The sequence below is a fragment of the Lactuca virosa genome, chromosome 4 (assembly GCF_052849685.1).
Source record: "Lactuca virosa cultivar CGN04683 chromosome 4, Lactuca_virosa_CGN04683_v6, whole genome shotgun sequence".
NCBI classification, from domain to species: domain Eukaryota; kingdom Viridiplantae; phylum Streptophyta; class Magnoliopsida; order Asterales; family Asteraceae; genus Lactuca; species Lactuca virosa.
In genome coordinates this window covers 246,826,920-246,899,008 of record NC_136429.1, presented here as the reverse complement: position 1 = coordinate 246,899,008, position 72,089 = coordinate 246,826,920, and the positions used below count along the sequence as shown (strand labels likewise).

The 72,089-nt window shown below is 34.3% G+C and overlaps 7 protein-coding genes across 7 annotated transcripts; 4 read left to right on the top strand and 3 right to left on the bottom strand.

Moving 5' to 3' along the window:
• Window positions 1–5,041: 5,041 nt before the first annotated feature.
• Window positions 5,042–11,097, top strand: LOC145108170 (protein NRT1/ PTR FAMILY 2.10-like). The gene is made up of 4 exons (XM_079045174.1): window positions 5,042–5,203; window positions 5,313–5,530; window positions 5,623–6,182; window positions 9,901–11,097. The coding sequence occupies exons 1-4, from the start codon at window positions 5,110–5,112 to the stop codon at window positions 10,805–10,807; spliced, it is 1,779 nt and encodes a 592-aa protein (XP_078901300.1). The 5' UTR covers window positions 5,042–5,109; the 3' UTR covers window positions 10,808–11,097.
• Window positions 11,098–22,706: 11,609 nt separating this feature from the next.
• Window positions 22,707–23,829, top strand: LOC145105788 (uncharacterized). Its single transcript, XM_079042866.1, has 2 exons — window positions 22,707–23,384; window positions 23,485–23,829. The coding sequence occupies exons 1-2, from the start codon at window positions 22,707–22,709 to the stop codon at window positions 23,827–23,829; spliced, it is 1,023 nt and encodes a 340-aa protein (XP_078898992.1).
• A 500-nt stretch (window positions 23,830–24,329) lies between these two features.
• Window positions 24,330–24,800, top strand: LOC145105787 (uncharacterized). Its single transcript, XM_079042865.1, has one exon. The coding sequence runs from the start codon at window positions 24,330–24,332 to the stop codon at window positions 24,798–24,800; it is 471 nt and encodes a 156-aa protein (XP_078898991.1).
• Window positions 24,801–25,493: 693 nt separating this feature from the next.
• LOC145105786 (uncharacterized) lies at window positions 25,494–32,901 on the bottom strand. Its single transcript, XM_079042864.1, has 9 exons — window positions 32,718–32,901; window positions 32,359–32,614; window positions 32,038–32,254; window positions 31,491–31,849; window positions 30,923–31,402; window positions 29,469–30,645; window positions 29,006–29,353; window positions 28,688–28,922; window positions 25,494–28,306 (listed from the first exon to the last, which is right to left on the bottom strand). The coding sequence occupies exons 1-9, from the start codon at window positions 32,899–32,901 to the stop codon at window positions 25,494–25,496; spliced, it is 6,069 nt and encodes a 2,022-aa protein (XP_078898990.1).
• Window positions 32,902–33,951: 1,050 nt separating this feature from the next.
• LOC145105785 (uncharacterized) lies at window positions 33,952–36,852 on the bottom strand. Its single transcript, XM_079042863.1, has 5 exons — window positions 36,841–36,852; window positions 36,667–36,732; window positions 35,549–36,592; window positions 35,022–35,256; window positions 33,952–34,946 (listed from the first exon to the last, which is right to left on the bottom strand). The coding sequence occupies exons 1-5, from the start codon at window positions 36,850–36,852 to the stop codon at window positions 33,952–33,954; spliced, it is 2,352 nt and encodes a 783-aa protein (XP_078898989.1).
• A 1,892-nt stretch (window positions 36,853–38,744) lies between these two features.
• On the bottom strand, window positions 38,745–39,200 carry LOC145105782 (uncharacterized). The gene has a single exon (XM_079042860.1). The coding sequence runs from the start codon at window positions 39,198–39,200 to the stop codon at window positions 38,745–38,747; it is 456 nt and encodes a 151-aa protein (XP_078898986.1).
• A 22,248-nt stretch (window positions 39,201–61,448) lies between these two features.
• LOC145108169 (protein NRT1/ PTR FAMILY 2.10-like) lies at window positions 61,449–67,965 on the top strand. Its single transcript, XM_079045173.1, has 4 exons — window positions 61,449–61,599; window positions 61,751–61,968; window positions 62,065–62,624; window positions 66,870–67,965. Exons 1-4 carry the CDS (start codon window positions 61,509–61,511, stop codon window positions 67,759–67,761), a joined length of 1,761 nt encoding a protein of 586 aa, XP_078901299.1. The 5' UTR covers window positions 61,449–61,508; the 3' UTR covers window positions 67,762–67,965.
• The last annotated feature ends 4,124 nt before the right edge of the window (window positions 67,966–72,089 follow it).

Sequence of the window (72,089 nt, the reverse complement as noted above, 5' to 3'; positions counted from 1 at the left end):
ATTTCAGAGAATTTCTTCATTTTGCATATTTTTAGAAATGGCTTTAAGAAGAATGATTATATTTGTCTTTTTTCTTCTAATAATAAAAATAAATTCTAATTTAAAAATAAGTTTTAAAAGAAGATTCATTTCAATGTCATATTAGGGTGGTCGGAGTGGCCTGGAAGGAACTGATTTGGGCTGACTGTACCGACGATGGCATTATACCGACCATCAACGGCTTCAGTTTGTGGCTTATATATATATATATATATATATATATATATATATATATATATATATATATATATATATATATATATATATATATAGATCCGATAAGAAATTTTTTTTGCTAAGAAGGTAAGAAATTTTTTTTCTACATATTTTTTGACGAACAAAATAAATGAATCACTAGATGATTCATTTCTAAGATGATTCACAAGAAAAAATTCCCAAAAAAACATCTTTATGATTCATTTTTAAGTAAAATAAGAAAAAATTCACTTTTATGACAATTTTAATGAATAACAACAAAATCATTGTATAAATGAATCATCGAGATGTTTTTTTGAGAATTTTTTCTTGTGAATCATCTAATGATTAATTTTGTTTGTTCGCGAAAAAAATATGTAGAAAAAAAACTTCTTACCTTGCTACCAAAAAATTTCCTTCTTATTTGACCTTGACTATATATATATATATATATATATATATATATATATATATATATATATATATATATATATATATATATATATATATATATATATATATAAATAAATGTTTCTCACATCTATTATGTGCTAGAGTGCACCAATAAGAATTTAGTAAAAATTAAATTATATTTAATCAAATAAAGATAGATGTTAAATGATTTCCATATATATATATATATATATATATATATATATATATATATATATATTAAATGATATCTATAATTATAATTTTTTTTATGAAAACAAATTAAATTCTTCATTAATGTCAGCAATAATATTCTTTCAGAATAATTCGTATCAAGAAGAATGAGATTTTATTCTAGCAGAATTGGAGTGTATTCTAATAGAATACTTTCGTTCTTCATATTCCATGCAACTTTATTATATTTTAAGTGAGTATGTCCTGAAACAAAACACGAATCTATACATAAAAAACCGAAATTCGAATTCAATCTGAAAGAATGTTAATGCTTACGTTAATGATGAATTTAATTAGTTTCCATAAAAAGAAAAATTATAATTATGGATATCATTTAATATACATATAATTATGGAAATCATTTAATATTTATCTTTATTTAATTAAATAATTATTTAATTTTACTAAATTCATTTTGGTGCATTCTAGCACACAATAAATATAATCAACACATTAACTTAAGCCTATATATATATATATATATATATATATATATATATATATATATATATATATATATATATATAACAATTTTTTTGCCAAAATTGTTTAAATTTAAAATTAGTATTAAACATAATTATTTTTGTTTTATTTTTTATTAATTTTTTAATTTGTATCTTTTTAATTATCAAAAATAATGTGCCAAGTGGGTTGAATGGGTTGAGAAAAATGTTATTTCTGTGTGTTATGGATTAGGAAAGATAGAAGCAAGAGGAAGAGAAAACGCTAATGTGGAGCTAATATGATAGTGACTTAGGTGAGTTCTACTCCTACCACCAATAGAACCACATGAATAATGTTGGAACATAAATCACCTACATAGTATGACATATGAATGGATTACATGTTTTACATATTATAGTAGACAACAATGACCAAATCATTATAGTTTTATGAATTTTGGGTGTAATTTTAATTATTTTAAACTTTCAGGCTTATTATATACATTATAACTATGCTTGGGATCAATTATGGGTGAACATACGACCTAACGACCTGAAATTGGTTTGGAATCAAAATCAGAATTGATAATTCCAAAGGACAGATAACTTGACTGCTTAGCCTACATAATGTTGGTGCCAATATTCCAATAAATACATGGTTGGAACTAATACATGTGCTTACACAGTTGGTACATATAGATAATTTTGAAATAGAAAACAATTCGACTTTCATACCACGTGTCCCATAACCAGTAACTTAATCATACGTGACAAAATAATTTGTTTCTATAGTCTAGAATGGATTAAAAATAGTAAACTACATTTTTAGACAAATATCCATGCCATTTTTACATCAAAATAAGGAGTTGTGACAGTTTAAAAACAGACAATTCAATATAATACTAAAATTTGATACCTTGTGTCAGACAAGTAACTCAATAAGTATGTAACCAAGTAATGTGTTTCTATAGACTAAAACGAATTAAAAACAGTAAACTACACATTGAAAAGAAATTCAGGTCATTGCGATTAGAGATGAATGCGTTATGGTTGTGTAAAGAAGATGACATCTCCTACATAATATTGAAACAAAATACAAAATTAACTTTGATACCCCATGTTTTAAGGTCTCTAACTTAATATATATATATATATATATATATATATATATATATATATATATATATTTTAAAGCATATTAGTCATATATTGAACTTTAAGATATATAAGTTATAAAGTTTTTTGTACAAATCAATTATACTTAAATAGTTTATTAGTACTTGCCAAAAGTTTGAAGACTTGAACTGAGAAAAGTAATTAAAAAAATTCAATTTTGAGCAAAATGAAACCTTTAAAATATTAAATTAATGTATATAAATTAATTTGTATTTCTTAAACTAAATAGCAATATTAATTAATTTACATCAATAGTACAAACAAACAATATAAACATAAATATTTTATTTAAAGGGTGGTAATTTTTTATTATATAATAAATTATAATAGAATAAAATAATTATCTCCCTATAAACAAAATTCCACTAAAAAATTTTATTTATCACAGCGGTTTTGCATGGGCACACATTTAATATATATATATATATATATATATATATATATATATATATATATATATATATAAAAGAAAATATCATGTTTCTATAATTTAAAAAAAAAATACGAAATTAAACGAAAAAAATTCATGACATTTTGATTTCAAATAAAGGAGTTATGAGGGTTTAAAGAAGATGATTGATTTGATCTCCTCACCTTTCGTATCGGTCCTAGTTTATACTCAGAACCGTTTAATGAAAATCGGTCCCCATCCTATTCGGTCATTTGTTGCACCCTTTTTGCCAATTATATCAATAGTCCTAATAGTAAAAGTGCAACGTGCGTGTTGGATTTCGCTTATTTATGAAATAATCAACTTACACACATTCCATTTCCATAAAAAATCAAGACCTACTCACTTTACTTTAATCGATTTGTGGTAGAAATATCAATATTAGAGCATCTCCGATGTGATTTTTTTTTAAAACTTATTACTATTCACTTATTTATATTGAGCACTTATTACCATTAGAGCACCTAGCTTTTTTGCTTATTTTTATTGACTAGTCAAATATATATTGAACGGTCAATATAGTTTAATCCTTTATACATTCAACCCTTCATTTTCTACTCATATTTTATTTTACCCTCTAAGTATATTTTAGTTTTTAATTTATTTATTTATTACAAGTTAGTTAATTCTATCAAATATTTAATGATATTTTATTTGTGAAATATAAATATATAGTGATAATCTTTATTAAAATAGTTTGTATTAAAATATAAATGTGTTTAAAAATGACTACCTAAATGGAGGGTATTATGTAGAACATTTTAAATAGATAAGGATAGATTAGTTAAATTTAAAGAAAAAATTATTGGGAGAGCTTAACCATTGGAGATGTCATTTAATTAAAGGTTAAAAGTAATATGATGATGAGGTGTCAATGATATTAAGTCATAATATAGGTTAACCATTGGAGATGCTCTTAACCTCAAAACTAAATTCGAAAGTAAATATCACAAAACATTTATTATGCATTCTGTTATAAAATATCAACAATAATTTTTCATAATAAAATTTCAGTCCTACATCACCATTTTCATTAACAATTCTTATATGATATTTACGGCATCAATTTTTCTCATGGTTGCTTTTGGCATTAATGGTGAGCATCTAAAATATTGAGTGTGGATTTTTGAATTTTATTAGATAAATTTAAGCAGAATTTTACTTCAAAGAATTTACTTAAAGATCTATAACATATGGTAAGTTATATATGAATTTATACCCAACTAAAAGACATCCAAAATGTCTGTAACATATGGTAAGTTATATATGAATTTATACCCTACTAAAGACATCCTAAACCCTAAACTCTATTCAGTGAATTGTTACATCATTCTTTAACATTCCATAAAATTCTATTTTTTTTATAATGCATTGAATTTTATAAAGTTTATTAAATATTATAAAAGCTAATTTATGGTATATATTTAATAATTAGAAAACTATCTTTTTTCTTATGGTAGAGTTCAATAGTTCTTGAATTTCAAAATTCATTGAAAACCAATGTAACATCTCACAATAATAAAGTTTTATATATTGAACGAATGTTAGACTTGTCATCTTATTCAATTCTTCTATTGAATTCACTGTGTTATGGAAGCTCATATCAAAAGGATATAAGATGAAACTTGTGTTATGGAAGCTCATATCAATATCAAAAGGATATAAGATGAAACTTTACAATTTTGCTTTTATTTATATAGTTTCATTATTCATGATAATGTTATGACCCAAGATTCATGGAAGTTGTTTATAAAAGAATTAGTTTTTTTATATCTAAAAAGAGGGTTGCGGCATAACTTGTTGCTCGTTTACCCTACATCTATGTAAAACTTTTTTAATCTAATGTTAATATTATCGTGTTTAATAAATAAAATCAAGATTCTTATTATGCAAATACATTGTAAGATTTATAAAAACCAATTTTAGTTATATTTGTTTAGAAATATAATCTCAATCTTCAAATTCATAATCAAAATAATAAAAATAGAAAAAGCAATATAAATTATATGTGAACTTTTTTAAAATCTATATATAAGCTAGTTACACAAGTAACCAATCAACCATCATTAAACCTCAAACTTCCCTCAGTGGTTCACAGGATATTTAGCTTTATCTTCACCTTCATCTTCCATACCAAAAATGGCGGCGAAGGAGGAAGATGAGCAAAGAGTACGCGAAGACGATGAGCCTCAAATCAGTTACAAGGGAATCAAAGTTATGCCTTTCATCATAGGTATGCGTAATTGATTGATTTTTTTTTTTTTTTTTACTATTTTCGTATAAATGAATATCAAACACGTTTCGTAGTTCATTCCAGTAAAGTTCAACTGATTTTTTTATAGGAAATGAGGCATTTGAGAAGCTTGGAACATTTGGAATGATGTCAAATTTGTTGGTGTACCTGACAACTGTGTTTAATATGCCGAGTATCACGGCCACCACTCTCCTCAACGTATTCGATGGCAGCATCAATTTCGCCACCTTGTTGGGCGCCTTCCTTTGTGATACCTACTTCGGTCGCCACCTTACCTTGGGTTTTGCTTGCATTGCATCCTTCACTGTGTGTATTCGTTTTATTTCATTTTAATCCTCCCCACTTCTCTAAAGTTTTATTTAAACATGTTTTGATGCTCGAATTATGATTTAATTCAGGGTTTGTTTTTAGTTGATCTAACTGCGGTGTTCAAACAACTTCATCCTCCTGAATGTGGATCAAAACAGGGTAGTCACTGTGTGGATCCCATCCCATTTCAATGGCTATTTCTACTCACTGGATTTCTATTTATGGTGATCGGATCCGGTGGAATCCGACCATGTAATCTTGCTTTTGGAGCTGATCAGTTCAATCCAAATACAGAATCCGGGAAGAGAGGGATAACGAGCTTCTTCAATTGGTATTTATTCGCTGTGGTATTTGCACAGATGGTGTCGCTTACTGTTGTGGTTTACATTCAATCAGACCTGAGTTGGCCCATTGGCCTAGCGATTCCGGTGATCTTCATGTTCATCTCTTGTGTTTTGTTCTTCAGTGGTAATAAAATGTATGTGAAAGTAAAGCCTGATGGTAGTCCCTTCACAAGCATGGCGAGGGTTCTGGTGGTAGCCGTGAAAAAGCGACGGTTGAAACTACCGGAACAACCGCAGTTGTCTCTTTACAGTTATACACCACCGAAGTCGATTAATTTAGCTCTACCTTATTCGAACAAATATAGGTACAACGTTATATATGATTCCCCTTCTTTTTGCATGTTCTTGTGATAATTCTAGCCGACTAATAACGTAATCTAAATTAAGGATGACATTAGATAGGTGTGCGTTAGATTATATTCCTATTGCCCGATAGGTAAAAATAACATAAACAGGTACAACTTAAATTCCATGATTTGTCGTTTAGTTTATTTTGGCGATTTTCGCTTAAAAACAATTCTTGAATAATATCTTTTTCGTTCTTTTACCTTTCCTTTAAATGTTATTTTCAGTTTATATAAAACTATTATTATTATTATTATTAAATATTTCTTATATGACTTCAACTAAAATATCACTTTAAAAAAGCATCCAGATCATTGAAGGGCGCACATCAATAATCAGCAACTTACAATGATCACGAAGAGAGCATTAAATCACTAATTAGGCAAAACTTAATCCAATCCATAATTTAATCCAATAGATCAATGGGTGATATGCATTTTTTTTAAACCGCAAACTATCCTAATCTAATCCTAAACACCACATATGTCTCTTAGTGAGAGCTGAACACATCACATCTCATTTAAAAGAGTCACTGCTTACCGCTAGTTCAAAGATCATCTTACTTTAATTAAATGAAATAAATTCATGTTTAATGAAATACTTTCATTGAATATGGAATTCATTAAACTGGTTAATAGAAAAAAATATATATATATATATAATTAAGAAATAAATGATTTTTGTTTATAAAGATAGTTTTCATGGAACTTTTATAAAATTCAATATTATATTTCAACTGACAAATTACATATGTTCTAGATGTGCATGCAATTCAACTTTTTTTTATAATTATTCTATAAAGGCATTTTTTTATACACACCAACCTATTTTTATCCTCACACGAGCCTAGCTAGTGTTTTTTATTTCCCACATATTTTGGCACAAAAAACACTAATCCTCTTACTCCAATAAACCATTTTATTAAAGAAAAAATGGTACGCTTACCTTTTGAGTAAATTATACGAATGGTCCCTACGGTTTAAGGTAATTTGCATGTTTAGTCTCTAACTTATATTTTTAACTCGGAAAGTCTCTATTGTTTTTTGTTACGCGTTTGGTCTCTGTCTTACATAAAAATACTATTTTTCCGTTCATTTTTTAATTTATTTAAATAAATAGACCCCCAAGCGCATAACAAAAACAAACAGTAGCGACCTTCCAAATTAAAAAAATTATTTACGGACCAAACACATAAATTACCCCAAATCATAAAGACCATTTGTGTAATTTACTCTTACCTTTTTCCATAATGAGCCACACGCCTTTACTTTTGGCTGCCAATCCACACATAGGATTAAACCAAGTTCTATTATCTAGCTCTTTTTTGTTTTTAATTTAACGTTTCAACCTTGTATATCAACCATATCTTTAATACTATCTTCTTTCCAAAATTATTGTCTACGTTTGACTTTTGAAATCTTTCCATGTCAACTTTGACCAGACTTTTGAAATCTTTCCATGTCAACTTTGAACAAAAATAACTTTATTTGTGTTATATAAATTTTAATGAAACTTATAACTATAAAAATACATTTAAAAAACAATTCATTCATATATCTTGCATAAAAAATTATATAACAAAAAATAAATTATTTGACGTCAAAATTGAACAAAAGAAACTTAAAAAGTCAAACGTAGACAATCATTTTGAGACGGAGGAAATAATATTTATTAACAAACGATAAATAAAATTATATTTATGATTATTAATATATAAAATGAAATATAATATTTAGACTTATTATTTTTAACTTATTAAATCTTAGTTTGTATTGTTTTTAATGATTTGTAGGCATATTTTTCTAATAAGGATAATAGATTTATATTATATAATAAAAATAAAATTATTGTTACTCTATATGTTACATAAAGAATACAAAACGCTTTATATGATTACGTCAATATGAATAATTTATTTAAGGAAAATATTTTTTTTTTCTATTTGAATTGATATATAATTTTAATATATAATATCGCAATGTTATAGGCTAATATATGATTAAATGGACTTTAAAAAATAGATTCTACTTTTAATTTTTGTTCTATTAGTTTTATTATATAATATTTTTTACAAAAATACAATTAGGTTTTTTATTAAAAAATAATTATTTATTTCGTACATTTATTAATTAAAAGTAAATTAATAATCATTACTTAATTATTATTATAATAATGACATTTGATAAAATAAATGTTTTTAATTATTTATGGAAAAATAAATGAAAAAAATAGACCTAAAATATAATAGAATAGACTGGTTTGTCTATAATAAGACTATAGAATAGACTGATTTGTCCCAAAATATGATGATATCACATGAACCTTACCATATATATATATATATATATATATATATATATATATATATATATATATATATATATATATATATTCCCGCGGACCATTCTTAAAATGCGAAATTTTTTGTGTTATATATATTTATTAAAAAAAAGACATAAACCACCAAATCGATATTGGGCGTGTTTGGCAAACTTAGCTGCTAGCGGGTGGCTTGTAGCGGGTAGTGGGTAGCTTGTAGCTTGTAGCTTGTAGCGTTTTGTTAAACGCTACATGAAGTAGCATTTGGATTTGGAGCGTTTTGTTTAAACTAAACACTAGAAGCTTGTAATGCCGAACAAAGCTTTCTGTTCAAAATGGAGCGTTTTGTCAAACGCTAGAAGCTCTCAAACGCTCTCAAACGCTCCGTGCCGAACACGCCCATTATAGAAAGATATTCGCAAAAAATATCTTGAAAATGATGTGCATATACGGCGATGCATATGTGCATTTTTACGAACTTTGTGAATTTCCAACGTTTATGCACGTATGCACCTGTTGTATATGCATATTTTTTCCAAGTTTTTTTTTCCTTTTTTTTGCAAATATGTTTCTATATGATTGATTTTGTGTTTTATGTCACTTTTTATGAAAAAATAATATCACACAAAAAAACACATTTTAAGAGTGGTTTGCAGAAAAAAAAATGGGTTCGCATAAAATTCTGAATATATATATATATATATATATATATATATATATATATATATATATATATATATATATATATATATTCCGATCTTATGAAAATATATGACAAATTCATGTTTACAAGAATCAAACTTGTTATCAAAGGCATATAAATGTTTATCATGTCACAAGTGACTGATAAGCTAATTTTCTTTTTTCAACTTTTTTAGTTTGTCATTTTAACAAACTAAAAAATATAGCTTATAAACTATATTTTTATAAAGTTAATCAATTTAGTATTTCCAAGATTTTGTTTAGTTTTTTCTTAAAATTCTCCTTAGTATTTGTTATTAATTGTATATATAAAAATAAACTCAATCTCTTGCATGTCATTTTATATATTTTAGCTATTTTATCGGCTAGTTTAAGAAACATCATTTATTAACTAGTTTTCATAAATCAACTAACTTTTCAGTTAGAAGCGCCAAACATAACATAAGTCAGGTTTGTGATCCAAACTCCAAAACGTTAGATTTTTCCAAAAGAGAGTATGTACCAATTTGTTAAGTGAAAAAACACAAGATATTTTACTTATTTGGATAGTTAAACATAAGGCATAACTCCAATTAAATAATTAATCAATAATGTCACAAGTATTATGTACCAGAAGATTAGTTATTAATCATAAAATCTTTGCTCTTTTCATATTAGATTTCTTAACAAGGCAGCAATCGTGACACCCAAAGATAGATTCAACCCAGATGGGTCGACATCTGACCCATGGAACCTATGCAGCATCCAACAAGTAGAAGAATTCAAATGTGTTATAAAAGCTGGACCCATATGGATTGGAGTCATAACATACTTCATGGTAATGATCCAACAAATGCAATATGCTGTCTTCCAAGCCCTTCAATCCAACAGACGTTTGTTCAACACCAACATTCAAATTCCTGCAGCTTCATACAACATCTTCACAATGCTCACTATTGTCATATTTGTACCTATATACGATCGTCTCATTGTCCCCCAACTGCGTCGTATCACAGGTAAAGAAGGTGGAATATCCCTCCTCCAAAGAACCGGGTTGGGGATATCATTAACAGTCATAGTTTCTCTAGTTTCAGCTTTGGTGGAAGAGAAAAGGAGGAATCTTGCCTTTACGGAACCAACTTTAGGGTACCAACCCCACAGAGGGGAAATTTCATCGATGTCAGCATTATGGCTAATTCCGCAACTCTGTTTTGCTGGGTTGGCTGAGTCCTTTACTGCAATAGGTTTACAAGAGTTTTACTATAGACAATTTCCGGAGAACATGAGAAGTGTTGCGGGTGCTTTCTTCTTTAGTGGACTTGCAGTATCGAGTTACTTAAATGGTTTGTTGGTGACAATTATTCATCGGACAACCAAAGGGGCTGCCACCGGAAATTGGTTGCCTGAAGATCTTAACAAGGGTAGATTGGACTATTTCCATTTTCTAATGACTTGTATTGGGATCATGAATCTAGGCTACTTTCTGTTGTTTTCAAGTTGGTATAGATACAAAGAAACTAATTGTTCCCGAGATGGTGGTGCCATGATGGAGATGGAGAAAAAACTTGATAAATCTTTGGTTTGAGAAACAAGGTGAAAACTATAATATGATGAACATTGGGTAAGAATTGAAATATAAATCTTCCAATTGCATAAACGATAACAAATAAATGTAATTAATGTATCATTAGTGTATCCTAGATCCTCTGGTATTTGAGTATTTCATGTTTCAAGATATGTTTATTAGGTGAGTGGATGATAGAAAGCATATTTTAGTGTATCGTGCCAAACCACAATGGCAATACTAACACTTTTGTCTTCTTTTTCAAATACATTACATTGAAAAATAATATATCCTAAATCCTTTGTATTTCATGCTTCTAAGATATGTGTTTTATGTTTTTGTTTGAGATCGATGGTCCAAGTCTCGTCCGAGATATAAATAAAATTAAGAGTAGCTTAGTAATAGATTAGATATGTTGTTTTAAAAAAACCGATGGATAATTTAAAACATATCCTAGTGATTCGTGCCCAAAAATGCAATGACATTTGCACACTGTTTTGTGTTCTTTCCCAAATACAAAGTTAGATAATACTTAGTTCACTAAAAAACATATTTCTAATGGTAGTTTTCATGGGAAGTCCATCATTAAATAAATTTTACCAATAGAGTTTTTTGTCGTAAAACCCCTTATGGGTAACCCGATTTGATTTTCAATTGATGTGGGTTAACCCAATTTAACCATTTATGACAGGCTATATATGACCTAGTTTGGCTAGTTTTAACTTTTTTCCTAAGGATTTATGACGCAATCTTAGTTACAGATGTGACTATTTTCTATGGAATTCCAATGGAACATTAGTTGATCATATGTGACTTTTTTCTTACGGATTTATGACATATTTTTTTTGTTTTTAGTGAAAGATATTTTCGTCACTAAAATAATTTTTTTTAAATGTAAAATTCTAAAAAATACTGATTATTTCTACCTCTACCTAAAATGCAGGAAAAAAACGTAATACACAAAACATATCATAATATTATATTGAAAAACAAAATTAATAAACATTACAATAAACCTTGCCCAATACATTAGAAGTGTCAAATAGAATTACAATTACAATGTTTACAAAACTAATAACTATTTAGTGGATTACCGGTTGGTTGCATTGTCTCATAAAGACTGTCATTTGTTGTTCAAATTATGTTTTTCTTTGTTGCATTTGAAAATCCATTTGATTTTTTCGACGTTCCAAATCATTTTGCATATCAAGTTAAGTTTGTTGAAAAGTTTTTTTCATGCTCTGGTTTGTTGTTTAAATTACTAATTGTATATGTTTAACGTACCTAAAAAAGTGGTAAGTTAAACACACACACACACTGTTTGGTTCAGAAATGTCCTAGTATCCGCGATGCGTATGTAAGGTTTCCTAGATGCATTCGAACGTCGTAGGCCCTAGAGGGTTGAATTTGTTATATGTACAAAGATAGTGCCTTTCCTAACACCAATTGGATTTAGGAGAGTTGGTAGCGCCTGGGGTCCAATAAGTGGTATCAGAGCTATGATCATGGGTTCGATTCTCTCAAGGAGCAATTTTTTAGGGGAGACCGGGGGGGGGGGGGGGGGGGGGGGGTTGTTGGTGTCAAAAATGGCCCAATCTCCACGATTCGTAGAGAAGGTTTCCTAGTCGCAGTCGAACGTCATATTTTCTAGAGAGCGGAATGTGCTATATATACACAGGTAGCGTCTTTCCTAGCACCAATTGGTTTTGGGAGAGTTGGTAGCGCGTGAGGTCCAAGACACACACACCATTATCATATATGTTAGGGATCATTGGCGCTTCTAATGGGATCAACGGTTCCTTGCTATTAGAGCATGTGATCTGCTTAGTTAACAGTTTAAGAAAAGTATGAGGGTGTCCATGTCCACTACATTAAGGCAATGATGTGCCTATCGATAAATACTCAACTAAACAAGGGACCCATCCACGACATCCTTCTATCATGTTGCATTTAATAGAACTACAATGGTCAGATATAGAGTACAAGATTGATAGGCCATATGATAACAAATAATTTAAACTCGACATACCATCTCATAAATCAAAAATAAAATTAAATATTATAATAAAATGCACTTAACATATGTCCCCATCTAATCATAAACTACAAATAATTTAAAGTGAAAACAAAAAAATAATACTCCTAACATATGTCATGATCTGAAACGAAAGAGCTGTCAGAATAAAATCCATTTTCATTATCATGTATATCGTGTTCATCTACAAGTTCTTCTTTAAATTCTTCTTCTTCATGTTCTTATTCTTTATATCCCCCATTCTCCATATTAGATAACTTCTCAAAGGTAACTGTATTTGAGGCTAGGCACATGAGTGTAATATAAGTTACTATAAAGGGTAACTCGAACCTCTCATCAATATGAAAGAATTCATCTACTATCGTGTTTCTATTAGTCAGAACTTCCATTTTAGATTGATCGCTTCATATGCCCCTCTTTCTTTTATCGTGGCCCCGACCTACACATCTTTTCTCTAATTTGTCACTATAGGGTATAGTTTATAAAATACTTGTTCTTCTTGTGATGCAAAGAAAAAAAGATCATTAGTTTGAAGTTAGTACTTAGGTATTACATCAACTAACATGGCATCTTTTGTTGATGACTATGCAATGATTGTTATAAAATGAAGAATAGGTGAAAAGTTCAGCAATAAAGGGACCGCTTCCATAATCAATCTCTAGCATATCATTCAAAAAGTAGACATATTCTTACTCTTACACATTATACAAATCCCCACTCATGTATAATTCATAGTTATTCATTGCATATACAACACCATAGTTTAATGTGTGGAACTAATTAATATTTAAAAAGTATTTGCTATAACTGAGCATACTATGCTGGTTTCTTTGTTCAATTTCTAGATGTTGAACACTTCCATCGAATGGGTGAAGCATTACATACATTGAAGAATATACATTCATTGATTTGGTTAATGATGCACTAATATTAATCACTATTATTTAATTGATTTTACTTGCTTTGTAATCAAATCATTAAGCAAAGTATTTATCTCTAAGACTCGAAACTACTTCATTCAGATGCATCTTTTGGGCCACCCCAATGAAACTTGAGGATGTAATACATACAGTGTAGACATTCTTCACGATTCTTGTGAATTTTCTTTCAACCATTTCATATAATCATCTTGATGGTTCAACAAACACACTTAGTGGAGATTCCCACTAGAAGAGCTACGATGTTGTAGTGAAAAATAACATGGATCTTGATTATGGTGTGTCTAAATCGTTAGGTAAAAATACAACAAATAGTGGGTATCAATTTAATTCATTAGATGTTCATTAAAAATTGATTCCTGAACCCTTGCTTTGTTCATATCTCTTCATTTTGATAAGTACACCTTCCTACACCTATAAAGTATTATGCATGTTTTAGGAATACTAAAGAGAGCTTTGGAAATGTTTGATATATAATATTACGATTTCATGATCAACTCTTATATTGATACATCCATATGTGGTGAACTAGACCACGAACAATACATTAATCTGTTAAATATATGAACACATGTTTGATGGAATCAAATACAACAAGATGTAATATTTTCTCCAACTTGCAGATAGTTTGAATAACACTATGTTTCATGGACAAAGAGATAAGAGAAACCATCATATATATATATATATATATATATATATATATATATATATATATATATATATATGTATATATGTATACACACACACACACACACACACACATATATATATATATATATATATATATATATATATATATATATATATATGTTTAGGATTAAATATAAACTACACATACTGTGTGAATGTAAGACCATTTCTTTCCTATTAGATTAAAAAAATGAGGGGTTATGCCCATAATAGCCATATTTTGGGTATGTTTGCAAAATATAGGCATAAAAAAGCATGTTTCCACAAATATACATGGATTCCGCAGAGATGACCTTCGAGGGTTCAGAGGAATTAGGATACCCTTCGTGTAATGGCAATATGGTAAATTTAGGAGGGGAATATGTGTAAAAATGATGGATCCACATAGGATATTGTGAGGTACACAGACGCACGTCTGCGGAACCTTCATAACTCAAGCAACGTGTTCTTCAGCGTACTGAAAAAAACCCAAAAATCCATAAATACCGTCTTTGGTGAAAAACAAATCCACTACTAAATGAGAAATCCGCGGAGGGTGCTCCGAGGAACTGTTCTTCAACTTTCGTTTGCCACATCGATTTCTCGAAGCATAAGTTCATTTCATGGAACCCTCAGAGGTAGCCCTGCGAATACTAGTATGATATGATAACAGGTCATGGTGTGACTTATAGGAACATTTTAGAGTACTTGCGAGAACTAGAGAAATATTCCTAATTTGTGGAGTATTTGAAAGAAAGGTATATTTAAAGCTGTTACACATGTGCTAAACTTCCAAATACATTGAGATGTTTCTCAATCACAATCGGGCGTGTCCTCATTATGAATGAAGAGAAAGTTACATGGATAGTGGTTCCATGTATATTTTAATAACAGTTACACATCAGAGTTAGAGCACATTGTGGGTTGGAGAACCACATATAAAGATGCTTAATGTATAGTTCATTATGACTATGAATAATCCCATTGCGCAAGTATTGGTATCTAAGTCATATTTAAGCATCTAATAAATTCTCACTAGTTTTCTTTTATATGAGTTATATATATATATATATATATATATATATATATATATATATATATATATATATATATATATATATATATATATATATATATATATAGAGAGAGAGAGAGAGAGAGAGGTTCAGGTGTTTAAAGTATTTATTGTGTTATTGTATGCATAAATGTGGGCCAATCAAAATTAAATAAATAATTAAATAATTAAATAAATAAATAAGGGTAATTTAGTAATTTGCTAAATAAATTCCAAAAATAATCCCTATAATCATGGTATCTCTCCAGTTTAAATCTCGTTCTCCTCTTTATCTAAAAACCGATTTTAAAACCCTAAATTGAACAAATCGACACCAGCGACTCTTCATCGTCTTCTTCATAGATCGGGAGAGGGAAGAATCGAGCGATCAAGCATCGAATAGAGGTGGTCTTGGTGGTGGTAATCGATGTTCTCCTTTTCTTCCTTACTGATCATCACGTCTTCTTCCTTACTTCGAATGTCGATTTCTTCCCGCATCGCCTACGGTTCTACTGTGTCGATTTCTGCATTTTTTTTCAATAAGAACCTATTTCTGCAAAGTTGGAGATGTCGTGGATTACCCAAGCCCGGAGGTGGGTTCTTACGCCCAAAAGAGAATTCTTCCCGCAGATTCAGTTCTCGATAGGTCCAGAATCGGCCCCGACGATCCATATTCCAAATCCGTTGAAACGATCAGAGGCGAAATCGAGATCAATATTTGTACATCGACTCATAGTCTCAGCCGCTTTAGTGGCACTGGAAGCAACATCATCGAGCCTGAATTCATAAATCATGGAAAGTTTCTTACTTTTATGGATTTATTATACTAAAAAGACATTGTTAAGTGTTGTTTTCATTTCAACTCAGTGAACCTAATGGGTACAATGCAATGTCTTTCATAGTTTCACTCATCATAACATATGATGTAGTTATTGATATTTTCTCACAAATCTTTAAAAAAACAGGAATTATTAAAACAATCTACCAAACATTTTCTCCATTATTTTTAGTATACAGGTCCTGATTGTAATTCGTTATGCCATTTCTGAAAACAGGACTACTTCGGTGGACTCAATTCAGACTTCAATGGGTTGACCATAAAATGTCAAAGAACAGAACAAAAGCTCAAGAACCCGTTTTAAGGTTTTAAATTCATATTTCAATGGTTTTTCTTTCATTTTCTCATATATATTTTAAACATTATTTATCGATTTTGTTGTTAAAGAAGGAAGGTGACATACAATATGTTATAGGAGGCCAGCTGTATCCTGCCCAGGTGATTTTTTACTTGCATTTGGTATTTGACAATTACATAAATTTGTTGTTGGCTTAATATCTTTCTTGTTATTTCAGATCCTGTTTGGCTTTTTGTATATTGTGAATCTTGGAATATTCTTATTCATTTATGTAGATGATTCAATGGATGATATTGGTGAGATTCCAATTTTATTGGAATGGAATGACGAATTCCAATTCTGTTGGAATGGAATGACGAATTCCAATTCTGTTGGAATCACAGAAGTTGATGCTTGAAGAACGGACCACATTATTCTTTTAGAATGTATTAGTCGTTGTTAGATTTTGATGTTTTCTTCCCCGTTTTGATTGTTTTTTTAGGTTTATTCTTTAACAATAAATGTAATTCTTAACAATTGTTACCCGTATTCTATAAGAAATAATGTATTTTTTGTTTTTATTCTTCAATTGATTGTTCAAGATTTTGTTATTCTACAAGAAGTTGTTATTCTTCAAGAAGTTTTTAAAGTCATCATCAAGAAATAGGTTCAAGAATATTTTTATTATTTATGGTTCAAGAATATTTTTATTTTTGAATATAGTCATAAATATATTCTGTCAGAATGTCCGAATTAAAAGAATTATAATTCGTAAAATCGGATTTTTAAAATTAATAGAATCTATGATCCCTTAAAAAATGCAATTTTCCTTTATTAAATCTATATTAATTGACTAAATTACCCTTGTAATTAATTAAGATGATTTTTTCAATTATATTTAATTCAATAATATATATTAATCACTTTCTTAAAATAAGTAAATTTGATTGGCCCACATTTATGCATACAATAACACAATAATTACTTTAAACAAAATAACCTAAGCCTATATATATATATATATATATATATATATATATATATATATATATATATATATATATATAACTGAAAATGTTTCTATTCACAATGTTTATAGAAATCAAGTTTGTCAAATTTACTTAACAAAGCTCATTCACTAGCTAAAGCATGAAAGTCAAGCTAGTTCTATAGGGCCTTGTTGATGTAAGTAGATGTGTTTTGATTGAAATTTAGCATTTTGATATTGGAACAATACAAGAAACATATATTGTTATGAGTTAATATATTAGGTATGAGTCTTTCATTAAATAATTTGTGTGTTCTATATTAGCATGTTTAATCCTTGAATAACTAGGTTATTCTAAATGTCCATAGTTGTTCATAGTTGTGGGAGCATCTACGAGGTAAGACTAATATGAATGGATTGTTTGATTCTCCTAGAGATGAGAATAACAAGAGTTGTTACCAACTTCATAGGTAATTGAATAGGAGAATTAGTATTGGACTTCACCTACATCAAAATCACTTTATGGATCATAGTCATGAGTGATGTTTTTATCAATGTTGTATCGTTGAGGGCACTTATTAGAACGATGGCATGGGTGGCCACACTTGTAACATTTGTATCCAGATTTGGCATACGAGTTAGGTGTTGATTGCAAAGTGTTGGGGTTCTTTTGGTTTTGATAAGTTGTAGTTGTAGTTTTGGTTGAAGTTAGGGTCGGGTTCTGGTACAAATTTTTCCGGGTAGAACTAGAACCAGGTGCATCACTTACAACTCTCTTGAAATTCGTAGATTTGCTTGCACACTTTTCCATTTCCTCAACTTTCAATTCCAAATTATGCGCTTCATCCACCGTCCACACCACTTGAAGCCCAGTTGTATCGCGAATAGTAGGCTTTATCCCGTCAAGATACCTCGATACCTATTGTTCATCTGTCTCGTTGAGGTTGTTGCGAACCAACAACCTATACCACTTTTGAGTATATTCCGTCACTGATCGGTTGTCTTGAAAACAATTTTGGTAATTCTGAAAAATAAATTGTTCATACCCAGGTAGCAAAAACATGTTCATCATCTCTTGTTTCATTTTTTTTCCAAGATTATATTGGGGATTTGCCTTGTCCTCTCCTGTCCGTTTGTAACTTCTCCCACCACACATCAGCTCCACTTCTTAGCTTGTAAGCCACCAGTTTCAGATGCCTATGCTCAGCAACCTCCGTGAACTCAAAGAAGCGTTCAACATCTATCCAGTATAATAAATCTTCAATTTGCATCCTCCCATGGTATAATGGAATATCGGCTCGGATCCTATAATTTGTACGATATTGGTTGTTCCTTATATGGCTATCCCCAGCCTCTTCCTGTTCTGAATTCTCACTATCGGTGTCCTCCACATCGGTCATCCTAACCAACGTATCTTGTCGATGTTGGTTACAGTTTCTATGATGGTTGGTTTGACTATTGAGTAGTTGTTGAAACATCCCTTCCAACCTGGTAACAAACTGTCTCATCTCTACTATGGCTAAAGTATTTGCATCCCCACGATTCTCATCAGTAAGGCCTCCTCCAGTTGTGTTTCTTCCCGACATTTAACAAGGTAAATCTTGCTCTGATACCACTTGACGCATCAAGAAACACTGAGATAAGAACACCAACGTGTTCTTGAACAGATGTTGGAATCCACCAGCCGCAGGAAAATGAACAGATCACTTTATTGAATTTCAAAGATGAAAAAAAAATCCCCCATATAAAATACACTAATAAGCTTTATATAACATCTCAAAATTCAAAAATCACGATAATTCCTAAGTTTAAAAAAAACAACTAATATCTAAAATTCAAATTCCTAAAATTACTGATGTGATCTTTATCTTGCAGCTTCATATCTTCTAGCTATTTTCTGGCACGTCTCTCTATGTCCATTTTCTCTTCAAACTCAAGGTCTTCACATTCTACATCAATATAGTGATCAAATGAGGTTTGATGCGATAAATAAGAAAAAACTTTCATTTATTTGTGTATTATAATTTATAACTTCCTAATTTCATTTTTTTCAATTACATTTACTCTTTTTTTTCTTATTAAGGTGTTGGACTTTAAAAGATTACGAAATCATGGGGACTACAAGTATTGATGTTTGTGTGCAAGATGAGAAGACCAGAAGGAATCATATTGTATAAAGTATGTTTGCTAGTCAAAGTGAAATATTGATCACTTCTATTAATATAATACATGCTTGACTATAAGTAAAGGTGAGTTTGTTTTAATGCACAAATGGACTTCATAATACAATCTAGCACGGTGGATACTATTGGAAAATATCGGGTTTGTTTTAATGCACAAATGGACTTCATAATAGAATCTAACATGGTTGATACTATTGGAAAATGTCACGTCATATCACTTGGATGCGAGAACTTTAGGAATAAAAGGTTTAAAGATTGTAAAGAACCTTTATGTATTTTGTAAAAATGTAGTAGAGGCTAGAATGTTAAAAGATTAAAAGTGTAAAACGATAGAATTAATGTTAAAATGAAAAATCTTGTTTCTTAATGTCAATATACTCATAAAGGCAATGTTGGTTTGTTTAATATTATTGAGATTGTAATTTGATATCTCATTATTTGAAAAAAATGCTCCATCAGACCCGATTGATTCATAAAAAACCGGACTCTATTAGGATAATAGGACCCGGTTGCAAAACCGGGTTCTTTTCAATTTTCACATAGGACTTGCCTTCATATAACCCGATGGCAAAACCAGAATTAAAAATCCATTTTAACCGGGTTTTATATCCCTTTTTGTAGTAGTGATAATAATGAATAATTCACTAATTCACGCAAATCGTTGTTGTTTCCAACCATCTTTTTTCAAAAAAAAAAAAAAAGAAATATCTATGGTCTTTGCGAAAATGTTCTGTGAAGAATGAGGAAATGGAAATTAATTTAGTTTATATATGGGATAATGAATTAAAAGGGTAATATATTTTTCGATTTGTACACATTTGGTCACTGAGTTTTTTTCGTCTATATTTACGTCTCCAACTTGTTAAACTGTACACATTCAGTCATTATGAAAGATTACTTCAGGTTAGCCGGGAAAAATGACTTAATAAGGTAATATATTTCTCATTTTGTACTCATTTAGTCCTTCGTATTGTTGTACACATTTAGTCCTTGATATTTTTTTTGTTTCAAAATAAGTCATTTTTGTTTTTGTATTCATTCAGTACTCATGAATGATTTCTTTTGGTTTTTCTCACAACATCTTACGTGGAACAATCATTGATGAGGTGTTTGGGCTATTGATGCTTATGTCCATTGCGATCTCGAAAGCTTGGTTGCGTAGGTCTTGTGGTTTGGCTTAGGTTTTGTGTTCTGAACGTCGTAACTTCTTCATATGATATCAGATTTTAACGATCTTTATATCCACATGTTCGTTTTTTTAGTCTACTACAACTTTCGTTAAGACTACTAGAGTTAAAATGTAATATATTTTTACTTACGATTTTATAAAAAAAAAACATCCATACATGCATTCATAAAAAATGTATGGATATAAAAATCATAATTAAAAATATATTACTTTTTAACGGAAGTAATCTAAACGAAAGTTGTAGTAGACTAAACTACGAACAGATGGATATAAAGATCGTTAAAATCCGAGATCATATGAAGAAGTTATGACATTCAGAACACATGACCAAAGCAACCAAGTAGTCGAGATCGCGATGTACATAACTATCAAAAGCCCCAAACACCTCATTAATGATTGTCCCACGTAAGATGTCATGAGAAAAACCTAAATAAATCATTCATAAGTACTGAATGAGTACAAAAACAAAAATGACTTATTTTGCAATAAAAAAATATTAAGGACTAAATGTGTTAAAAAATATTATGGTCTAAATGTGTACAATGTGAGAAATATATTACCCTATTAAGTCATTTTTACCGGCTAACCTGGAGTAGTCGATCATACATACGCAGATCCATTATGGATCCCAGGGTATCCCGGGATACCCCTCAAAAGTTTTTTAGTAGTGTTAATTTTTTCGGAAAATTTTGTTTTATGTTGCAGTTTATATCGGAAAATTTTGGCTACCCTAAAATGTTTCAAGTTATTTCTAAATGGTCCAAAATACAAACTAGCCCAAATGGTCCAAATTTTTTAAGCCCACATTAATTAATTTATTGAAACAAAGAGGTATTAAGCCCAATAGTTTAATAAAAAAAAAGGACGTAATATGTGAATGTGATCGTCGATTTCTCTCAATTGTCGAAGTCGACTCATCTTCTGTCATTTCCTACGATCGTCGACATCAGCACATCTTGTCATCACAACCCTTCTCAATGGTCGTCGCCTGCGGCCTACCGGAGGGAGAATTCTGACCACCTCCTCCTCGACTCCTACATCACAATGAAACAAGTTAGTATAACCAAAATACTCAATCCTATTATGTATTTAGGTTAATTCAAATTCCAATTTTTTGTCATTACGTTTGAAAAATTAGAAATTAACAATTAACTTTGTTAAATTAGGGACTTAGGGTTAATACTTAATGATTATTTGTTGTTGAAACTTGAAATCAAGTTATAGTTGATATATTTTTATTATAGATTGCTATTTGTTCAAATTTGTTGTTGAAACTTGGAATCAAGATTATAGTTGATATATCTTGATAATTGATAATTTGACTCTAGGTTGTTATTTGTTGATTGTTGTTGAAACTTGAAATCAAGTTTATAGTTCATATATTTTGATTGTAGGTTGCTATTAAAAAAATTTTCAAAAGACATTTATATGTTGGAGAAAACAATAGTGAAGGAACTTCCAAAAAAACAGGGCTAATGAAAGTAATCAAGTTCCACAAACTAATCAACCAATGCCAAAACCACAAGAAACATAATCTAATGAACCTATTCAAGTTCCACAAACTAATCAACCAATGCCAAAACCAAAAGTGACACAATCTTTTTGATTTGAATGATCTTCCTTCGGACCCGGGGGATAAGCCAAAAAATTACATCTTATAATCATAATCAAAGGGATGAAATAAGGAGCTAATAAGCCAAGACGTTTTGTTGTGAAATGGTTTACTGGTTTTTTCCATGGTTAGAGATGGTAGGGGAACAAGGTGGAAGAGATGCATTTATAACCGAAGGCTTTGATAATTGGAGTAAAAAAGGTTCATTCCGGAAACATATGGGTAATATTCAAAGTTATCCTCATAAGGCCCAAGAAAAGTGTGATTTGCTATTGAGAAAAAACCAATCAATTGGTGAAGCCTTGCATAAGCAAACGAAACTTAAGAAATGTAATTATGAAATTCGATTACGTACTACAATCTGTAGTTGTAGATTTTTATTGAAAAATGCATTACCATTTCATGGACATGATGAGACGGAAAAGTCTAATAATAAAAGACTTTTTATTGAAGTCCTATCTTTGATTAGAGAAGATAACGAGAAGATTTTTAAAGTTGCTTTACAAAATTCTCCAAAAAATGAACAGTTGACTTCTCCAACGATTCAAAAAGATATTGTCGATTGCTTTTCAAAAGAGATAATCAAGTCTATATGTGATGAAATTGGTAAAAATGTGTTTGCTATTTTAGTTGATGAGTCTAGTGATGTTTCCAAAAAAGAGCAAATGGCTATAGTTTTGAGATATGTTGATAGACTTAGGATTGTAAAGGAAAGATTTATTGGAGTTGTTTACGTGTTGGATACATCTTCTTTGACTCTTAAAGCCGCCATCGATACCGTATTTTCCAACAATAACTTGAGTTTGGCTCCGGTGAGAAATCATAAAATATTAATTCCTTTATATTTTAATACGATATTAGTTTTATTTTTATTTCTTATAGTTTTTTTTATTAATTTTTTTAAATATATAGGTGAAGGGGCAAGGTTATGATGGAGCAAGTAATATGAGTGGTGCATTCAACGGTTTGAAATCTTTGATTTTAAATGAAAACAGTTCCGCATATTATATACATTGTTTTGCACACAAACTTCAATTAGTGGTTATGGCGGTTGCAAAGAAACATGATGACGTTAAAGAATTCTTTGAACAACTAGCTTTGGTGGTTACTGTCGTTTGTGGGACTTGTAAGAGAAAATATATGATACTGGAGATGCAAAAAGAAAGAGTGGCATCTGAAATTGGTATTGGTGAAACTGAACCAGGAAGAGGGTTAAATCAAGAGATTTCTCTTGTTCAAGCTGGAGATAGTAGATGAGGTTCACATTTTAGAACAATTGTAAGTTTGGTGAATTTGTTTGCAGAAGTTGTTGCGATAGTTAAATATGTCAAAGATGAGGGATCTAATTTATCTAACCGTAATCAAGCAAAGTGTATTTTGTCATATTTCAAGACACTTGATTTCATGTTTCTTTTACACTTGATGTTGGAAATTCTATGCCTCACAGTTACCTTGTCAAAGCATCTTAAAAAAAAGATCAAAATATTCTGGAAGTGGCTTCGTTACTAAAACAGACAAAGAAAGCATTGCTGGTTTTTAGAAAAGATGGGTCTCCATAAATTTTGAAGAAGGTATGTGCTTTTTGTGAAAAGTAGAGTATTGGAATTGTAAGCATGTCGGAATATTATGTTACCCTATGCAAGCGTAGGACCAATAAGACTAATCAACATCATTTTGAAGTTGTGATTTTTAACACAATTTTGGATATGCAAATTTAAGAATTTAGGGATAGATTTAGTGAAGTTGGCACGGAGTTGATGGAGAACATAGTGGCTTTGAGTCATTGTGACTCATTTTCTAGTTTTGTTAAAGCAAAGTTGTTAAAGGTAAGCGAGATATACAAAAACGATTTTGACGATTCAGAAATGGCGCAACTTAATGGGCAACTTGATATCTATTATCACTCTTTGCTCCATGATGAGAGATTTTTCAACTTGAAGGGAATTGCAGACCTCTCTCGTTTGTTGGTGGAAACCGAGAAGCACCTCTCTTTTCCTTTGGTTTATAGATTATTAAAACTAACTTTGGTTTCGCCCGTCGCAACTGCAACCGTTGAACGGTGTTTTTCTACAATGAAGTTCTTGACCAATTTGCGTAATAGAATAGGTGACGATTTTATGAATGATGCTTTGATTTGTAGTGTAGAAAAGAAAACACTAGAGAATGTTAAGACTGAAAATGTAATTACTCGCTTTCTTAAAATGAAAGAAGGAAGAGGTGAACTTTAAAATGTAACTTTGTTATGGAAGTTGAACTTTATATCTAATGAAATTGCGGCTTTTTTTTCTTATTCTATATTACACAAAAAAAAATCAGGATACCCCTTTACTGTGACCCTGGCTCCACCGCTGCGGTTATAAGGACTGAATGTGTACAGTTTAACAAGTTGAAAAGGGTAAATATGGACGATAAAAAAATTAGTGTTCAAATGTATAAATAAAAAAATATATTACCCGTTTAAGTCATTATCCCTTTATATACGGGTGACCACAACCGCGGCACAGCCCATGAGATTTTTGCAGCCAACTTCTTTTTTTTCCCAGTGAACCAAGCCAAAATGATGTTGTTTTATTATTTTTTATGAATAATACATTTTCTGGAGGCCATTTTGATTTTCGTAGATTGTGGCCTCCAAAAACTCTTACCATTTGGATGATTTTGTTAACATTTGTTTATTTTTGGAAAATGGTTTGTGAGATTAGATTTAAAAGTCATAAAAGGTGCCCATATACATAAAATCCAGACCAATCAAAAGCCGAATGAGATTGGCATCCTAGCAGTACTATTTTGATATCAACATACAAAATAGTGAAATACTGTTTGTACAATGTGAACCGTATTTCAACTCATCATACACCAAGTATACAAAAGAAATCTGCTTGCTTTTGATAGAAATTGCTAAGAAGTGGAAACCCAGGACTTTAATACAGTAATTTTATGAGTTTTTCCCGGGTAAAGTCCTGTTCCACCATGTTCAGAAATATGGCATTTCCACATGGGACCATTGAAGAATCTTTTGTGAAACTCGCAATGACGAGTGGATTGTCTATCTTTTCACAGGCAACAGCAAGAGCATCAACTAAACAGTCTTCCTTTACACCCTTGATTAACCCCTCAGCAAATGTAGAAGGCAGTATAGATGCAAGATGAGGGCATCCCAAAGAATCAAGCAGATGATGATAGTGTTCTCCCGAGTTTACACAGATCATGGAAAGAAGAACAGTTAATCGCAAAACCAAAATGTCATACAACTCCTTTGATTTTGTGATCCATTCCAATAAATCATCCCGGGAATTCAACATTTTCATAACCATTGAAACCAAAGAAAGAGGGATATCCTTCATGATGTCCAAAGATATAACATGGCCAACATCTGAACCCACACTCCGTTCCTCATAAGTAAGCCATTCAACGCAAGAAGATCTTGTCATGAAAAAGTGACCACGAAAGCAAAATGACAAGATTAGAAGACGCTCTATAAGATATAAGAAGCAAGTAGGTGACATACAGTCATCGGCTCTCAGCCAACCTGCAGAAAACGTTGTCTCTTTCAGTACATTATGTAAACTTATAGCTAAGTCCACATTTGTGGAACTTGATTTATCATCCTTGAGTTTATCAAACAAAGCTCTCCAGTTCAGGGAAGAGCAATATCTAACTTTTCTCTTAGTATCATCATTGAAGTCAATCATTCGGTATGCTAGCTTTATCATTGCTATTCTCCCAAGCTGCCCACATGTTAGATCTTTGGGTGATTTGCTGTTTATGTTGATTGCTTCTTTAAGCATACTCAGAAATGTTTCATTTCCCCTCAGAGATATCATTTCTTTTGACTGGGCGATATTCCAGTTGATGTGAAACACATTGATCATGAACTCATCCACGAAAAATTTGAAAGATTGATCGATAATCCAACCAGCACGATGCCACCCATTCGGAAGCTTGCATTTCTGAAGTGATTTTGTAACTTTAAAATAATTTGCAAGTATTTTCATACGTTGATGAATGGAGAATTTTTTCACAGTTGAATAAGCATGAATAGACTGAAGCTTCAACACTTTTTCGGAAACATACAGTAGTTCCGAACACCAATATCGTGAAGCCACAGAAGAAAATTCACAAGCATCAATGATGTGGAAATGTCTGTTCCTACGCATAACAGGATTCATATTTTTCACCCAATGGGCTTCAGCATTGAGCACAACATAGCTTCCTTTCTCATCTCCATCGTAACTCCTTATCCCAAAATAATTGGAAATGAAATCCGTGTATATTTTACTATCTTTGCCACAGTGATCCCATGTAGAGCACTGGTTGATTAGTTCCCTTATCAGTTCCTTCCAATAACTCCAAAAGTAAATCAAACCTTCAATGGAGACAACATTGTTGGAAAACTCGCTTTCTAAATGCTTAAGTTTCACATCATCAACCCATGTTTCAATACTAGCATTGACACTGCAATCCGAACCGAGGTAAACATCAAGAATTCTTCGGGAAAGCAGATAGTGTATCATAAGGCTTTTTTCTTTTGGTGTTTCACTCAAATATCTCCACATGTCATATAAGCTGATATCTACACTTGATAAAATGCTTATCTCTGTACGCACCAATGCAGAATCCTTCGAAGAAGGATCACAATAATCCACATACAAGTTCGCATCATGAAGGAGCTTGTTTTTCTGTTTAAAGTGCTTTAGTGGCCATGCTCGATTCCCATGAGCCCAAAGAGATCCAAAGAAGACATACCAAAGTCTGCTCAATGCTGCTTCAATTGATTGATTATCTTCGTTACCACAGTTTGCTGCTTCTACAAACTTTCCACATATTTCTAGCAGTATCTGAAGCTCATTTATACGGTTTACAGACTTGAAAAAGGAACGCATTAGGTGAAGCAAATCTTTTTCAATTTTGTCTACTTCATGAGTCGTCTTCACATGCTTCAAACTCATGGCTAAAGAATTTTTTTTGTAACAATCTATGAACTCAAGGCCTTTTATTAATAACTCTTCTTGATTTTTTCCTTCGGACAAAATGCTCGCCTCTTTGCACACAAACTGATGGAAGAAATTAGAGTCACTTTTGGCGATTACAACAGCCTCATGTAGTAATTCATCCTTCTGTCCAAAAGGTTCATCCGTGCTTTGAAGAACCACAGAGTTCATGAAGACATGCCACAGGATTAGAAGTGATGATTCCTTGTGAACTCTAACCATGCGAGTAAGGTCAGCTTTCGGATTTATTTTAAGCCTTGAGACCTTTGCAGCCTCTTCAAAGTTACCCCATTCTATTTCCAGCAATATTAATTCATTAAAGCACCTATTTTTTGTTAAGAAGATCCTCATCTCATCCCTGGAATGAAAAGAGCGAACAAATGTCATCATACTCTTCAAATCTTTGACACCTAGATAGTAAAGAGCACATTTGTCAAGCACCTTTGCAGCTTCTTGAATGTTACCCCATTCTACTTCCAGGGATATAAGTTCATCAAAGCATCTCTTTTTTGTTAAGAATTTCCGCATCTCATCCTTTGAGTGAAAAGAACTAACAAATTTCATCATTCTTTTCAAATCCTTGACACCAAAATAGTAAAGAGCACCTTTTCTCAAAAACTCTTGCTCGGCAACCCCACAACCTCCCCATTGCTCTATGAACCGAATACCCATTTCAAATAAATTTCCATCAGAGCAAGCAGAAAGACACTTTGCAAAAGCTCCAACCTTCTCATATTCCTCAGCTGCACGTTTACATGATTTTGAATGTGAATATCAGATAAAACAAAAAATAAAACAAACCACAAGTAACAGACGTACACCACAAGGACTAAGGTACAAGAAGAGAAACAAAAAAAAAATTGTGGTTGGCACAATAAATGTAATCATACTAAGAAACACATGAGAATATGTATGTATGTATGTATGGACATTTTACTGTTGGGGACCCAAATCTTCAACGTTTTTCTCCATTCGGTTACGAATGTTCATAATTATGTAGTGGGCTAATATTTCTTAAAGACTTAAATCGTGTATCCATGTAAATCTGATATGGAAGAGATAGTTTGTTGACCTCAAAAATTGAATCGATTTGACAAAAGTGTAGAAAGAAAGTAAAAGATTACCAGCTGTTTTATAATCCTCCATCTCATAGAAGCACTCAGCAGCCAACATATGCTTTCCAAGAGACTGAAATAGCTCAGCAGCTTCCTTAAAGACCTTCTTCCTTTCTACCTCTGAAGTGTGGATGCCTTCAGCAATTGCACGTAGTTGATATGCTTCTGCCAATCTTTCAGAATCCTTGTCCTCAGCCTTCATGAAGCACATCTTTGCCATCCCAAAGTTATTCTCATAATATAACTGCAATTAAATAAAATAGATATCATTAAAAACCTCAACACAAACAAACTTCTCAATGCACAGAATTTGGTCATACATCAGACCTTTACGCCACGTGCTTTCCACTCGTCTTTACTGCTTGGAATTTTCATTTCTTCAGCAAAGGAAGCATTCAAATGTTTGACTTCAACAAGGCTTAACTTTTTCCAGTAATCAAAGATTGGTTGAGAGAAACCTGTAGTTTCAGAAATCCATAATCTCTGTCTTGTTCGAGTGATCGCTACATACAACTGCTTCAGTTCACTGCATAAAACAACGTGCTTTTCCATATCGAAAGATGAACACATTACAGTAGAGCTCATGTTGAGGTCTTTTTCCTTCATATACTCATAAATGATTCGCCATTCATTTGAGAAAGATGATGTAGTGAAAAAGTCATATAACAATACGTCCTACAAAAACATGAAATATAGAGTTGAGTGCATCATAAAGTTAGGCTTTTGTGGTTGTACAAATAATATTCATTTTAAGATTTGAAAACAAATAAAAGATTAATTAGTATTTTACCTGAAATTCTAATCCTTTAGACTCCATGATTGTTAGAACAAGGGCATTCTTGCCAACAATATTGACTACCTTCTCTTTAAGGTATTCATCCCAAACTAAAACGACTTGCTCAGCACCAAATCCAATGACTTTCTGATCACTACCAACTTTATTGGTTCCAAATATTGTTTTAATAGCATTATCACTTGTATCAGTTTCAAGAAGAACAGGTAGTTCCCCACTTATTCGACTAGTTTCTGGCCTCAAAGCATCAACAAACAAAGGAAAAAACTGGAAAAGAAGGTCGATAACACTTTGGGCCAAATTTAAAACTCCAGTATGTGTGCGAAAGTTCTGGCTTAATTGAAATATCCTGGACATTGTTCCCTTTTCTGAACCCAAAAGGAAGTGGCTGAAAAACAGCAACCTTATATCTTCGAATCTGAATCCAATACCCTTTGCTATAGCCTGGGCTGTATCTCCACAAAAAGCATAGCCCTCCTGAACATTTGTACAAACGTATTTGAAAAGCAAAATCTGCCTCATTGTAAGATCTTGAACTTCATCAATATATACATAATCCATATAATCTCCCTTGTACCCTTCAAATTCAAGTCTTTGATGAAGATCATTCACTAAATCAGCCAAATCAAAATTTTCTTTTTCCAGTTTTATCTTCTCATACTGAACAAATATGGAATAGATCATTTCTCTCTTTTGTGCATCCAAAATGGAAGTTCGGGCATCACAAAGAGCAACATAATCTTCTCTAGAGAGGATCCCATTTGGAGCCTTTCCTGCCATTAATCCACCCTTTATAACAGACATTATTTCAGTATAAACTGTGGAGGTGTCAAAACTTTTTCTCAGCTTATTGTTGAAGTGATGCCAGTAAAGTGAACAAAATCTCTCATAAGTAACATCCTTGAACCTCATATATTGTTCCAAAACACTGAGTCTTGAGTTACTTGTGTTATTGCCACAAAGGAGCTGCCTAACACAAGGAAATCTCTCAAAGTATGATCTACCAACTGTTCCATCAAGCATTAGTAGGAATCTATGGAATGTTATGATAAGTGGATATTTGTTCTGGGGAAGATGAATAAAGTGATCTGGAATATCTTCAGACAACATCATTTTATCAATATCATCAGTAACCCCTGAGCTGCTTTTGGATGATGAACTACCACATGTCAATCTGGATATTTCAAAAAGTCATCATCAGAGATGCATTATATAATACACATGAACACAGATGGAAACTAAGTAACATTATATTCATCTAAGTGGTGTAATTACACCATAAGTAACTTCATTAAAGCCAGTTTGGATTGGTAGTTGCAGTAAAGTACTGATGTTAAAAAAACTTCTTCCCATATTTGATTTAAGAGTATGAGTAAAAAAACAAATCTAAGATGACATAACTTAATTAAATAAAAGGTTGCTACTATTTGCATACAACTTGACTTACATACCTATTAAATTCACCAACTTGCTGCTTCACTGCATGGCAAAGTCTTGGACTGAGAGTAACAAAAAGTTGATGTAGCACATCTTGCTTGATCACCTCCTCATTGATTTCCATGTTTTCATGAAATCCTTCAGATGCTAAATGGTGAAGCTGTTCATTTCGGAATAATTTTGTAGTTAACACTGTAGTTTTTCCAGTTCCAGATCTTCCCAGAATGAAGCTGCTTTTGTTAAAAGAAACAACATCCTTTTCTTGTTCAGTGAGCTCAATAGGAAGCCCAAGAACCCCACCATCACATCCAGAGATCATACTATTTACTACTCCATGTGAAAACTGGTAGAACTTCATTAGTGTCAAACTTTCACGCACCTTCACATTTTCAACACCTTCATCCACAAACATTTCCTCACAAGAGTTTGTATTCTGAAACTTATACTGAACAATTTCAGTAGTCGCAGGCCAGTTCAACGGAAACTCAGAACCCCTGAGAATTCGAAAAACAAAATTAATTAGAAAGTTTGTACGCATATAATAGATTAATTTGATGAGAGTAACAGTGATATTTTTCATACTTTTGAACACATCTTGCCTTGCAATAGTTAATATACTCCCGAGTATACATCTTGATGATTTGTTCTAATCGTTTTATTAACTCTGTGATCTCATGAAACGGCAGTATGTCCCAAACTTTCAAGGCTTGGACATAATGTGAATCCTTAACAATGTCTATAGTACATAGAAGATGCAATCCTTGAACTTTGAATTCTCTCATAAGATCAGAATATGGGCTTCCACTAACAGAAGCTGTAGTCGAACTCCGTTTCGGCCTCCACCCAGTAGAAAGCTTTAGCAGCATCAGAAGTACTAGTTTTTTGGTCTCCAATGACTCAATGTTTGAAAATGATGTTATAAACTTGCTGCTAAAGAAAACCTAGACAAAGAAAATGGAATGCATGGTGAACTAAAGGTACAGAACAACATATCTAAAAGCCAAGCTTTCATTTGACCAACTATTGAAACGATAAAAGATTTTTTGAATGATCTTCTATGATATATATAGAATTACTAACAGGAAAACTTTGGTGCTTCGCACTTTAACTAACAAGAAAGCCGAATTACCTTCCATGTGGTATTTTGGAAGAGTGAGGTCTCCCCAATAAGTAACTCGTCAAGCTCATGAAGATCTTTCTTGACTTCAACTACGACCTTTGCGAGCTCCTTTTGTTCATCCGCCAAAAAGAAACATTGACGAGCCTTAGCCTCGAGAATTAATGGTTCCCAGTACGACCCACCCTTCAGGAGCGCCCTTTCATCTCCTAGAATCCATAGACAGCGTCTGAAAAAGCATCAGAATGTTAATGTCATGCAATCACTATAGTCCAACAACAGTTATCAGAAAAGGAAGAAAAATATTTAAACATGCTCTCATAGATCCCACACCTTTCCGATTTGAAATAGTCATTAGTGTTCAGTTGTCGACTTCTCTCGAGCTCGTTGAATTCATCTCCATCAGCTCCCACTGTTGATATTATCGTAACATCTTCTGCACCCTCGTAATCTTGAAAAAACCGGACTTTTACCTTTAAAAGCTCATTGTTTTTGTAGTGCATTTCAACTTTCTGCTGCAGATATTGAACTTGAGCAGGGTGTGGAGATAACACGGCAATGCTAATCTTATGCTTTGATGACGCACATTCTGTAACAGAATGGAACAAGTTCACAACTTGTTAGCTTGGATATTATAAGAAACGATGTTCTCTATCATGCCTTCTCGAGTTTTTAGATACATAGTTTCATACCTTTATAGATTAACTGCAGTATCCGCAAAGTAACCGCAACCTCAATCATGTTTTGCATGCCATTTTCAGCATCTACAACCTCTTTTCCAGAAAAAATGTTGATGAATGAAAATGAACCAAACATTGCACCAGGAATATAGCATTTTTGTCTAACATTAACAGTGTAACTCGAAGATAATTCCATTTCTAACTTCACGAAATTGAAAGAAACAACTTCGTTACTAATGATTCTAAGGTATCTCTCTCACTACGACTTCGATTAAAGATTTACGTTAACGTAGCAGAAGTGGGTTAGATGGAGTGAAAGAAGCTCATCGATTACTCTGCTCTAAGAAACCCTGCATCTGTTTCCATCTTAAGAGATAAATGAACCGTTTTACGGTTTCCAATTTCAATCATCTCCTATAACGTATCTCACCAAGCTTCGTTGTGTAGGCTTAATAATTGAATGTTGGGAATGACAAATTTCTGAGGTGCTAATAGTTTTCTTCTTGATGCTAGTATATTTTTATTTTTATTAGTATTACTTATCAGCATAAAGAAAAAAAGAGTTTTGTTACTTAAGTATGATTAATATTGGCATGGGCTAACCATACCTCTTTACCTTTTACTAATACCCCTAATCATTATATTAACTTTTTCTTTAATTGATTAAAATGATTTTGTAATAATTTATCTTTTTTGACTATAATGATTAAGTGATTATTTGACTTTTAATACTAATAAATAGTTTTTCTTAGGGGTAATTTTAAATACACAAATAATCGTGGGATATTGATTGATTAATTATTTTTACTTGTTATTGTTTATTTTAATATTAAATAACGTCCAAGCTATAAGATTAATAGAATTTTCAATTACGCCCCTTTAATTTCCAATGAAGTTTCACTTGACAGATTTTACTTATTAAGTTTTTAATATATAGTGAATTCATTTTATTATAGTTTTAGATAACTTATATAAGATAACGTTCAATGTTAATGAAAATTAAATATAACTATATCGTTTTCTGGTTTATGAAAAATAATACCAATTCCTTGCATGTGTCAATAAAAACTTAAATCAATAAAATATTTTTATATTTTAAATTTATAAAACAAAAAACGTTTGTTATATATTATTTACATGCATCTAATAAAATTATTTTATATAAAAGAATTATATTTAACACACGACAATAATAAAATAATATTTCAACCCAACGGATAATAAAAAAGTTCAAATACATTCCCACTTAATCGATATGTATCCAAGGTGCTATAGAACTACGAGGCCTAAGTTGATTGTAAAGTTGATTGTATAATTCAAAACGAGGCCAAGACATAGTTTCCCATGTAGATGTTGACGGGCTTCTATCGGCATTCCAATACATTGTGGTAGGAGGCATTGGGTAATTTCCTTTCAAAAACACCGACATATAATGGATGCAATTTACAAATGCCAACGTAATGGCTCGGTGGGGTTGAAACTCTTCGGGACCTCTCCAAAGAGGGAAGCATGTCGTAGATTGTTCGTGGCTTAAACAATGAACGATCACACCAAACTTGTTGGAAATCAAGTAACCAGTCAAAGGCATATGCAACCAATATTGAGAAGGTGCAGGTGTTTCAAACCAACGCAATGAATTGTATACCTCGTTGAACCCGTCAGTAAAAACTCTATGGTATACGTAATATTGACTCTCTAACTCTTCAAGCAATTGTTTTCGAATATAAAGCCACTGGTCTTCATTGTACCCTAGACAAACAGCTATCGCTCGAAACCCACAATTTCCATCACCTTCTACATCATGTATATCGTCAATGTAATCATGAAATATATCTAGAATACTTCTCAGTAGGAATGGATCATGGCTCGGTGGTTCATCATTTAAGTCAGGTTCTTTATTTAAATCGAACCCAACAAACTCTGATGTGGTTGAGAAGTTGTGTCCACTAGGAGCTTGATTTGGAGGATTGACTTTCTTTTTCTGGTGTTTCTTCACACTTGGTCGTCCACGAGTGTGTTTTTGAACTGTAGGCTCTCCAATGTCAGTTTTTTGCGGATCATATATCTCTTGTAGCTTTCTCATATAAGCTTGTTTCCCGGCTTTTGATTGCTTCTTGTAGCTTTCTTTAATTTTTTCGACTATATCATCACACAAAATATTGTCGTCTACTACAGGTGTCGTATCTGAAATATCAAGCTTCCTCCAAAAGATGTCTATTGAATCCAAGGGTATATCTTCACCTGAATTGAAATATAAAATAATTATTTATATAACATTTTAGAAATTATATGTATGTGGTAGTTGAACGTACGAACCTGAATTCGAGTAGACAGAAAGTATGCAAGCACATGGTAACCCACAACTGTTACGAAGTTTGCAACCACAATTCGAGGAGTCTGAATTTAGATCATTCAACCTTTGAAACTCTCCTAATATTATATCTAAAGCTTCGTTTGAAACAAAACCACGCAGTAACCGAAAGCACTTCAAATTGTGGTGATTGTAGCGATAACATCTGCTGTTTTCAAAACTTTCGTTGATCGAAGTTACCTGTGATTGCACAATTTCAGTAATATGTTGCACAAATATATCCAGATTACAATTTGGGGAGTCCAGAAATTTCTTTAACTTGGAATGTGCACTCTCAACTCTATTGGATGTGCGGTTTCCAAAATTTAGATGTTGATCAACCCAAACCGACACAAACATTTCTTTGTACTTATTTAACCATGTATCCTCTACGTATCTCAAAGCACCTGCGAAATAAAATAAGTTAACAAATAAGTACATAAATAGTAATATGAAGGTTTTGATTTAAAACATAGTCAACAAACAAGCTTACGTGGAACATTGATTGAAGTCGTTCATAGTTTTTCGTGTATGCCATCCATGTTGGAGACTCAACTAGTAACATCCATTGTATTCTAAAGGACTCCCGATCATTTTTCAACTTGATAATTTTGTTGCAATGTTTCAAAATGTTTTGCTCAATATGCCATCTACACAGTAATCGGGCAGCATCCGGAAAAACTGTTTCACATGCATTGATGAGTGCCAACTCTCTATCTGTGATTATTACACGTGGGAGCATGCAATTCTCAAGAGTTGACCTTAGACAATTTAACACCCAAGTATAGTTGGCCTGATTTTCTCTATGTATGAAGGCAAAACCTATAGAGAATGTCTTTTGAGTTGAGGTCACACCAACTATTTGAACAAGCGGCTTATTATATTTGTTCGTTTTGTATGTGGCATCTATTATCAACACATGTGGAAATGCACGCCATATCTTCCAAGATGTTGGATGAACAAAAAATAAATTCTCCAACTCATTTGAAGCACCTGTAGTAAGCTCATATATATAATTATTGTTGTGCAAAATGGACATAAGAACCTGCATTGGAGTTTTTCCTGCTTTCTCGTGCATGCGAATCTTTTGTTGTGCATTATATATTGTTTTAATTATCGACACATTGTTTTCGTTTTGTTCCTTCAATGTTGACAAGATATGGCGTGGCGCTACATGCTTTCTTGTTAAATTTGCCACCAAACGATTCTCATCAACAGATAACCGTCGTGCAAACGGATGACCCTCCATATGGTGTGCATGTGCATGATTATGTTCATCACATTTTACCCTTAGCGTCCATCGATCAGATACTTTTGAATACTTTCCTTGCAATTCAAATTTACAATTAGTCTTTCTGCTTCCAGATACTCTACTTGTGTTAGTAGCTTTATACTCTCCACTACGATCACATGCAAGTATGACTTTATACACGAATCCGTTCACATATGCTTTTGATCTTTTAGTGATAATGACATATCCTAAAGAGCGTGTTGTGTTTTGTGTCCATTCAAACAATTCCTCACGAGACCTGAACATCTGAAATTAAATTTCAAGTGTTTTAGTATATATGTTTTACTTCAAAGCATCACAATTTAGTATAAGTATATAACCTGATCGGTGGAAAATGCTGATTCTTTTGCGAGCAGACAAGTTGATTCCAAACAACTTAAACATATCTATATAAAAATTCACAAAAAACATATTATTATAATATTATAAATACAAAAACCACATACTAATATATTAATATTAATATTTCTTGATGCGTCAAAAGATCTCCTTGCCTTTTTCTCCATCGTAGACAAACATATCATAATTAAGACTTTGAACAATTAACTTTATTTATATAATAAGAACAATATATATAATAGTTTTATTACAACTTTTGCATTTGTTTACATGTATAATATTTTACCATAAAATCCATATTTATTTATATGATTGGCAAAGAATAAACTTTGCAATAAACCCATTCGTATTTTTTTTACTTTAAAACAATAAATGCAACAAATATATCATTACAACAAAAGATATTTATAAATAACTTATCTAATATGGTTTTTTATGTACGTAATTAGAAAATAATTTATTAAAATAAATAAGTAAATGCAAAAAATATAAAAGATATCATTCAGGGGTTTAAAATAGAATATCTTCTTAAACCGAAGGACTCTTAATATAAATATATAGGATATAAGAATGCTTACTTTCATTAAACCCTAGAAACAAAAAACAGGCGTCAAGAGTAAGAGTGATGCAAGATGCAATTTCCAGCGACCAGGTGATTTCCGGCGGCTGTTTCAAGCGGTTTCTTCTCCGATTTTTTCAGGTCCGTTGACGATGTTCATAGCTATTGGTCCGACGTTTCAACGACGGTCTTTCTCACGGTGGTCTTTATCACGATCTCTTCTCCGACGAACTAGGTGTTCGGATGGTCTTTCCCACGTTTTCTCTTTCTCTCTTTCTATCTTTCCGGCGATGATTGTCAACGGTGGTTAACGATGATTTGCAATGGTAAAAGGTGTTTTATGATGGTAATTGGTGGTTCCGGTGGTCTTTTTATGATCTCTATTTCTCTCGTTTTGTCTCCGGCTTGGTTTGGCCACCACCGGTTAGTTGACAGTTCGTTGGTTAAATCTGGTTCCACTGTTGAACAGTTTTTTATGATTATTGTTCATATATTGCTTGAATGGTTTTTTAATGTTTATATAAATTGTCGGTTGTTTATTGGTTGTTTAAATGAATTAATGGTGATCATAGTTCAATGTAACTATATTTTGTAAATTGTTCAAAATCTAATTATTTAGTGTTTTTAGAAACAAAACACGGTCTTCAAAACATAAATATTATCAATATACACGAAAAAGTTGAATTCTCTTTAAAAATCTGAATTTATTGTCTTCTATGTAAACAATTGTTGTTCATTGGATAAAAAACTATAAAAAGGAAAAAGCTGCAAAACAAAAAGTTACATAAAAGTCAATTTACCAAAAAATTAATTATTAAGGTGGTAGGACAAGAAAATAAGGGGTATTAATAGTAGCACCCTTAATATTTTACCTTATTTTTTTTCAGCATAAAGAAAAAAGAAATTTGACTAAAACGACCATTAAATTCTTGATTTTGATTCCATTTTAACCACTAAACTTATCATCAGACTAAGGGGTATTGTCACATGATATTGATTAGAAAAGTGATGTCATCTATGGGCCACATCACCTCTATTACATGTTTACTAGCCGTTATCGATCCATATTATTTATCTTTTTTTCTTTAACGTTATTTTAAATAAAAAACACAATTATTAAACATAAAATATTTTTTAAATAAAAAACATTAACTTAAATAAAAATAATATTTTTAAAATTCAACATACATTTTACTAATAAAAAATCATTAATAAAACATTGAAATAAAAAAAAATACTACTCGTCGTCATCGTTGTCCTCACCGACGGCCTCGTTCTCATCGTCCGCATCCTCATCCTCCTCGTCGCCGTTGTTGTCTTCGATTTTTCGTTGCCATATGTGATCAGTCAAATCTTGACGTAGATGGTGATGTGTTTCACTGTTTTGTATTTCCAAAAGTCTTGTAAAGTATGCAGTGCTGCCGACTTGTATTACTGTAGGTGGATTGAGCATATCGTTCGCAGTATATGTACAAATAGCCCTACCGTGTTCTTCTATTATCATTTATGTAAAATAACACACGCATTTATCACCTTCATCAATTTTTCTCTATCCCATGCTCGTGTTGGATGCTTGATTATGTGCCACCTCTGTTTAAGGACTCTGAATGCCCGCTCCACATCCTTCCTTGCAGATTCTTGTGCTAACTTGAACAATTTTCGTTTTTCATCGGTCGGATATGTGTATGATTTGACAAATGTAGCGTACTCTGGATATATCCCACCACCAAGGTAATATCCATAATTGTTATTATGTCCATTTACAACGTATGACATGTTTGGTGCTTTACCCAGCAAAATATTGTTAAATAACGCAGATGCTCCAAGCACATTAATGTCGTTGTTTGACCCTGCCCTACCAAAAATGCATGCCAAAACCAGAGGTCCTGTGAAACAACTGCTTCTAATATAATAGTAGGCACACCATGACCACCTCGATTGAATTGTCCTCGCCATGCATTAGGACAATTTTCCCACACCCAATGTGTACAATCAATCCTAACTACCATTCCTGGAAATCCATGTTTAGCCTGATGTGTGGCATATAATTGTTCGACATCACTTCTAGTCGGATTTCGCAAGTATAAGCCAGCGTAAAGCTCTATAACATACTCGCAAAATAGATATGTGCATTCTCGACCGGTTGTCACATACATTTTCAAATATTCATCTGAAGCATCTGCGGCTATGCCGTATGTCACAGCTAGCATTTTGGCTAGAAAATTCTAGTATCATGTAAACATTCTCTACTGTGATACTTGTAACCCTAATTTGATAGTGTAACCTATGCTCATTCAATGACAACAAACTTAATCAACATTCTTCAGTAAAGCTCGAAATCTTATACAATACATCTCTTATAGTCAATTATGTGTTGAAAACCCTAAAAAAATTTCAGTTCATGTTTAATATGAACTAGGATTCTCTTATTGGGCCTAATGGACCAATAAACCTTCAACTTGACTATCTTGGGCCTAAGAACCCTAATTGGGCTCTAATTAGACCCACACTCGTAAAACTTTAACATTTTGGGCCATGTGGACCTAAAATGACTCTTTTACCCCTAATGGTCCATGATGGGCCACAACTAATTCCATTAGTCCTAATGGGTTGTAAATTACCTATTGGACTTCTATTGGGTTATAAACCCCCCCCCCCCTAAGGGCCCAATGGGCAGAAAAGTTTCTATTGGGCTTCATAAATTCGAACAAATCAAGAGAAGGTCCATATTTCCTCAATTCCTTTCTCCTAGCCCAAATTCTCGGCCCAATGTGTTTATTAGACAAAAAAAGGAGAAATGAGGAATTATGTGCTTGTGACACCTCATGTTTTCATGGTGGTTTTCCATGCAAACATCACTTCAATCTTCTCTCCCCCCCTCTTCTTATCACCCTCGGCCGAAACCCCCACCACACCACCTCCATTTTTTCCATTCAAACACCTTCAAAACTCTCTAAAAAACTCCTCCTTCCTCCTCTAAATTTTCGAGATTTGTGGGTATTTCAAGAGATTTTTCATCAAGATCATCATTCTTGGTAAGTTCTTACTTGAATCTATGGTTTAACTTCTAAGATTTCATCAAAATCTCTTCTTAACCCATATCATTTCATGATCTAACTCCCTAGAACCATCTAAGTTCAAAAATCATCTCAAGGAGCTTGTTAGGGCCGAGAATCACATCATCTCTTCCCATCTCTGCATCAAACCAAGAACTTCAAAGCAAAGTGAGTTTCATACCCCTTGTTTTCGGTTTTAACATGTTTTGGGGGAGAATACAAGTTGTTATGTGTTAGATCTATGTATTTATGCATGTTATGTGTGTTCTTCTTGATTTAAGTTGTGATTATGTGATGAAACACTATAGATCTCGAAAATTACAACCAAAATATGTGATATTTGTAACTAAAACACTTTATACAACTTACTATAAAGATAAATGTATTAAACATGTGAAGATTCATAAGAAACTAAACAAAAACTTGAAAAAGGGCCATTTTTGACAAATAAACAAAAAAATGAGACCGTCTTGACATTTACGGTTTTTGCAAGGGTCAAAAGAGTCATTTTATTTTAAAAAGTGGGTCTTTATGATATTTACGACATTTAAGGGGCCAAAAGTGTAATTTTGCAAAATGGGCCATATTATGGGCCTTTACGGTTATTGGGCCCAAAAATGTAAAAATTATGATTTTTGTGGATCAAAATGTCATTCTATACAAATTTGAGCCAAAAATGAAAATCTACGGTTTTATGGGCTGAAAATGACAACTTACACAAATTTGGGCTGAAAATGACAACTCACACAAATTTGGGCTTAAAATGTTATTTATACAAAAATTTGGGCCGAAGATGTCGTTTTTATCAAAAAAAAATGGGCTAAAATGTAAATTCCTATAATAACGGGCTGAAAACAGAAATATATAAATATTTAGGCCAAAAATGTCAATTTATTTATATATCGGCCGAAAAGGTTATTTTTTTTTTTACAAAACTTGGGCCTAAAATGTCATTTTATTTAAAAAGGGGCTAAAAATGTGAATTTATATATAAATGGGTCAAATACATCAAATCATGTTTATTTGGGCCAAAAATGTCAACTTACATGCAATTGGACTAAAGATATAAATTTTACGTGCTAATTGGATATAACCTATGTATTACATGTTTAATGGGCCTTAGTGGCCCATATACATGCTAATTAAACCTAAACTATGTATTACATAGTTAATGGGCCTTAGGTGACACCCCACACCTGAGCTGTTCGCTACAGTTAGACTAGGCGAGTCTAGGGTGACAAACCTTACCGTAAAACAAGCTGACGCCTAAGGACGCCACGACGGGCGAATTCGTCATGATCAAGTATGGTTAAAACGGCTCACTTAGAAATCCTCTCCAATATAATTTTATGGAATACCTATAAAATCTTGTGGATACAAAAACATACACATACTGTTATTCGGTCTTAGGGTTGAGACCACAACACTTCTATAAACAGAAAATATAGAATTTTCTGGGATAATACACAGTTAAACAATATTTTTTTTACTTGTTACAAAAAATACAGGGTTTCTATCTGGATTACACTTTTATACATTCCAAATACTGAAAGCACACATGCATAAATACTTGATTTCGATACATCACGTTCAAACCATTTTAATTTAGAAAATATCATATTTTCTGGAGTTTTACAATTAAGTCAAAACTTTTCATTCAAATATGCTTATGAACTCACCAACATTATATATGTTGACGTTTTTAAAATAACTTGTATTCTCGGGAAATCGTTAAGCGGAAAGGTCAGCAGGAAATGTGGAATTTGTTATGTTTTGTTATCATCATACATTTAATACATTGGACATGTAATTTATGATATTATACTTGATGTAAACAATATTGGTTGTATTTGATATGTATGATGATGGTGTTGTCCAATTTCAATTATATACAATTGTGATGATATTACAAGATGAAGTCACGTGCAAGCCCCCGGACATTTCCGTCGTCTGGTTCGGGGGTGTGAAACCGTACGCCAATTGTCTAAGAGTTGTTGTGCGTTTTTGAAACGTAGTAAAACTACGTTTACCTCTCGCATCTTATCTCAATTGAAAAAACTCATAATTGTTTTCTAAATCTGTAGTTATACGTACGAATAAATTTCTACTGATACGAAAACGATCCTCAAATTTCGATAGGTCGTATAAACTATCAGGGCTAAAATAATCACGTACCAAAAGTTCGTTCGTCGCGATACGATACCGGTTGGTCGACTTTATTCGTTTCTTCTCGGCATTTGAACTTTCGCCTTCCTGACGTACAAAGTCGTGTGCCGCAGACAACAATGTAAGCATAATCAACTCATCATCATCGGAATCATCATCAGATGAAGAAGAAATGGCACCCAAAAAAGTATTCATATTGTTATTGTTGTTGAGTATTTTTGTTATAAGATATTTGATGTGTGTTTATGTGTTTGTATATATAGGTGAAGTTTTAAATTTGAAAAGAAAAAAGTTTTTGTTTTTTTTAATTAAAGCTAAACGGTCAACACAACAGTCAAAAAAAAACTTTAGCCAATAAAATTGCTCGTAATCGTCCGTGAATGACTTTAATTCGCGTCACACTCACTATAGTGGGTGTTCACGCGTAAGAACCCCCCGCTACGTCCCCCTCTACGCCTAAAAAACCCTTCCACGCCCTTCGGCCTGATTTAGGCCATCCACAATGTATTGAACTCTATAGAGTTTAATTGATTAACACATCATATTTCTACAATCCATACAACTCTATCATTTTTTCCTACAATACATTGAACTCTACAAAGTTCAATAGAATATTACAAAAGTTAATTTATAGTACATATTTAAGAATTAAAAACTTTTTTTGTCATTGAACTCCAAATCCATTGAATGTCAATGTGACATTTCACAATGGTAGAGTTTCATCCATTAAATGACACCTAGACCTGCCACCTCATTAAACTTTCCCATTAAACTCACCATTGTGGATGCTCTTAGACACTAAAATCTGAATTTTTGTTCGTTTTGATCATTCCAACCTACTGGTTTAACCTTTACCACCCAAGGTATAGGGGAAACAATAACATATGTACAGGGGTAGAAAAACAAAGTAAAACAGGGAAATTGATTTCTGGGAGTATTACGTATTCTCCAAGCGTTACTAAGAAACAAAAATCAAAATTTGAAGACAAAATACTAAAAATGCAATGCCCTATTTATGCTAGCAGGAAAAGAGCTCTTATACTAACATAATTACTAAAAAAGGTAAGTTTCTCAAAATACCATGTATGCTTAAAACACCTTTTTCTTTTGAATCAAGCCAACAACTTCCCCCCTAATTCACAATTTATCACCTTCTTCACTCCCAATATACTTCTAATCTCTTCAAATTTGTTTCTTGCAAGTGACTTTGTGATTATATCAGCTCGTTGCTCCTTCGTGCATATGTTATTGATCATAACATCTCCTTTTTCTACACACTCACGTATGAAATCATATTTAGTATCAATGTGCTTACTCCTCCCAAGATATGCATGATTTTTCATCAAGTTTAGTGCTAAATTGTTATCCACACGCAACATCACAGGTGTAATGTTTCTTCCAGTTTCCTCAATCACCAAACGCCTAAACCAAATCCCTTGACAAGTTTCACGTGTTGTAACCATAAACTCTACTTCACATGATCAAAAAGCTACACACGTTTGCTTTTTGTGAAGTTCGGGTAACCAGACTGTCATTAAGGTAGAATATCATACCCGTTGTACTCCTCCTATCATTCATGTCCCTTGTCAAGTCGCTATATGTATAGCTTGTTATTGAGTCTTCACCGACATTCTTAGAGTACTTCAAGCCAAAGTCTGTAGTACCCTTTATGTACCTTAGGATGCATTTAGCAGCTTGCATATGTTGTTTTTAATGGGTTTTATAGGTTATAATTAAAACATGTGGCAGAAAAACTTAACCCTTAAGTTCACATGCAACCTATTTTGATCTTAGTTTTCTCTATTGAAAGCAATACGCTATTGAATATAAAGAACCCTAAGATACCCTACTATTATCGAAAATATAAAAGGATTAGGGTTTACATACCTCTTGATTATTATAGCAAATAACCAAAGTAATTCATTTCTTTTGAAGCCTTGAAAGCTAACACCAAAAGCTTGATGTCTCTAATGGTTTGTACCCAAAAGCTAGCAATGGAAGACTTGAGAGGAGAGAGGAGATGGGATGATAACTTTGGCTCTTCTTCTTGTGAAAGTAGTGGGCAAAATTATGATGTAAAAGGACCATATTTATAGCTGATAGGAAAACCCTAGAAACCTTAATTTGAAATAAAATAATATTATTTCAAATCCGAAATTATCTAGTTTCCTTATTATCCATATTATCCATATGGAATAATCTCGAAACCCTAAGGACCCTCCAAATTTATACCATCCCTAGGAACTTTCTAGAATTCATCTCTTGTTCAACTATTGAACAATACAACATTAGTCCTTGCACTTTTAATTGATCTAATTAATCCCAAAATTAATTCCAATTAATTTCTGATTAACTATTAATTAAATAATATTATTTATAATTAATTTATTTATCTCATAATATATTAACAAACTATTTATTTCTATTTATTAATCATATAATAAATCCATAAATCGAGCTCTCTTTCTTTCACTCACTCTCTCTCCCTCCCTCTCTCTCTCTCTCTCCAAAAGTCATTTTGTCAATTACTAGTTTTGAGGGCAACCCAAAAAGGACTTTACTTTTAATTCAAGTATATACCAATTTAGTGGCTTAGACACCTAATCCAACAATCTCCCATTTGGATAAGTCTGTAACTACTATTGCAAGTATAACTTCTAAATTTAAACAACAAAGTGTGTTTTCCAAAGCCATTGTCAGACTCTGATTTGATCTGACATCGACCCTAAGACAAGTGATTAAATATTCCTCTGCTCTAAAAGATATCGTATGGACATGAGACATGGATTACAATCAATCTCTTGTCTAAAATTTTGTTTCCCGATTTCCTAATTTGTGATGACCTCATCAGACTAATAATTGAACACATCAATTCAGTCCTGGTTGAGCCATCACCAAATCACCGAGGGGCCAAAAGATAATGCTTTTCCCATTAGGGCAAAAGGAATGAATAAACTTTGACTCATATGCTTGTATCTTTTGCTCACCAAATTATGCATTGCACCACGTTTTATAACATCATGTTACTGATGCGTTTTCGCAATACCAATGCACAACCAACTTGTAAATGACAACTCATATATCTCCGCTTTAAGAATAAAAGATAATATCGTCTCAGAATTACTTGTGATATAATCCATGAAGTAATTCGTTGAGCGTGAGTTTATCTAACACTCAAAATCCCCATTTTCTAAGTACTCGTGAACATTGTAGCAATTGTATGCAATGTCTAATCCCCATAGAAAATCTACAATTCAATTCATGACAGTCTTGATTCACTACTTACTTCCAAAATTATGAGTGACTGTGGAGTTTCAAATAATCTAATCATTCAAGAAGTAAAACATGCAAAATGAAACACAAGAATAACTAATTGAAAAAGGCAGTAACCATACTCATAAATAATCTCCATTATTTAATCACCAAAGTCAATTACATTTATTTTGTTACAAGTTTCAAATAATCAACTAACTACTAAAACTAATGTCATCTCTCAAACCTATGCTTCTAGCTTGTTGGTAATGCTTAACACTACTCAGAGCCTTCGTGAAAGGATTTACATGAGTATCTTATGAAGATACTCTATTTTCCAAGAGATGACCTTCTTCAACTCTATGTCTGATGTAATGATACTTTCTGTCGATATGCTTGGATCTACCTGTTGGATTAGGTGTCTAAGCCCATAACTATAATTGGTATGTACTTGACCCGATAGTAGCATGGTCCTTTTGGGTTGCCTTCACCGGAACAATTTGATATGATGGATATTTGAGAAAGAGGTTATTTAGGATTTATTAATATATTATAAGAATAATATATTAATTGACAAATCATATTATTTAATTGGTATTGGTCAAAAATTAATTTGGAATTAATTTAGTGATAAAAAAAGACTGATTAAATTAACGGGGACTGATTAAGAAAATCGGTAATACATATAGTTTGGGGTAATGATCCATGTTGATTAGGATGGACTAATTTTATGTGGGAGTCCATGAAGAGTTAGTCTAAAGGGCTTATCATATGGATTATTGCACTAAAAGCCCAAGGAAGTGAATTAGGGTTTCCAAGTGAAACCTTAGGAATTCCACACTATAAATGTAACCCCTAGCATCACCAAAAAGGCCCCTAAGAGTTCCAAGAAGAACCCTAACCGTTTTTGGTGCCTCCTAGCCTCTCTCTAATTATCCTCCTTTTTCTTATGGTGTTTGTGACTCATTTGAGGCATCACATTTGAGGTGCTAAGCTCTTCAAATGTCAAGTTTTACAAGCTATAACAAAGAGGTATTCATCTAACTAGTTTTTATGTTTCAAATATCAAAGTTGTATGCTAGTTGTAGGTTTCATGCTTTGGATAATTTTATTGCATGTATAACTTGAGAAAACTTAGATCCACAACATTAGGGTTGTATGTGCACCATGGGGATGTTATAGTGGTCAAAACTCATCAGTGGTATCATAGTCTAGGGTGTTTTCTGTTATATAGAGGCATTGGTTAATTGTTCAAAGCTGGAGCAAATTCAAATCTGTCATCTACAGGCTGAACTCGACGAGTCTATAATGGAACTCGACGAGTCCATGATGAACTTGACGAGTCTATTGCCAAACTCGACGAGTTGGACAGTCTGTTGGCAGATTTTTCGGTTTTTTTTGGCCATGATTGGATTAGGATCATGGTCATAAACTGTTTTGTATCATAAAATTTGTTTTTTCTGATATGGTAGTGACTATCCTCATCCAATCAAAAGATAAATTGTCAAAATTCTAAGATAATTACTAGTTTATATGATAAAATAATTATTTGTATTATTTGATTTGAAATTATCTTGCTATATGAATTGAATTAGGTCAAATTGGTAAAAGATAAAATTATATGATTATTTTATTAGTTTAAAATTTGATCTAAATGGTTTTAAAGAGTTTCAAAACGTGCCCTAAAGTTTTGAAATTTGAAAAGTCTCATTTATGAAACATTAAATTGCAGAACCCTAGTAATTGAAAAGGATTCAAAAGATGCAACTCTTGGTTTCATAACTTAAAAATTAATTAAATAGTTTTAATTTTGAATTTTTTATATTTAGCACCTTGATGTTTTTGAATAGTTCAAATTACACCTTTATGGATTTTATTAAATTAATTAAATGTTTAATTAAAAGAGAAAATTAATAAATCCATAATCATATGGTTTAAATTTAATTAAATTAAAAGTCTAATTTGTTAATAGATTAAACTAACAAGTATTTTAAATGTGTAAAATACACCCTTATACTATATAATATTAAAAGTCTAATATATTATATGTATATGTAAAAAATCAGTTTTACCGTTAGTAGGCCTCATTCACGAAGCTGGTCTATAAGGGGTGTTTAAGGAAGCGACATGTAAAATGACCGACATTGGGTATCCACTCTTACCCACTGCACCCTTGACTAGTGGATGGTCGTTAGCCGAATGGGTAAGATAGGACACAAACTTCCATTATAAGTATAATGAAATACCAAGTAACTAAATGTTTTATAAATTCTCAATCTTAGTTAATTAGGAAAAATGTGAATTTGGTGTTAATCCATGAAATTGCACATTGTACCTTGTTGGTCGTTAGTGGAGCATGTGTGGTTAACCGACACACTGATATGGGACTAATGAAGGATGACAATGGGTAGCTCGTAGTTTGTCATAGATCAATGGAGTGTGTGTGGTTAACCGACACATTGATTAGGTGCTAAATGACTTCGATAGTGCCAAACTAATTTGCATGGTTATTCACACCTTGTTTGTGATCCTCGGTGTCCCAGTCACAAACTTGAAGGGTATAATCGATATTAAAAATACCATTGAAAAGTTAAATGAATCTCAAAAGATCTAGGAGTTTCATTTAAAAACTAATTCGTTTAAAAATTTCGTTTTCATGGTGGAATTGCTAAATCGTCATTTACCTACCGACAAATAGTTTGCAATTGGATTACGACATCCCTCTTCCGAATTGTAAATCATTGTGTCGGGTCCTAGCCTTGATATTTTATTTGGGTGTTATATTAAGGACTAAATCAACTAACTTGAATTTCTCCCTTTTAGATGTCTAGTTCTGACAACTATGGTCTTCCTTATCCTTTTGGAAAGGTTTTCCACTCAAAGATGATATTCCGCGTGACGATCGAGGTGAAAGATCAATCCCTTTTTCGTGCTTTGGTGGAACTTCACTTCCTCCACCTCCTCCAATTATTCTCCCTGACCCACGTGTTCATCGACTTGAAAAGTACAAGGTCACTCAAACTCTATTGACAAGAAAACACGAAGATGGAAAGTCTGTGTGTGCACACGTCTTGGAGATAAAGACACACATTGATAAGCTGGGAATGTTGGGTGTCGTTTTCCCTAGGAAGTTGGCTGTTGACTTGGTTCTTCAATCACTTCCCGAGTCCCATGGTCAGTTTGTTAAAGCCTACTATATGACAGATCACGATGTGACCCTTATTGATCCAACATATTTGCTAATTGTTGCTGAATCAACAATGATTTGGCGCACTGCTAATCCAGATTTATGTTGTGGGCTCGGGGGCAAGCCAGATGTGAGCTGTGGGCCCGAAAGACAAGCCAGACTCACACTGTGGGCTCAGGGGTAATCTAGTCTGTAGAGCTGTAGACCCATTATATGCTGTTATTTGTATATGTGCTATTTGCTACGTATCAGTATTTTGGGGGAACTCACTAAGCTTCGGGCTTACAGTTATAGATTTTGTTTCAGGTACTTCGGATGATCACGGGAAGGCGAAGGCGTGATCATGTACTTCCTCACATTTTATGACTTTGTTTCTGGGATACTCTGATATGGAACTATTTTGAAAATAAATTTGTAATAATTGTTGGTTTTTGAATGATTTAAAAAGCTTTAAATTGGCATGATTTTTATGGATGTTACATTTTTGGCTATGAATTTTGGGATGTTACAAAACACCCCAAAATGCACTCAAAAAGGGCTCACAACACTCAAGGAGGCTCTAGGGTTTTGAGATTAGGGTAAGGGGCAATGAAGGCTGGAAATGAGGCCAACACCTGGGACTTAAGGTGTTTAAATAGGGTGCAAACCAGCGAAATTAGGGTTTCAGAAATAACGTCCAACTCGTCGAGTTGGCCTTCACCAACTCGTCGAGTTGACCCTCGAAAATGCACGTGCCAAAGACCTCCAACACGTCGAGTTTCCTTCCCTAAAATCGACGAGTTGACCTTTAGCATGGATGATTTATTTCCATAATTACCTTCTAGATTCTGGGCGTTACAATTTGAGTTGTTCTTTCAGACATTTTAGAGTGCATGGTGTCATAAAAATGCAAGCTTGGTCGTTTCCTTTCATCCATGCATGAGCTATGGAGTTTTTTGGTAATGTTAGAAGTTAGGGTTTTGGGATTAAGCTCTCTTTAGCCATTCAAAGGCATAAAGTTGGAGACTTTATGGATTAGAATGCATTTTTGGGGTCAGATCTGAAGTTGGCGTAAAGTGTCTTAATGATTAAGAGTTTAAAAATTAAGATTGAGTTTAGGACGAGTACGATGAGCGTAAACCTGGCTATGCCCAACATAGCAAGCTCAGATCCTGTTTTCAGCTTTTGTACACTACGCCCACCGTAGGGTTTTGGTACGCCGCACGTAATGGTCAACTATGTTGACCTTTGACTTATTGACAAAGTATGCCTTTGGAGCAATTTGTGAGGGTTTGGTCTTGGAAGGGGAAAATGGTCTTTTGCCCAAATTGTGGATTAGACTTGACTTGCGAGTAGTTAAGTATGGAAAATTACCCTAATTTTTAATTAGAGTTATTTGGTGCAATTAATAAGCGGAGTCTAGTTCTGTAACACCCAATGTTTTCAAAACAATTTTTCACTTTTTAAAACCATATAAATTCATCCACAATTGCTTTCAAAAACAATGTATCAATTTTATCTCACTACAAATCCCAAGATCAAATCATAATAAACTCTGCGGGTGTGTGTACAGATCATGTCGGCGCCTTCCCGCGATCACCACTGGTACCTGAAACACATAACACATAACACCGTAAGCATAAAGCTTAGTGAGTTCCCCAAAATACCACTCTAACACATATTAGCCACTCGAGGCTATGACTCTGCTGACCCTCTGGTCAGTGTGTCTCAGTGGGACCCTCCAGTCCCAACTCTCTGTGGGCTCTCTAGCCCTAACTCTATGGACCCAAAGGTCCTAACTCTGATAACTCTGGGTCATGCATATCACATATCACAATAAATCTCAACACATAAATAGCATACAAATACACTGGCACATAACTATAGAACATAACACACATTAGCCACTCGAGGCTATAACTCTGTGGGCCCTTGGGCCCTAACTCTGTGGACCCTCTGGTCCTAGCTCTTTGGACCTTCCGGTCCTAACTCTGGTATACACACAGCATAAATCACATAGAAATAATGTCGTGCCACAAATCACATAGATAACATACAATAACTCTGTCACATAACTCTGTTACCACTCTAGGTAAAGTATAGTGAGAAGACTCACCTCGGGTAACTCGGTAAAGCTCGAACTCTGTAAAATCAGGTCTAGCCTCCGCCTAATCATGTAAAATAAATACTCTCAATCAATACATCTCTCAAGGCTAGACTATTCCTCCTCTTAGTACTCTCAGAAGGGTAAAAGACCATTTTACCCCTCTCATAACTCAAAGGCCCTAAAGTTGACCAAACCCTAAAAGTCAACCAAAAGTCAACCCTCCGGGTTACGCTGCGCGTACCAGATGTGTACGCTGGGCGTACCCGGCAGTCTCTCAGAATCGGGGAACGCCACCCTGTACGCCGCGCGTATTGGGATTACGCCCGGCGTAAATCCCAGTTTCAGTCCCTTAGCTCTTGAGGTCTTAAACAGTTAAGACTCACGTCCAGCTTTTAGATCTGACCATTTTTAAGCCTCTTAATCCATAAAGTCGATGACTTTAAGCCTTTGCATGGCTGAACAAGTCACTAACACCCAAAATATACAATTTCCTAACACTAGAAAGCCCAATACTCAAGCATGATCTCATATCAACGACCAAGATAGAAACTTTATGGATCTAAAACATAAATATCACTGAAAGGGGACAGATCTTGGACCATGGAGCACCTTACACTCATAAAGTCTCCACCTTTGGGACTTTTAACCCTAGAAATGGCCCATGCAACAACAAACCAAAAGAAGAGGAAAGCTTTGAACTTTATACCTCTAAAAGCAGCTCCTTCCTCTGTAGATCTCAGATCCAAACTTGCACTTCAAGCTCTAGCCTCCACAAGCTCCTCTCCTTCTTCTTCACTAACACCCCAAGGCACTTTTAGCTCCAAAATCACACATACTCACTAAGGACGATGGGAAGTTCTCTCTTAGGGTTTTACTCACTGCTAGGGAGGCTGAGAAATGAGCCTTAGCATCCAATATATAGGGCACAAGTCTGAAATTAGGGTTTGCACCTGGACACATTACGCCCAGCGTAACCCTGGGTACGCCGAGCGTACTCAGGCGAGTCCGCGTCCAAAATAAGCGCATGAGTACGCGCAGCGTACTCTTGAGTACGCCCAGCGTACTCATTTGCTACCAATTCCTCTTAAGGGCTTAACTTGACACTTTGAATAAAAGAAGGGCTAAATAGTTGTACCTGAATTTCGGGATGTTACAATTCTCCCCCACTAGAACTAGACTTCGCCCTCGAAGTCTCACTCAACAAATAACTCTGGATACTGCTCGCGCATCTCTAACTCCGGCTCCCAGGTCATTTCAGAACCCTTCCGATGTTGCCACTGGACTTGAACCAATGGCACCTCCTTGTTTCTCAAAGTCTTGATCCTTCGATCCACAATCGCAACCGGTCTCTCAACATAATTCAGGCTCGCATCCACCTGAATGTCCTCTAACGGAACCACTGCCGACTCATCAGCGATACACTTCCTCAACTGAGACACGTGGAAGGTATCGTGAATCTGGCTCAACTCCGTAGGTAGCTCCAAACGATACGCTACCCTGCCCACCCTGGCAGTCACCCTGAAAGGACCAATATACCGAGGTCCCAACTTACCCCTCTTCCTGAATCGGATCACCCCCTTCCAAGGAGATACCTTCAGGAGTACTAAATCACCAACCTGGAACTCAAGCTCGGATCGTCGCCTATCCGCATAACTCTTCTGGCGACTCTGAGTGGTTCAACAACCTCTGTCTGACCCGCTGAATCTGCTCAGTCGTCTGAAGTACTATCTCTGTACTACCCATCACACGCTGCCCGACCTCACCCCAACAAATGGGAGTCCGACACCTCCTCCCATACAACAGCTCAAAGGGTGGCATACTGATGCTCAAATGATGGCTGTTGTTATAGGAAAACTCAACCAAGGGTAAATACGTGTCCCAACTTCCTCCGAAGTCCAATACACATGCCCGAAGCATGTCCTCGAGCGTCCGAATCGTCCGACCGCTCTGCCCGTCTGTCTGTGGGTGGTAGGCGGTACTGAAATGCAACCTCGTACCCAACTGGAGATCGACTCAACCCCGACCTCTATCATCTGATACTCATCGTTGGACCCTTTGGTCCGGTCTATATCGTTGGACCCTTCGGTCCGGTCTGTACAACACATCACCAGGACTCAACTCAACTCAAGAGTTTGGTCCGCCCGTAGTTGGAATCGCTCGTTCCAATGACTCATTCAACTCATAGCTTGGGGACCCGCAACCCATGTGTACTTTACTTATCCAATCCCTTCGGATTGGATGTCCACACTTACTCAGAATGTAATGATTCCCAATCATTGAGGAGACCCCGGTCTCACCCCTGGTCCGACCACCAGGCTCCCAAAACTCATGCGTAGGGCTTTTCAAGCCTAAAACCCTCCTGTGTCATGCTCAGATCAAGAAGGCTTCCTCATAACAACCTCTCGCTAATTAGTGCGTATTACGGCTCCCTATAACATCACCACAACCTCCTACTGACTAGTGAGTACTACGGCTCCCCATAGTATCACAACAACCTCTCTCTGACTAGTGAGTACTACGGCTCCCCATAGTATCACAACAACCTCTCTCTGACTAGTGAGTACTACGGCTCCCCATAGTATCACAACAACCTCTCTCTGACTAGTGAGTACTACGGCTCCCCATAGTATCACAACAACCTCTCTCTGACTAGTGAGTACTACGGCTCCCCATAGTATCACAACAACCTCTCTCTGACTAGTGAGTACTACGGCTCCCCATAGTATCACAACAACCTCTCTCTGACTAGTGAGTACTACGGCTCCCCATAGTATTACAACAACCTCTCTCTGACTAGTGAGTACTACGGCTCCCCATAGTATCACAACAACCTCTCTCTGACTAGTGAGTACTACGACTCCCCATAGTATCACAACAACCTCTCTCTGACTAGTGAGTACTACGGCTTCCCGTAACATCACAACACCCTTCCCTAGTAGCTCCTGAAGCTGCGAGGATAACTACTGCGTCTCTGGCGGCGCAAGGCGATAAGGCGCCTTGGCGATAGGCGCTGCCCCCGGAACCAACTCGATGCGAAACTCTACTTGCCTCTTGGGAGGCACACCCGACAACTCCTCCGGAAAAACATCCGGGGACTCTCGTACTATCGGAACGTCATCCATCGAACTTGGCCTCCCAGCGGCCTCTCGTGTGTCCATCACATAGGACACATACCCGCTGCAGCCTTGCTGAAAACTCTGTCTCGCTCTGGCGGTTGAACAAAACGCCGACCCACATCGGTTACCCTCGTTGTACACCGTAAGTACTCCCCCACTGGGGTCTCGTATTGTCACCAACTGTCGCTCGCAGTCTATGACAGCCCCAAATCGGCTTAACCCAACCATGCCCACTATGACACACACGTCCCCCATCGATATCGGGACCAGATCTATCGGGGACTCAACACCGAAGATCTCGAGTACACATCCTCGACTCACATTCATAACATACTCCGCTCGCTCGTCCGCTATGGAAACTCGTAGAGGTCGACTCAACGCCTCTCGTCGGCTACTGATGTGCCGACCAAACGTTATTGACACAAATGATCGACTCGCTCCCGAGTCAATTATCACCAAAACAGGTACGGAACCCATAAAAAGTACCAGCCACAACATCGGGCGATGCGCGGAACTCCTTCGCTGTCAACTGTAAAGCTCTCCCGCGAGCCTTCGGTGCCTCGACCTTCGCTGGCCGAACCTCGGTAACTCTAACAGCTGGTGCGGATTCCTCAATTCAAATACTCGGTTCTTCCCCGCTTAGGGTTCGAACCACCACCAATTGGTGCACCAACACTCTATCCCTCATGCTGTCTCCACCAGTAACATCGCACCTAATTCCGCAAGGTGCTATGCAACGCTTGATGATTTCTCTGACAAGGATCAAACAACTCCAGATACCAAGGTCTAGTATGCAACCTTTAGAACTTACCATCGTGACTACCTCTAGTCATTCAGGACCTCACACTATACTCTCACCGGACCTCCCAACTGTCCAGTGTTATCACTAACCCTGGATCTGGAAATAATGAACCATCATACTCCTCATCCTTGACTCCTTGCCCAACGTTCCAACATGCCCCTTATCATAAGAGCAGAAACCACATTTCCAGTCCTTATACCTCTCAAGAACAATAGGAGTCACTGACCTGATATACCCCTCTTGATCACCCAACACTGCAGCTAACACCTGCCCTATTATACTCAAATAGGGTGTATCCTGATCCTTGACCGTTTCAGTCTCGACTGTCAGCCTGCTCAAGCTATACCATTCCATTGCGACAGACCCGCTGCTGGATACTCTGATTGAAAAGTCACCATCAGTGTGATTCCACAGGGTTCACCCCAACTCAGAAACCGAAATCTCAATACCCCTTACGTCTCCCACAAAAACAGAAATAGCACCACTCGGGTCACGGGAAGTGACATATCTACTATCGGCCGGCTCTCCAGCTCAGACCTATCCCTCCATAACGCACCGTCCCTACTCTACTCTGATTCTTGCGACTCGAATGACATATCACCAACAATCCCTTGGAGCTAACTCGGTTTCCCTATCATGGGATGCTCCACTAAAACTCGTTCTTCCTGGCCTTCTGGGCCCATACTCCTTCACATCCGACCTTGGTCTAGATAATCGCTACGGAATAACCGGCAAAACCAGAAGCACTCACCGCCACATTTCATGGTACTCGAACCATGTCCTCTCTTCTCAACCCGCCTCAAATCATGGTACTCGAACCACAAAATCACCCCTCGATCTGCCACCAATCATGGTACTCGAACCATGACATCACCTCTTGATCTGCTACTAATCATGGTACCCGAACCATGACATCACTTCTCGACCTGTCACCAATCATGGTACTCGAACCATGACATCACCTCTCGATCTGCTACTAATCATGGTACTCCAACCATGACATCACCTCTCGATCTGTCACCAATCATGGTACTCGAACCATGACATCACCTCTCGATCTGCTACTAATCATGGTACTCGAACCATGACATCACCTCTCATTTTGCCACCAATCATGGTACTCGAACCATGACATCACCTCTCGATCTGCTACTAATCATGGTACTCGAACCATGACATCACCCCTCGATCCGCTACTCACAATCCTCCGGATCGCCACGGTCATTTCGTCAAAATCATACTGCGAATCTCTTCATCGCTAATACCGCTGCCCTCCGGCGTGTGCGGTGTTCCAACCATGATGTCTCTGAAACACAATATGAAGATACCAGAGACTCGATCGAGTATACTCGCACTCGATAACTCAACCCTACTTGTTCCTGAGTACCCAATGGATTCTTACTTAGGGTGCGCGCTGCTCCGGTGTCTTCAGTAGTACGGGCCCTATACTACCGTCCACACCGCATCAGTATTCACTCTAAGTCCTCTTCCTTGGATCCCAAGTCCCAAGTACTCTACTCTCTTTAACCATATGCTACTCACTAGCAGCTCTCTCATAACTCCTCGCTGCTATCTAAACACTCTCAAGTATCCCTAGCAGCAAAACTCCTAGACTAAGGCATCACATATCAGGCCACTCTAGTCCTAATAAGAATACCTAGTCTACTCTAGCATGCATAGCATAACTCATCATATATCATAACATAATATATCTCATAACACTAATTACAAGGGTATTTTGGGAAATCACCGTTCGGGCGCTGGCTGATCGTACACACGACTCTGCTCTGTTTGTCTCAAAACTCTTTTTACTCTTTTAACAAGTTTTTAGTCATCAAAATTTCTCTCAAATCCTCAGTTTGAGTTCAGATACGCTCGAAGATGTATCCGAATCCCTCAAACCAAGGCTCTGATACCAACTTGTAACACCCAATGTTTTCAAAACAATTTTTTCACTTTTTAAAACCATATAAATTCATCCACAATTGCTTTCAAAAACAATGTATCAATTTTATCTCACTACAAATCCCAAGATCAAATCATAATAAACTCTGCGGGTGTGTGTACAGATCATGCCGGCGCCTTCCCGCGATCACCACTGGTACCTGAAACACATAACACATAACACCGTAAGCATAAAGCTTAGTGAGTTCCCCAAAATACCACTCTAACACATATTAGCCACTCGAGGCTATGACTCTGCTGACCCTCTGGTCAGTGTGTCTCAGTGGGACCCTCCAGTCCCAACTCTCTGTGGGCTCTCTAGCCCTAACTCTATGGACCCAAAGGTCCTAACTCTGATAACTCTGGGTCATGCATATCACATATCACAATAAATCTCAACACATAAATAACATACAAATACACTGACACATAACTATAGAACATAACACACATTAGCCACTCGAGGCTATAACTCTGTGGGCCCTTGGGCCCTAACTCTGTGGACCCTCTGGTCCTAGCTCTTTGGACCTTCCGGTCCTAACTCTGGTATACACATAGCATAAATCACATAGAAATAATGCCGTGCCACAAATCACATAGATAGCATACAATAACTCTGTCACATAACTCTGTTACCACTCTAGGTAAAGTATAGTGAGAAGACTCACCTCGGGTAACTCGGTAAAGCTCGAACTCTGTAAAATCAGGTCTAGCCTCCGCCTAATCATGTAAAATAAATACTCTCAATCAATACATCTCTCAAGGCTAGACTATTCCTCCTCTTAGTACTCTCAGAAGGGTAAAAGACCATTTTACCCCTCTCATAACTCAAAGGCCCTAAAGTTGACCAAACCCTAAAAGTCAACCAAAAGTCAACCCTCCGGGTTACGCTGAGCGTACCAGATGTGTACGCTGGGCGTACCCGGCAGTCTCTCAGAATCGGGGAACGCCACCCCGTACGCCGCGCGTATTGGGATTACGCCCAGCGTAAATCCCAGTTTCAGTCCCTTAGCTCTTGAGGTCTTAAACAGTTAAGACTCACGTCCAGCTTTTAGATCTGACCATTTTTAAGCCTCTTAATCCATAAAGTCGATGACTTTAAGCCTTTGCATGGCTGAACAAGTCACTAACACCCAAAATATACCATTTCCTAACACTAGAAAGCCCAATACTCAAGCATGATCTTATATCAACGACCAAGATAGAAACTTTATGGATCTAAAACATAAATATCACTGAAAGGGGACAGATCTTGGACCATGGAGCACCTTACACTCATAAAGTCTCCACCTTTGGGACTTTTAACCCTAGAAATGGCCCATGCAACAACAAACCAAAAGAAGAGGAAAGCTTTGAACTTTATACCTCTAAAAGCAGCTCCTTCCTCTGTAGATCTCAGATCCAAACTTGCACTTCAAGCTCTAGCCTCCACAAGCTCCTCTCCTTCTTCTTCACTAACACCCCAAGGCACTTTTAGCTCCAAAATCACACATACTCACTAAGGACGATGGGAAGTTCTCTCTTAGGGTTTTACTCACTGCTAGGGAGGCTGAGAAATGAGCCTTAGCATCCAATATATAGGGCACAAGTCTGAAATTAGGGTTTGCACCTGGACACATTACGCCCAGCGTAACCCTGGGTACGCCGAGCGTACTCAGGCGAGTCCGCGTCCAAAATAAGCGCATGAGTACGCGCAGCGTACTCTTGAGTACGCCCAGCGTACTCATTTGCTACCAATTCCTCTTAAGGGCTTAACTTGACACTTTGAATAAAAGAAGGGCTAAATAGTTGTACCTGAATTTCGGGATGTTACAAGTTCTGTCAGTTCGGGTGTGAGTTCTATCACTCTTTTGTGCGAGGTGATTCTCCTCACTATTTTTACCTGTGTGGTAGAATGTATGTGTGACCCGATGAGTCTTTTTATTGTTACTGTGGTATGTGCTACTATGTGTGTTGAGACTTCTGGTAGTCTCCAGGTTTGTTGATAACCCACAAGACGTGTTTTTGCCCACTGAGACTTCGGGTAATCTCCAAGGTTGCTGATAACCCATAGCTGTTTATTTTGTGTTGTATTGTATGTGGTATTTTGGGGAACCCACTAAGCTTCGTGCTTACAGTTGTTGATTACTTGTGTTTCAGGTACTTCTGATGATCGCGGGAAGGCGAAGGCTTGATTTTACACATTCACCTGCAATTTTTGATTCTGGACATTTTGGGACACTTTTATATTATTATGATGATTTGTATTTGATACTTGTTATTTTCTTGAGATGGGTTTTTATGAACAATGTTTTTAGTTAATTAAAAATGAAAATTTTGGTTTGAAAATTTGGATGTTACAATAAAGAGAACCTAAGGTTTGTTTATAAAAGAAGTCAACATTTTTTTATAAATCTCATAACTAGTTTATAAGATTTAGAATTTAACCTTTTGTTAAAAGACAAAATGATTCATCTAGTCCAAAAATTTTTACATGACTACTTAATTCATGCCTTATGAATTTTTATGATACTTGTAATTGTAAAAAAAATTTCCATTAAATAATTATTTTCTCAATTTATTCATAAGAGTTTATTGAATATTTATTAAAATCTATTTCTAATAAATATTCAATTGTATCAAGTTGTTGTTAGTGTGCCCCTCGGGATCATATGTTAATTAGCAATATCATTTTAATATGACTATTGAGTATACAATATCTTTCAAAATATGCCTTTTTAGCCTTCAATTTATCACAAGGTCCTTTTTATCTACAAAATACAAATTTATAACAATCAGGTATCAATTCTTTTATCTTATACTTAAAAACATGTAGTAAAATACAACATATGTCCCTTAATATATATATAATTTAGAACATATCAGTTGTAAGATGTTGGGGGTACCGATCCTTGCATGGAGTCATTACAAGCTCTTTATAGAATATAGAATCTTATAAGTCCAATCTTGAAGGCTTCTACAACTACGACAACATACAAATTTAGGATATCCAATGCTTCTCTTCCAAACCTGCTTACATAATCTATAAGAGGTTCATTTCATCTTGATTTATTTTGTAAAGATCACTTGTTAGTATTTAAAAGTTCTGCTACATGAAAGTTGATTATTAAACAAGTTAATAAGATCTGAAAAAGACGTAATAGAGTAAAGATGAACACTCAATAGCAATTTCAAGGCATGTCCCCTAAGGTTTAAATTGAAACCCTTACACAAACAGGCTTCTTTAAGATGCAATGAAATGTGAATAATTTCCATCCGCTCTCTATGTTGGGTAACATGTTCTTCAAGATTTGGAGTCCCATCGTATAGTTTCATGTTTGCCATTTGGAAATGCTTCAGGACCTCTGTATCAAAAATAGGGGGGGGGGATCATGAATTATGTGACTTGTAAGAAATGCTCCTGGTATGGGTTTTATAATTCTAAGGAAACTCGAGATCATATCCCTCAATTGCTTGAGTTCATTTTTCATTGCATGACTAATTCTGATATATTGGGCGTGTAAGGGTGTATCAAAGATTCCTCCAAGATTTTTGAGAGTGGTGGCTCAAGGATAGGGGTCACACTATCTGTCACGATTGGAGATTACATAGGGATGATGTCCCCTTCAAGATGTTTTAAATATCCTCTAACCTCAAAATTTAGGATCTTAGGGTGCAGGAGTGAAGATGTAGTTGGTGTTGTTTCAACAAGCTTTCTCTTTTCTGACTTCAACTTTTCTATATGTTCAATCAACATCTTGGTGTTTTCGTCTTATTGGCTCATGTGCTGCTTCATATGGTTCAACATAGAGAGGATTTCAGTGTAGGAGATCATGACGTGAGCTTCCTGAGTTACTCAACTTCCTACACTCGAGAATGGGGTTTTTAAGCCGTATCCAATTTTCTTTTGAGGGATAGTTTCACTATGTGGGGGAGGAAGGCTTACTCTAGAAGAGATGATAGGAAAGGTGTTAAAGGTTGATTTTGGTAATGTCGACATTATTCAAGAAAATGATTAAAAATCAAAAATATTTGTAGATCAAAACGCCACTTGCCGCACGGTGGGAGCCAAATTGTTTAAGTAAAAAATGTTTTAAGTTGATTCAACCAAATTTGTAAATGGGGTGTGATATTTCTAGATATAGTTCAAGGTATATGAATGTAAAATGAAAAAGAAACACAAGATGTTTACTAGGAAAACTCCTGATCACTCAATTTTACAATTCAATTTTACCAAGATCTTAGACAAATAAAGAGATATGCTAATAATTAAAATAATAGAACAATATCACCCATATTAGTTTATAATGTTTTCAAATCTCTATTTGAATTATAAAGAATTTTAAGTACTATTTAAAAGATTTTATTTAATTATGTATAAAAGAACCCTTATATATATATGATTATAAGTAATAAAGGCTATCGTTATCAAGAGGCTGTCCAACAAATTTGCACCGATATACATTTATTACTTTGGGACTTTTTATTTATTTATTTATTTATTTATTTATTTATCAAAAATGTAACTTTTGCATGTAAATATTAATATAACACTTGAATATCTAGTGATATTTTCACTTGGAAAAAAACGTATATAATAAGTGAGTTTCACAACCAACCAATATAAAACCTACTACTTCCCTCACACTTATTCTATCTCACCTTCCACACCAACAATGGGGGAAAAGAAAGATGAGCAAAGAGTACTCGAAGACGATGAACCTGAAGTCAAATACAGGGGAATCAAAGCTATGCCCTTCATCATAGGTACTATGCGTAATCATTTGCTTTTATAAATCCATTGATATGAAGTCAAACTCCAAGTTCAATTGCACGTAGTTACAGTTAACAATCATGTATCACACCATCATAACCAATTTCCAGATCACTAAAGTAAAACCGAATTGAATTTTGTTAGGAAATGAAACATTTGAGAAACTCGGAGCAATCGGAACACTTTCCAATTTGTTAGTGTATATGACTACGGTTTTCAATATGAAGAGTATCACCGCAACCACTCTCCTCAACGTATTCAATGGCACCACCAATTTCTCCACCTTGCTTGGTGCCTTCTTGTGTGACACCTATTTCGGTCGCTACAAGACATTGGGTTTTGCTTCAATTGCATCCTTCATTGTATGTATTTCTTCATTTTTCCATTTAATGAATCATCCCTATTCATTTCCGAATCTTTTCGAATATATAATTCGGGTTATGATTGACTATTTTTAGGGTTTGCTTTTAATCGATCTAACTGCGGTATTCAAAGGACTTCATCCACCAGAATGTGGGTCAAAAGAAGGTAGCCATTGCGTGAGTGCTACACCACTGCAATGGCTATTCCTCCTCGGTGGATTCACCTCCTTAATTATCGGAGCCGCAGGTATCCGACCATGTAATTTAGCCTTCGGAGCAGACCAGTTTAACCCTAACACAGAATCGGGGAAGAGAGGGATAAATAGTTTCTTCAATTGGTATTTTTTCACCTTAACATTCGCACAAGTGGTGTCGGTTACTCTGGTGGTTTACATTCAGTCCGATGTAAGTTGGGCTATCGGACTTGGGATTCCGGCGATCTTCATGTTCATTTCTTGTATCTTGTTCTTCGGAGGTACTAAAATGTATGTTAAGGTAAAGCCGGAGGGAAGTCCGTTCACAAGTATGGCGAGGGTATTAGTTGTAGCAGTGAAAAAACGAGGGTTGAAAATGCCACAACAACCTGCGGTGTCTCTTTACAATTATACACCATTGAAGTCGATTAATTCGGCTCTACCTTACTCGAATCAGTTCAGGTAATGTTATTTTTCATCTATTTTTCTGCATGTTGTTTGGATTTGTTTTTGGGTTAAAATATTAAATGATTGCTCGCAATTCAATGTGGAAACATAGAGACGTGGGTCAATGCGTATCATAGTTTTGGAGTAATAAATTAAATAGATTAAATGTTTTTCTTTGGCTTTTACGTAGAAATAACATAAATAAATAATTACAAATTTCCAAGATCCGTTCTTGTTATTCTATTAGAGAAAAGGACCACTGTCCTAAAATATAAAAAGATACGATTAAAATGCATCTTTTAAGGAAATATTATATTATTTATAAAAAATATCTCACACAACATATGTGACGAGGATAAATAGTCCCGGATTTAATTAAATGTAAGATAAAGTTATTTGTTTGACTATTATTCAATAATTCTTTTATGTAAATTCATACTAACATTTGGGACAGCAACCAAAATATCATTAGCAAACAAAACAAAGACTTAAAAAACAGCAGAAGCCATTACAAGAAAACATTTATAATTCATACTAACATGTCAATCTAATACTTTGAATATTGAAACAGCTATAATCCAATTTACTTGATTTTAGTTTATGGGATCTGATTTTTTGTTATTATTATATATATTTATAATAAATAAATATTTTTTTACAGATATGATTCTATAAGTTATCATCGTATAAATTCGAAATAGATGACATTCTCCTTTTTAAAATATTAAGATAATCAATAATAATATTCGATAACATCTTACATCCAATAAACTTCTTGATTTGTGCGATGATACATGATTAAATAATTACCATTACAATAATTCAATAAATCTTTATAACTAATTGAAAATAATTGAAACATGAGTATGAAAACCATGTACCCTTTCACACATTACTCCCACTAGTTTTGTAAATCAATTTGTTGGCAACAAGTAATGAACACACGTATCATTCAATCATTTACCCACTTTCATATGTTTCTTATATCTCAATAATAGGCCCTCTATGACGCTGACGTGCTATAATTGCTTTTTGTCATTAGTCCTTGGGTATATTCTAAATACATGTGTAGTTCTTTGTAAGAGCATTGGGTGTGGGCAATGGGATGTAACACCAAATTGGTGTCATCTCATCCATAACACCACCATAACACCAAGGGGGAAATGGTGTTTCAGATGTTATATCATGTTAAGAGGTAGAGAGAGAAAATAGAGAAAATTATTTGATTGATTGATGAAGGAGATAGCTCACCATCTTTCTTGTTTTATCTCGTCCTCGTTACCACAAGATCCACCATAACGAGCTTCAACGAGTTTTTTTTTGGGGGGGGGGGGGGGGGGGGGGGCGGTGTTCCCCCCGTCATGACGCCGTTGAGGCATGCCACATCAGCCTGTCGCTTCTCGTTTTTGGCCCATACCGCATGCTCTAAGAAAATGACTCACAAGATTCATACTTTCACATAAATTTGGTTTTATTCAAAATCCTAAAAACTTGACCAATATAAAACCGCAATTTAATCCACATCGAACTGTCTCAAACTCCTTGTTAACTGACTGGTTAACAAGAGCTACTTCAAAAAAAAAAAAAAAATCCTTCTGATGTTATTATCAAGAATTCAAGATAAAAAAACAGATATTTATATTTTACTAGTTTATAACCTGTGAAAATCACGGTTATAAATTAATTAAAATTTCATATTAAAAAATCAAAATTATTAATCAATTATTTTAAATAAATTATTACTTAAAAGATATTTTTTTAGTTATATAAAACTACAATCGTTGATATAAATAAATACGTGGAGTTATATCACATTATAATCTATATTAATTTTATTTTATATTTTAATCTAATGCTATTACTGTAATATAATTAGAGTGAAAAAATTAAAATTTTGAAATTTAAAATGAAGAATCAATTATTAATTTAATGTAGTTAAAGTAATAAATTTAAAATTGATAATTAATAGGTTAATAAGTGGCATGATAAATGACATATATTAATGAAGAGTTTTAATAATATGACATTTGTTATTAGGAAAATAAATTTATCCATTTATTAGAATATGAATATTAAACCCCAAACATGTTATTCTAGAACCAGCTAAACTACGCCCTCAGCCCTAAGGGCTACATAACATTACTTATGCTACTTGCTAACTATAGAAGTCATCAACACTAATATAAGTCGACCAACAAACACATTATTTTGTACAAGTAAAGTGGGATTTGGTGACAATGGTTTATGTTGGTCAACAAGTGTTTTTTAATGAAAGATAGTTTTTGTATCATTAAAGCTAAGACCAAAAAAAAAATGAAATATCTATATTAGGTGGTGAAGGCCCAATGAAAAAGGTTGAAAATGACTTCATATTCAATATATTAGTCCCTTATAGTCTTCACAATTAATAATTGAGTTCACATTTCAAGTCGACGTAATATCATTACTTTACTCGTCAATTAATGGTCACATTATAGAAAACAGATGGTGTCCATTATCACTACACATAATCAAACGGGTGGATTGTGGAAAAAGAATTATATAGAAGACTTTATGGGTAAACAAAGTTCAAGGGACTCGATTTGTATTTAACATATTTTAGAAGGATTATGATGCAATTTATCATATTTTTCTCAGTGGAGATCCAAACAACTAAAAAGACAAAGTTCAATCAACAACCTGTGACCAAAGTTGATAACCTAATTTACATTATTGGTGGCTTGAAAAGTAGTCCTCTCAAAAATGAACTCGTCTACCGTGCTAGTGCCACATACTGACCTACATGATGGGGAAGAAATAATAATAATAATAATGAACAATTATTGTATAGATTTGTTATATATTGGAATCGAAATATGGACGTCCTAAATATTTTAAAACATATAATGTATAATTTTTGTGTATATGGATCGGTTCGAATTGACATCCTCACGTCTATACAAAGAGAAAATCATTTTTTTTTAAATAATGAAAAAACGATATGATTAAAATAATAATTAGTTTAATTACATAATATACACTATAAATTGGGTTTTTTGATAGAATCTCATTTTATTTTTTTTAAAAACCTTTACACTTTCAATATTGACAAAATCTCATAATTGTGGTTCCTATAGTTTGCAAAATATTGTATTTTGAGAATTTCTATAAACAATGTTACACCACCACTGCTCCCTATGGTTTCAAAAATTGCATGAATATTCTTTTTACTTGAATCTAAATAAATAAATAAATAACATTATTATATATATATTAAAGTTGTGGAAGAAAGGAATAGTAAACTTGGGATACTTTGTCCAAGTTTGGTCCCTTGATTTACATATCCGGTCCCTGTACTTCTTTAATTAATTTATTCATGTCCTTTAATTAATTTATTCATATCCTTTTGTTTGTGTTCCATTCAACTTCCCATTTTTTTGGCAGAATTGGTCCCTGTATTATTGTTGGAAGTTAGGAATACTAAATTTGGATGTTTTTTTGGCAACTTTGGTCATTATTCTTTACCCATTTTGACACTTTTGGTCATTGCAATCAATATTTTTACACTTTTTTGGAACCTTTTAATATTTAAAGTTTGGCCACAAAACTTTAACGGTTTGACAACTTTGATCCCTTTTCTAAAAAGTTGCTAATTCCTACCCCTTTAATTCTTTAGCCATTTTCACACTTCTGGTCCTTGCAGTCAAAACTTTTACATTTTTTGTCCGGGGCAAAGCCCGGACTTTTCATCCTTGCACTTTCTATGTCTGTCATATTTATCAATTCGGAAACAACATTGAAAGCTTCTGGCCCCCGCGTAGCGGGGTAACCTTTCTAGTTAGAGACTAATGACGTAACATTTTTCATACAAGTTTTTAAGGTGTAATATTTTGCAAAACATAATAACCAATTCAATTACGAAATTTTGTCTTCAAATTTTATGAGTTGACCCATACATTTTTGACTTTTTGGATTTGGCTTTACATTTTTCCTTTTCTGTAAATTGACCTTTATGTTTTTCAATTTTTATGATTAAACCTTAACCTTATAAAGACCAAATCGGAAATAAATGGAAAAACATAAAAACATTTTTAGAACAAAAATTAAAATTAAAGTTAAAAATTAATTTCAAAAAATTCAATATAAAAAAACCCATAAAACTATTTAGGATATCATGCTAAATTTGGGCGAGTTTTTAATCCGTTTAAAATGTTTTCATTTTGCTATATATCTACAATACAATTGGATGAATTCTTAATAACCCAAATGTTTTTGTATCAGTTTTCTTAACAAAGCAGCAATCATAACACCCGAAGACAAGCTCAACCCAAATGGGTCAGCATCCGACCCATGGAAGCTCTGCAGCATTCAACAAGTAGAAGAATTCAAATGCGTTATAAAAGTATTACCCATATGGGCTGCAGCCATAACCTACTTCATAGCAATGACCCAACAAACCCAATACGTAGTCTTCCAAGCCCTTCAATCCAACAGACACGTGTTCAATTCCAGCTTCCAAATTCCCGCAGCTTCCTACACCGTTTTCACCATGCTCACACTCGTCTTCTTCGTACCCATATACGATCGTCTCATCGTCCCCCGACTCCGCAGCATCACTGGTAAAGAAGGCGGAATTTCCCTTCTGCAAAGAATAGGGTTCGGAATATCGTTAACTGTTGTAGCTTCACTTGTTTCGGGTTTAGTGGAAGAGAAACGAAGGAATCTTGCTCTTACAAAACCGACGTTAGGGTATGAACCCCATAGAGGGGAAATTTCGTCCATGTCTGCTTTATGGTTGATTCCGCAGCTATCTTTAGCTGGGTTCGCTGAGTCGTTCACTGCGATAGGTTTAGTTGAGTTTTACTATAAACAGTTTCCGGAGAATATGAGAAGTGTTGCAGGTGCTTTTTTCTTTTGTGGGATGGCAGCGTCTAGTTACTTGAATAGTTTCTTGGTTACGATTATTCATAAAACGACTGAAGGGGCTGCTACTGGAAACTGGTTGCCTGAGGATCTTAATAAGGGTAGATTGGACTATTTCTATTTCTTGATAACGGGTTTGGGGATCTTGAATCTTGGATACTTTTTGGTGTGTTCTAGGTGGTATATGTACAAAGAGAAAAGCAGTGGTATGGTCGAGATGGAAAAGAAAGATGAAAAATCTGTTGTTTAAGAATGAAGTTAACTAAAATGGATAAATTATATAATGTACTATAGTGTAATTGTTCTAATTTGAGTCGATGCTATGCATATCTATTCTCTATGCTCGGTGTCACAATCCTTGTACAACTCCATGTCTCCATAGATCAAAATTTGTAAGAGAATGGAAACAAGTGGATACAATTGGTATGAAAGTTGTCTTGATTCTATCTATAAATATACTAGAGAACTTAAGAAATATAGTACCAATTAGATTGTTGAACGATGTAAATGAAACATAGGGTAACATCTTGTGATGTGAAAAATAAAGTGATTCATAAAGCTAAACGGAGTGGGGTCGATATGTGGGCAGCATATGCTGATGTGGCTACGCAAACACTGCCCCTGATGCTCAGCATGTCGAGTTTTTGTGTTGTGTTTGGCATGTGGCTGTTATTTATCTCTCCTCGGCAAAGATGGGTCGAGGGTTTGGATGAGATGGAGATCGGTGAACTCGGCACCTGCACTCCTACAAACCTAAGGTTACAAATATTGGGATAATTACTAATGAAAGGTGATATAGGTAAATCACCCAACTATTATACATTTACTAAAATGGCCATTAAATGGAAAGTGAGCATTTCGGATTTAGACGATAATAATGTGAATTATTTTTTATTTGTATCAAATACTATCAAATTTTCGTTGCACCCCCTTAAGTACCAAATGTTTAAATTCAACCTTTTTTTTTCAATTAAACGGCACCTTTTATTCATTTGTATTGGAGTCTACATTGTTTTCGTTGTATTTAATATTTTATAAGATTTCAGTAAAAATGTTAAGTATTTTTCAAAACTTTTGAACTTGTTCATGGCATTTCAGACATGTTTTTGAATTCCAAATATTTTTTGTTTTTTTGTCTGAAATCTGAAATATATTTTTGTCAAGATTATATATATATATATATATATATATATATATATATATATATATATATATATATATATATATATATATATATATAAAGTTGGTTAGAAGCAAATCCGAAATACACCATCTAAGAAATGATACTCATTTTTGCAAATTGCACAAAAGTTAGTTTTAAATAGTTGCTAATTGGGTTAGAGCCATCTTGATTAGAAATTTGGACCGAGTTAGAAGTAAAATGAAGCACCAAACAGCAGGATTGAGGATCGAGTCCTTGTTATGCGCTGATTGAGGGGCAAACCAAGAACAAACTTGGTCAGGAGGTGTTTTTCCTTAGATCGAATCAGCACAAAAATGGGGACCAAATCCTTGATATGGACCGAGTCCAAGGGTGCATAAGGGAAAGAAAACAAGCTGAGTTAGGACTGAGGACCAAGTCCTAGCTTCAGATCCAGTTTGTAACGTCCCATTTTTACAACCAAAAATTTTCATTTTTATTAAGGTAAAATCTCACAATTATAAACTTCATGTTAAGAAAACCATTTGTTCCAAATTACATTAGTTAAAAATCAGAGTAATATAATGGGTTTAGGTCATTTTTGGTCACTTAACTTTTGGTTTTGTGCTCATTTGGTCACTTAACTATTTTTAAGTTTTAAAAGGTCATCAAACTTTTGACTTTGTGCTCATTTGGTCACTTAACTTTTGGTTTGGTCACATTTAGTCACCTAACTTTTAGATTTGTGCTCATTTAGTCACTTAACTTTTAAAATTGTGCTCATTTAGTCACTAAACTTTTAAAAAAATTCAAAATTTTAGTGACTAAATGAGCACAATTTTAAAAGTTTGGTGACTAAATATGACCAAAACAAAAGTTAAGTGACCAAATGAGCACAAAGCCAATAGTTTGATGACCTTTTAAAACTTAAAAAGAGTTAAGTGACCAAATGAACACAAAACCAAAAGTTAAGTGACCAAAAATGACCTAAACCCTAATATAATAGATGTGAAATCATCAATGTTGCTGATGAGTGTGTGTCATGTCTTCGTCTTCACAATCATCGATGGAACCTGAAAAATATAAACAGTTGGGTAAGCACAAAGCTTAGTGAGTTTCCCCCATAATACCACACACCACAAAACATATACAAGCATGCATACTGGGCCCACAGTCATCAGACTGGATTACCCCAGGTATGTGGTCTGCCGCCTCAACCCAACCGCTCCTCCCGAGCCTCCATGCATACGGCTTACAGCTGGACCACACCTGGTATCTTGGCCTACTGTACACAGCAGGACTGACTCAACCTAACTCGACACAATATGTCGACATATAAACAAACAAGAAATCAAGTAGACACATAAGTACAAGCATATCTATCAATCTACATGTCGAATAGTTCATTACCGCCTACTAGGCCCCTCACAGCACACTGCTCTACTACCGAAAATCTCCAAGGAAAGCATGGCCATATATAACCAGATGTGAGATAGACACCCAAAGAGATGATCCTACTCTAGAGCCACAACCAAACAAGGAACATGCAAGAAAGCCTAGATCAAGAGTTCTCAGTTTATCCTACTTGACTACATACAACCCCTAGGGCATCCCTTTAGATGATAACCAGTCTATCGGTACTCTAATCAGCTTACACTACTCATACATCCTACTCACAAGTAAGGATGTCAACGGGACCAAACTGGAGCAGAAATAGTTGCACTGCCCCCGCCCCCGAATCCCCTGTTTACATAGCCCCCGGTCCCACCCCCGATCCCGCCCCCGTTCCCCCGTTTTATAGGCTTAAAATTGAATTTTTTTGCTAAAAACATTGTTATATTTTGGGCTAAAAAAACTATTTTTCATAACTTTAAAGCTTATAATTTAGTTTTTTAACAAAAAAAAAAAAAAAAATCTGACATTACAAATTCAACATTACAAAATGATAAATCCAACAAACTTACAAATATAAAATACGACAAATCCAACATTACAAAAAAAGTATGACATGTCCAGAAATATATGACCAATTCACTATCGTATCGTCGTATGTTGTGAAGTGGCAGAAAGTCACAAAACCCTAAAATTAGATAATGTATTGTCTATATATCTTTTTATATTAAATATATATTTTTTATATAAATATACAAATGGGCCCCTACGGGAGTACGGGACGGAAATACCCACTCCCGCCCCGGTCCCGAAAATAAAACGGGGTTTAATCCTACTCCCGTCCCCGCCCCCGCCCCCGAATTTTTTAAAAAATTAATCTCATACAGAATCGGGGCCCCATGGGAGCGAGGTCCTACGTAAGTTTTTGTCATCCCTACTCACAAGGATATATATATATATATATATATATATATATATAAGATCGCTACAACATAACAATATCCTATACACAAAGATACATACTCAAATCTAGTGGGTAGGTATTGGTGCCTTCGACTCATGGGTACAATGAGGAAAAACCACCTGATTATAAGAACCCAGAAACACTGTGACACACTCCCTTTTCTGCATTACTTGCTCCCACGAACCTACTAGCACCACTACATGGTAGAATCTTAATTAACAACCCAAATCCTTCAAATTTGACTCAAAGTCAAACTGGTCAAAAAGTCAACAGTAAACAGTCAATAGGTCAACTCATCCTCACGACGTGACAATCTGTTGGTCACGTCGTGACTAGCTAAAGGACAAAATAATCGAGACTCTTTAATCTTCACGACATGACAGGCATCATGTCACGTCGTGAGAACTGGTTGAATGACATCTTGATGAATTAAACCTTTAATCCATTAAGCCACTAATACATCTCCTCCAAAAGGCTGCCTATCACCCCAAAAGCCATAAAAATCGATGCTTTAATGTCTTGCATGTCCAATGCAAGACTTGAGCTCAAATTTGGTCACATATAACTACAAAGGGACTCTAAGGACCCATAAAGTTGCCAACTTTATGGAATCCCAATTTTCTAACTCATCTAGTCATGGACAATAAAGCATAAAACTCTAGATCTAGCAACAAGAAACCAAAAAGCATGAAGCCAAATTACTGACAAGGGTCCAGAAGAGTTGCTAGAAGATGGTAATGAGGCTTGCAAGTTGGACCAATGCACCAAAGATGATCCCTTCTTCTTCAATTCACCAAAACACCACCAAAAGCTCAAGAACTCATAAATGGGGATAGGATTTCGTTTGAATTGAGTGGAGGCTAGAGAAGATACCCTAGGTCATGAGATAAGGTCCTTAAATATGGAAAGAACCCTAAAATTTTTGGGCTTGGGCTGAAACCATTCTCATGTCACACCATGACAAGCCTTCCCGAACACGAATTTCATTTTCCACGTGTCACATCGTGACCTCCCTATGGTCACATCGTGACACCCGATTTTACCCAAAAACCTTGCCTTAGACCCCTTGAAACCCTAAACC

Bases quoted from the DNA above. Each gene is read 5' to 3' on its own strand.
- LOC145108170 (XM_079045174.1), top strand. From the start codon at position 5,110: ATGGCGGCGAAGGAGGAAGATGAGCAAAGAGTACGCGAAGACGATGAG. The intron at 5,531-5,622 runs GTGTGTATTCGT...GATTTAATTCAG, and splicing joins CTTGCATTGCATCCTTCACT to GGTTTGTTTTTAGTTGATCT. The intron at 6,183-9,900 runs GTACAACGTTAT...TTTTCATATTAG, and splicing joins CCTTATTCGAACAAATATAG to ATTTCTTAACAAGGCAGCAA.
- LOC145105788 (XM_079042866.1), top strand. From the start codon at position 22,707: ATGGTAGGGGAACAAGGTGGAAGAGATGCATTTATAACCGAAGGCTTT. The intron at 23,385-23,484 runs GTGAGAAATCAT...TTAAATATATAG, and splicing joins ATAACTTGAGTTTGGCTCCG to GTGAAGGGGCAAGGTTATGA.
- LOC145105787 (XM_079042865.1), top strand. From the start codon at position 24,330: ATGGAGAACATAGTGGCTTTGAGTCATTGTGACTCATTTTCTAGTTTT.
- LOC145105786 (XM_079042864.1), bottom strand. From the start codon at position 32,901: ATGGAATTATCTTCGAGTTACACTGTTAATGTTAGACAAAAATGCTAT. The intron at 29,354-29,468 runs GTAAAATACTAA...ATGTTTTTGTAG, and splicing joins CTAAAGGATTAGAATTTCAG to GACGTATTGTTATATGACTT. The intron at 28,307-28,687 runs GTAATCTTTTAC...GTAAACGTGCAG, and splicing joins GGAGGATTATAAAACAGCTG to CTGAGGAATATGAGAAGGTT.
- LOC145105785 (XM_079042863.1), bottom strand. The intron at 35,257-35,548 runs GTAAGCTTGTTT...GTGCAATCACAG, and splicing joins GACTTCAATCAATGTTCCAC to GTAACTTCGATCAACGAAAG. The intron at 34,947-35,021 runs GTTCGTACGTTC...ATTTCAATTCAG, and splicing joins TTCTGTCTACTCGAATTCAG to GTGAAGATATACCCTTGGAT.
- LOC145105782 (XM_079042860.1), bottom strand. From the start codon at position 39,200: ATGGCGAGGACAATTCAATCGAGGTGGTCATGGTGTGCCTACTATTAT.
- LOC145108169 (XM_079045173.1), top strand. From the start codon at position 61,509: ATGGGGGAAAAGAAAGATGAGCAAAGAGTACTCGAAGACGATGAACCT. The intron at 61,600-61,750 runs GTACTATGCGTA...GAATTTTGTTAG, and splicing joins AGCTATGCCCTTCATCATAG to GAAATGAAACATTTGAGAAA. The intron at 61,969-62,064 runs GTATGTATTTCT...GACTATTTTTAG, and splicing joins CTTCAATTGCATCCTTCATT to GGTTTGCTTTTAATCGATCT.